This window comes from Ursus arctos, unplaced genomic scaffold (assembly GCF_023065955.2).
Source record: "Ursus arctos isolate Adak ecotype North America unplaced genomic scaffold, UrsArc2.0 scaffold_3, whole genome shotgun sequence".
Classification (NCBI taxonomy): domain Eukaryota; kingdom Metazoa; phylum Chordata; class Mammalia; order Carnivora; family Ursidae; genus Ursus; species Ursus arctos.
The window spans coordinates 73,261,719-73,333,807 of record NW_026622985.1 but is presented as its reverse complement, the minus strand read 5'-3'; positions in this window follow the sequence as shown (position 1 = coordinate 73,333,807).

Here is a 72,089-nt window from a genome sequence, read left to right as displayed (position 1 = left end):
GAAGCATAACAATAGACAGGATCACCCAGGGAGAACGTAAAAATTATATTTGGCTCTCAGGATTGACCTGGAAGATAAAGTCCAGAGAACTCTATATATAGATTGGGAAAAATGATAAAATAGTCTAGATGGAACAGCATATTCAACATTTTTTTACGTCAAAATGCAGTATTATCTGTGACTTTTAGAGCCCCAGAGGACTATGGTTCTACAGAAATCCTTATATATTATGGACATATCTTCATTTTTATGGGCAGTAGAGTCATCTATGGAAACAAATTTCATTAGGAGTATATGTGAACTTTTTCCTTCACCTCCCATTATTGCTGCTGTTATTACACATATTAGTGTACATGAGACTGGTTACTATGGAGAAAGTATGATTTGCAGGAGATTTAGTATGGGATAAGATCTGAAAGGTTTCTCCCAGCTTCTTACCAGTGCTGAAGACTTCCTAGCTCATGGAAGCCACCAGTGAAAAGACTTTGCCTCTGACATTGCTATTTCTATATTCTACAACCAGAGAGGCTCAGGGTTTGGGAAATCATCAAAGTTTTTCTTATTCTTTTCAAGCAGGAGACAGCAATCCTAGACAGTGTTCCAGAGGAGTGTCTCATTGCATCTCCTTACCTGTGGAGAAGCCTACTAACCGTGGGATGCAGTCATATAGCTTCTGTTTTCCCCTAGCCAGAGTACCAAGTCAGCAAATTGTAGAAACAGTATTTCACCATATCCATTATTTTCTCTTCTAGTTCTCTGAATTTATCTAAATTGGCAATGACATTCTAGCAGATTAAGAAAAAATCAGAAGAGTTACTTCAGAAGCCAAGTAAATGTAAGCTCTGTATTCCTATTTGTGTGAGATGATAATTTGGGTGGCTGTGGAGAAGGACATGGTTGAAACTCAAGATATTTGTTTGTACCCTATATAGAATTCTACTCCTGGGTAATTCATTGCTATGTGGACCTCAGTTCTACACATGTGAGATAATGAGTTCAGATCATCATTATTTTTTTCCCTATGGAAATGAAGGAAGCTGGGAAACTCAGTTTATTAAATCCTATTTACTAGGTTCTGTTAAAATCCATTTTGAATGTCTTAATATTTTACAATTATTATGGCTTCCCTAAAAGGACAGAGATCTACCAATGCATTTACACTGAATTAGGAAGAATGGACTGTTAAAGTTCCCTGAGAAGAGCTGCTTAGGAACAAGATCACCGTAAAATACTTTTAAAAGAAACTGATCAAAGTTTGCAACTCGTCCTGGGTAACAAAGAAAAATGCCAATGTGGTGAAAGATAAAAATGAAATGATTTGGTAGCTCTATCATCATAAATATCAACGAGCACTTTAATTTTAACATTGCTGAAATTGATACTAGGGCATTATTGATTTTCTGTATCATCTAATGGTTTCCTGCAAGTATCTTTTATAAAAGTGCATTATATGTCTTCTTAATAATCTTTTCTCAAGTCATATACTATCAAATCCTGCAGAATACTATTCATTCAGCAGTAAGTTAAAGTCATCAAACATATTTCTATTAAAATTTTATTAGACTTGAACTAGTACCCTGAAACTGATACAATGTAATTTTACTATTCATCTAGCCATCTGGATTGTTTTATGTAAGAAACATTTTAAAAATCAGAAACACTTTTTAAAAGGACTATTCAAATTTATTATAATTTTATTTTTTGGCATTTTTATTGCAGGGATAATTATTTTAAAGGCCTATTGTTATAACAACTTTCCTTTCTCAGGAAAGCCCTCCTTTCACACACTCCCCACCCCCCACCAGGGCTTTTCACTTGGGCAAAAAAAGATATTCTCAGATCATGACCAATGTGAAATGTGTGTGTTAATTTTGTTCAATTCCCAGCTGCTTTACATCTTGACACAGAAGAATTACTGCATCACACAATGTTAGAAATATAGAAGATAGAAGATAATTATTGAACTTTATGTTACCATTGATGTGCGAGATTTTTCAAGGAAGAAAATTCATTCATTTGGATAAGAGGCACACTGGTTAAATGCAAACTTTGCCCCATGAAAAATATATTCTTAACACATTTTTTTTTCTCTAGTAAGCCATTATTTGAGAGAGCTTCAGTGAATTTTGATTTTATGTGGAGGATATGAGACACACATATTTTAATGTGTATATTCTTCCTCTTGGTCTCTCAGGCATAGCAATAAACTTTTTAGCTGCTGAGATATGTAAAGGTGCTTTGTGCTTCTTTGTGGCTGTCAGTGTGCAATCAGTTTCCTTTGGTATTAAATGTCATCTTTACTTTCTCACACCTGAGAAGAGGATCAGTGGTACTTATGAGGGAAAGAAGCCAAGGTCAAAGTGGAGGGATGTGTCTGGCCCAGCTGTCTTTTTTTTCACTTTTTCATTCTTTCTCCTTTTTCTGAAGTTCAAGAAAGAGACAAGTTTGGGTATATTCATGACTGCTGAGTAGAGACAGAAATTGGATTACTAAGAGAAGGTTAGATATATTTAGTTGAAGAACTCTAATATTTTTAAATAAAATAAGAATCATGAGGCATTTCTCATGCTCTCCATTTTTCTTAAGACCGCTCTTAGAAACTGAATATGGGGCTGGAGGCCTATTAATCTTATCCAGCGTGCTGTTTCTTACATTCTTATTATATACATGCATTACTCTGACCCAGTATGCTGCTTCTTAGGTTTTTATAAACGTACAGCATGGAATTCATATTTTTCTTCTTTGTCATTACCATAATGACCTGGAAATGCAACTAAGACAGAAAACATGCTAACCCAAACCTGGATCCATGGATGGCTGCTTGGATTCTGGGACCACCTTGAAGCTGTATGCAAAAGGCTTGTATGTATGCATATTTACACTTTTCTGGGGGAGGTCCACAGCCTTTACTAGAATTTTCAATGTCCCCCAAAGGGGGTGTCTGGGTGGCTCAGTTGGTTAAGTGTCTGACTCTTGATCTCAGCTCAGGTCTTGATCTCAGGGTTGTGAGTTCAGGCCCCACGTTGGACTCTATGCTGGGCATAGAGTCTACTTAAATGTCCCCCAAAGTTAAGAATCTTTGTAAATGGGCCATATTGCTCTAACTAACAGCCATACAAGGTTTTCCTTATCAAATTTAAAATGAGAAATCACAGCCTATCCTCTTTGCTGTAGTAAGTCTTGTTCTACTAGGGGAAAAAAGAGACTAAGCTTATAATTAGTCTGCTACTTTCTGCCTAAATCATAGATCATGGATTGAAGTCCAGTTTGTGATGTATTTTTTCTTACAAAATCTTTTTTTTAATAAGATTTATTTATTTAAGAGAGAGAGAGAGAGAGAGACCACGTGCACATGTGTGCAGGCACAGAGGTGGAGGAGCAGCAGCGGGAGAGAAAGTCCTAAGCAGACTGCACTGAGCACCAGGGAGGGGGGCACCAACATGGGGCCCAATGCGGGCCCAACGTGGGGTGTATGTAGGGCTCGATCTCACCACCCTGAGATCACGATCTGAGCAGAAACCAAGAGTTGGATGCTTAACTGACTGAGCCACCCAGATGCCCCTCTTAAAAGTCTTTTGTAGGACTTACATAGCCTTCTCTCTTTTTCTCTTTTTCTTTCTGTTACTTCCTCCCTCTCCTCCCACTCCTTCCTCAGTTGGCCTTTGTCTCTCCCTCTGTGTAGCTAAAAAGAATGAATTAGAGAACTGAGACCTACTGCATAAATTTGGCCTTAAAATTTCTTTACTGTTAATGCCCTAAGTATTCAGGGATTCACAAAGTCCCCCCTTGAATTATCTAGAGAACTACATATAAATGGTAGGTAAAATGGGACAAGTTGAAGCATTATCCCTAGACGGAGTTTGTTTTGGGATGTAGTGGAAGGACCTAGCGGTTAAGATGTTAACTGTGGTGACTTAGGCTAGCAAACTCTGGGTTGGGTCCAGATGGTAGGCATTGGGGAGGCTTCTGCAAGAGCTTACACATATCTTACAATTGGACAATGAACAAGACAGTGGGGACATTCTTGCCTGCACATATGTTATTTTATCCTTGAATAAACAGGAATACAAAACTCTAATCTGAAGTTCCTAAGAGCATCATTCACATTCTGTGCCTCTGTTTTATTGGAATTGCATTATTCTAGTATGTACTAGACTGTATGTTCTTTAAGTCAAATAACTGCATCTTTTACCTTAGTATTTTTAGAAACTAGTTGGATACAGAGCACATAGTAGGTATTCAAAACTGGCCAGCTACATTTCTTAATCCTATGTGATAGGAATTCACTTTTTTTCCTTGCTGATTGTGGTCTTTCTCTTCATTCCTGATTTTCAAGGTCATGGATCATAATGTTCCTTAAATCTCAATTGTCCCTCCCCTTTCTCCAAAACTGTCAGAATTATGACTGACAATTTACCAAATTGGTCCAATTAAAAATATTGCACAATATAATGCTGGGTGGCATTATGCACTCACGTGTGGATAATTATCAAACCTGCTTGAGCTTTTAAAATAAAATCCTTCCAAATTTCTGAGAGACTTGTACACAATAATAGTTTTCTTAATAATTCTGTCCTCCCGTCCAATATTATATTCTGGTTGATCTGAAATTTGGTCCAATCAAGAATTTAATAGTTAGTATGTTTAGTATGTTCAGTTATTTGCAAAAATATGGGCCATATTTGAAATACTGTCTGTAATTACTAATGAAGCAAATGTAGATTTATCCTTGATTGGGTGTGCATGCTTATGGATAATTTTCCCATTTGTTATTTGAATAATTGTGCTTATAAAATAAAAGACACAACCACAGAAAGATCCAATCTAGTTTGATCATTGCAGAACTATTTGAAGAAAAAGAGATGGGTTGTGTGAGTCAATTATCGTAAAGAGAATGGAAAGTAAATGACTCCAGTGATTTCTTTTAGATTAGTAAAAGCAGCACAGAAAGCCTCCCAATTCCCCTTCTTCCTCCTTAACTAATTTTATGTTGGCTTTATTGCTAGCAAGTCCACAGGCATACACAACACCTCTCCTCCATACCCTGAAGGAATTAAAGCTGTTGACAATATTTGGAAGAAAATAGAGAAGTCGAATCTCTTTTTGTGCTATATAGGCATGCAACTCAGTAAAATAAAACTAGTTAATGAGGAATTAACTCAATTTAAGATAATGAAAAGTGCGCTGATACATCAAGTAAAGGTGTGCATGGAAAACACATTGAGCTTGGGGATTGCCCAGGAGAGAGGCAGATGTGTGCCATTCAACCGAATTACCTGGTGTGGTTTTTTTTAAATGTAGAACTACAAAAAGACACAAATAGTTATCAACTCATCAACCAACCAACTCATAAAATCAGATTATTCCAGCAATTCCTCAATAGTTTGTTTTATAATGATGATACACAAAGATTATTTCCCTTCACCTATCATCCTCTTAAATATCTGTTTGCATTCTAATCTGAGTGGCAAAAAGTAATTAGGTTTATGAATTGGAGTGCCACCGCCATCCATACAAAACTCAACTTTTCTGAAAAGATTATCAGTATTTGAGACCTGGGGTTTTAAAATCTGGCTAATTAAAACATGGGTTCATGGATCTTGTAAAATAAAAAGCAATAATCTAGAACAAATTATAATTAAATATGATATATAGTATCTCTGTAGACAGATATCCTTCTATTTTTTTCTGGGCATGAGGCCTGGGACTATAAGATGAAAATCTGGCAAATGTTCTGCTACTCTTTGGTTTGAAAGTTATGGCAGAGTTGACTTATTTCCAAATATCCTTTATTGATATCAGATGCTAGTTGTTACTTGTTTTAGAGGTTTTGTTTTTTACCTGTAAATCAACTTGATTGTGAATTCTAGTTTCCTCCAATATTTATCTACAAATCTTCAAAGTTCGAATTTTCTACCACTTTTGACATGGAATAACTAAGAAAAAAAATTGCCCTTTCCCTGAAGCCCTACAAACTGAATATGGATGATTTGATATAAACATCAGAGAAATCACCATAATAACTCATGTTTAGACAATCTTCATGCCTGTTGCTATGTGGGCCACTCAGAAAATTTACCTGAACACTGATGACATCATCAGAGGCATTCAAACTGCAAAAGATGCTTCAACCCTGATATCTAGAAACCTTGACTAGCTGCTCCCTGGGCTCAAAAACTGGTTTATAATTTGCTCCAATCATTAACCATCATTTTTCTTTTGTTTCTATAGAAATGCTTTATTAAATACCCGATTTCTTGCACAATATAGGCCTCACTTTGAAAGCCCACATGCATTACCATCTCCTAAAATGAGACACAACTGTTTAACTGAATTGACCCATTTTCAAGACTAACAGATTAATCAATGAAATAATCGAGCAATCTACAGCTCAGCTTTTACTATATGAAACTTCCAGGGAAGTTTCAGAGAAGCGAACCGATGGGGTTCAGAGCAGGCTGCCCCAGAATGTGCCACTTTAGCATGTGGATTATTTTGAGCTGAAGACGATCAAGACCAGAAAGACTCATGAAGAGCTTTTCACCTCTCCCCTTAAGTGCCTAAAAGATTTTAGGTAGAGGGCCTGGTCTAGGCAGAGAACTATCACCAGAGACAGCTACAAAGAGTATGGGCTAAGTGTGGTAAGCTGGGGGACTTCAGCCTATTTATTCGAATTCCTCTCTGTGCCCAGCTGTCTCTGTGTGGCATGACAAACATTTGTTTACCAAACGTTTGCTCTTCCCATCTTCTTGTGATTTATCTTCCTCCCTTTGATGTCCCAGACCCCTGCCTTCTTCTCCTTAGCTCAGGGTGACATATAAGCTTCAATTGCCTGATTTAAATTTGTTTTTCTTTTGTTGATCTGTCTTATGTCAGTTTAATTAATAGATCAGCCAAAACAACCTAAAAAGGTAGAGAAAAATCTGTTCTTCCCCTATGTATGTAAACATTTTTGTGAGCTCAGAAAAAGGTGAGGAAATAGAAATAATACATAGATTAGTATTGGTTACCTCAGGGAGATGAAACTGAAGAATGCTGGGGGAAAATAATTACTTTTTAAAAATTCTTTATTGTATTTTTATTGTTATAGCTAGCTGTTTTGCTCTTAGAATAAAATAGTTGAGTAAATTAAGAAAGTAAAAATTTACATAAATTTCCAGTTGTTCTTAAAGTTTTATTTATTATAGATTAGCAAAACAGTCATGAAATTTGAGGGCTATCATGGACTTGTCATCTTTTTAATTGTCCCATTACTTCATAAAATAAAAACTATTTAAATATCAAGTGCGTAGGGAAGGCATAAAATCACTTTATGAAAAATCATGTTGTTATTTTGCACTTCTCATTGTTTGATTGATGAAATGTGATCATAAACTCATTTTGTTTGTATCCTCTCATTTTTGTTAATATGGTAATGTGGACTGAAAGTGGATTCCAATACTAAGAAAAGTAATAAGTGCTTATTTCTCTAAGATAAGTACTTCGAAAGTTGTCTAAGAAATTAGAAGAAGAAGAAATTAAATTACTTCCAACATACCATGTACCATCATATGTCACAAATTTATCCTTCTCAGTCATATTACATAGTAGCTATCATCTAGAGGAACCTGCTCTTTCACAAACTGAGGTTAGGCCCAGATTGGAGAGCTCCAAAGGATTTCTGATAAACCGTAAAACAGTTCTAGTTAAATACCTGGTTAGTCATCCTTAGAAACAAACAAAGTTGGGCCATCTGTTAAAAGTTCTTCCTAGCCTGAAGGCATTTGGATGAAGCAGTCAACGTGTTGGCAGTCATTGTAAGCTAAAAGTCTTTGGAATCCACTGAAGAAAATGAATAGGTGTCAGAAATCAGGATCAGGTCCACATCTTTATTGTACCTTACCTTCTGGTCTGATATCTTTTCTTGTGGATCTTTTGTTTTAGTGGATAATTTGGTGCATAGGTGCATTTTAGTTAGATGGTTGAGTTATTTGGAGTAGGAAGGTTAAGAGAATTTGAAGGAGAATTTCATTTTCATTTAAGAACAAAATAAAAGAACAAATATTTCTATTTGATATGTAAGCTCAGTTTGCCTCCCCTGACATGTTATAAATAGCACATGTTTTTTTGTTTTGTTTTATTTTGTTTTTTGGTAAAGCATATCTATTATAAGAAAAAGCAATAGAAAAAGCCAACAACAGGGGCGCCTGGGTGGCACAGCGGTTAAGCGTCTGCCTTAGGCTCCGGGCTTGATCCCGGCGTTATGGGATCGAGCCCCACATCAGGCTCTTCCGCTATGAGCCTGCTTCTTCCTCTCCCACTCCCCCTGCTTGTGTTCCCTCTCTCACTGGCTGTCTCTATCTCCGTCAAATAAATAAAATCTTAAAAAAAAAAAAAAAGAAAAAGGCAACAACAACAACAACAATAATAATAATAAAGGATTAGAAGGAAAAAGCCATTGCAAAATTGTGTTGTGAGGAAAGAAATATAATCAGATCACTGAAGCATTGTTTATTTGGGAGATATGCTGGGATATAGATATAGCTTATATCTGTATAGTTATACAGAACTTCCTATATCCAGAATGTTGTTATAACAAGACTTTTACCTGACTAAAAGCAACATGATTCCAAATGCTTAGAGGTATTTAGAAGAAGATCATAATGCTTATTCAATTAACTTTAATGAAAACAAATGTATGAAGTATCTACTAACTCTCTCTATGGCAAACACTGTAGTAACATAGAATGAACACGCTATAGAAAGTGTTCCAACAATGGTCAAAAACTTAAAGTCCAGTCATAGGATAAGTTGGCATTAAGAAAGTTTTCATCATACTATTTTACTTCCTCAGGTATCATTCATTATAACAATTGGAAGCGCCATCCACCAGAAGCTTGTATAGATCCATAGACCTGCTGCCCTCCTTTCTTTTACTGCTTTGTGTTCCTCACTCAAAGCCTCAGCAGCCTGTGGCCATGAGTATCATTACTAACAGCGCCTTAGAATATTTTATGTTCAAAAGAATGATGAACTGCTTCTTGACAGCAAATGTTTAGACACACAGAGATTCATGCCTCAGCTTCTGGAAGCAGCACAGATGACACATTCTGGGGTTTAGAAGAGTCAATCTCCCAGCCTCTCCCAGTCTTACCATTTAGGTTCAGATATTTTGAGCCCACTTGCCTTTATAAACTATATTAAGGTTAAAAGGCCTTATCCCAGGGCGCCTGGGTGGCTCAGTCAGTTAAGCATCTGCCTTAGGCTCAGGTCATGATCCCAGGGTCCTGGGATAGAGCCCCACATCGGGTTCTCTGCACCATGAGGAGCCTGCTTCTCCCTCTCCCTCTGCCTGCTGTTCCCCCTGCTCTCTCTGTCAAATAAATAAATAAAATTAAAAAAAAAAGCCTTATCTAAATATCATTTGAGAGCGTTTCCCATATAAAAAGATTTAAAGAAAATGATACTGAATCCTCCTTCTCCTACCCCTCTCAATTTCTAGGAAAAAGGCCTCTGGGATGGTTCCTTTTTAAATGGGTGGAAAAAAGCTTTATGATATGAATACATTTTTTATAAATACATCATTATACCAAACTCCACGGCATCGTAGGTTCTTCATTGGAACTACGAGCCTGTTAAAACATATTTTTTCCTAAAAATCTTTAATGGCTATACTAATACCATTGACACTTTTGTATGCAAGCAAGCCTTAGTTCATATTATAATGACCGTGTTTGCACATTTGCATATAATGGTTTTCCAAGGCCATGCAGGCAGCCCTTTTCTAATCAATAATAATGGCACAGTTTGTGTTTTCATAGCAAATTAAGGCTAAACAAACAACATAAAAGTTATTTCTATTGAAATCCAACCAACTGGAAAGAAATAGGAGGTCATGATGTATAGGGAAAACAAATGATCCATTCTAAATTGAAGATTCCTTTTTACATTTACTTTTATTTAGGGAAAAGACATTTTTCTTGATTAGGAGTTTTCTTTACATGACCAGTCATTGTTTCTCTTAAAAATTAAACAAGAAAGGATATATACATTTTAGTCAAAGACTGAATGTACAATGGTCACTGCTTTTAACTGGAAGAAAGACTTCAGAACTAGTAAGAATCAAAACTTGTTTTCCTCTTGGACATTGGTAATCAAGTTTTTAAAAAGTTAGTTGAATCTGGATAATATAATTTAAGGTATGTCATCCCCATATGTTACAGCAGGGGGAAAAGTCTATCGCAAGTTATGTTCCTTATAACATAATATAACAACCATGACCACTCATAATATCTCACCCACATGTAAACTTACAGAATTTCTGAAGGGCGATAATTTTTCCTTCTGATCTCTGAAGCAACTAGAAAATCCCAAAGCAGTCTTTCTTGCTATATTTGCCTTGTGGAAATTAGTTTTCTGTTTAAATATAAATGACTCATTGGATTGACGTGTAAGGACAGTTGCAAATTTACTTACTATTTTCTCCTCGTGGTATGCAATCAAAACTACAACATCTTAATCAAAGGAAAGTTTCACAATTGCAATTTAAATATATGAGGCAACGATGCATTTGCCAGTCATTTTCCACCATTGTATATATAGAATTTAAATATGTCACATAATTCCATACACAAATACTTTTTGCAGGTGGTGTCTTTTGATATTATTGCCATGTTTGTGGGATTAAGGTCTCTGATCAAGGAAACCACGTGGTTGTGTCATCTAGATCAGTTGTTGTGAGTCCGATTCAAGGTAGTAAAGAGTTTTCAAGAGGGAGCTGGCCCCTATCAGCTCTATTGTAGGATATGCGGTAGCTCAGAACCACTCATCTGAGAGCTATAGCCCAAAAGACAGAGGGAAACTGTGAAGTCTTGCAAATTTGAATGATCTTTTCTCTTTGTTCCCTTTGTTCTCTTTGTTCCTCGGGTGGCATATTTTTCTCTCCCTTTCCAGCATCTAAATTCACCATCTCTGAATTTTAGGCTTTCCTAGGGCTTTTCTGTTTTATAAAAAAAATCCAATCTGGGTAAAAATTATTGCTACAGACTGAATATTTATGTCCCCCCAAAATTCATATGTTGAAAGCTAATACCCCATTTGGTATTTGGAAGTGGGATTTGATGAGGTGATTGGGTCATAAGGGTAAATCCTCATGAATGGGATAAGTGTCATCACAGAAAAGACCCCAGAGAGCTCCCTGGCCTCTTCAGCAATGTGTGGACACAGAAAAGATAGTCATCTATGAAACAGAAAGGAGCTCTCACCACATACTGAATCTGCTTTTGGACTTCTCAGCCTCCAGAACTGTGAGAAAAAAATTTCTATTGTTTATAAGCCATCCAGTTTACTGTATTTTTATTACAGCAGCCCAAATGGACCAAGACAATACTCTTTCCATTAGTCACATTTGTAGGATTTTTTCCATACAAAGTCAGGAAGGTTTCAGTCCCTGTATATATTTTACCTCTCTTACTGGTGTATAGTTTGAAGGAAGGGCTGTGTTCTATTCATCTTTGTATTTCTCTAGTACTCAGCACATTCTTGCTGTTACAGACCTATCCCACAATGCTTATCATGTGCTCCTTAACTGTGAAATGGATGTGTGTAAGGAGCACAACTTCAGTTAAAGCATTTCAGTGACTTGTTACACAGTACTGTAAGGCAGTAAAAGAATTACAATAATGATTAAAAGAGTGAACTAATGAATACTAGGGTAAAGGAAACAGCAGTCCTTGCTTGGTGTGTTAGGGCTAGGACCCTGTCAAATAATCACTCTATGTTTAGAGGTTAAGAATCAGGACTTTTTGGGGCGCCTGGGTGGCACAGCGGTTAAGCGTCTGCCTTTGGCTCAGGGCTTGATCCCGGCGTTCTGGGATCGAGCCCCACATGAGGCTCCTCCGCTATGAGCCTGCTTCTTCCTCTCCCACTCCCCCTCTTTGTGTTCCCTCTCTCACTGGCTGTCTCTATCTCTGTCAAATAAATAAATAAAATCTTTAAAAAAAAAAAAAGAATCAGGACTTTCTTTTAAGGTTTGAATGTTGGGATGTATGATGGTCCTGCTGATATGAATAAGGACTTAATTTTCACATCATATTAGGAAATACAGCCAAAGGTGAAAATAACCCTCCCCCCAAATAGGTCAAATGAGGGGAGAATAACACCAATAAAAAAAACTTGATTTGCTTGTATAAAATAATGCTAATTTCAATCACATATATGATAAACTGCTTATTATTTATGCCTAAGCCCCGTGTCAGCCAGCCGATATTATGTGTATGTTAAGTATTTGACAGATTAAATTTGTTTGATTAAAATAATGAAATCACTCATCTGGCTTCATATTTTGGGGACCGTTCTGCATAGTGGTTGCATTTAAACCACGAAGGGGTACAAATGCAGGTAATATTCTAGATGTTGGAATATAGCACGGACAGAGCAGACTCAATTTCTCCCTTGTTTGGAGCTCATAACTATCACTACTGATAACTCTTCCTCCTGAAAAAATGTTGTTCCTCTCTAAAATATCAAGAACACATGTGCAATTTTCTTTGCGGTTGATTAGTGGGATTGATTCAATTCTGGTGGAAATATGGATGAGGGATGAGGTTAACCAGTATCTAGGCCAATTAGCTTTCATAGTTCTAAACAAGCTTAAGCATGAATATTAGCAAAATCCTTCCGAATGAGTTTTACTGCTTTAGAGTAAACCCAGGTAACATAAACCTACATAAATCTGTCCACTACTGAAAATCAGCCACAAGGCAAACACATGCCTAAAGAACATAAGTTAAGAATAAAATCTTCCTACCAAATCAGCTATAGACTCAAAGGAGGGACAGTACCGTAATAGCAGAGAAAATCTGATAGATGTGTTTATCAACACCTGTCTCACATCTGTTATGAGTAAAAATAATCTGTTTCTAATAACACATGCTGAAATTATTTACTGGTTTTGTGGCAGCCTACTCTATTTTTCAAAATGGTTTTTGTATATCAGAAATGAACAGTCTTCTCAGAATTAGCAGTGAGAATGCATGGAAACTGAACTCCATTCTTAAGCATATCTGGCTCAGTAAAAATCACTCTCTTGCCACACGGCTATAGCTGCTTATTTTTCCTACATGACGAAGTCCCAGAAAACACAATTGTGTGTGTGCGTGTGTGTGCGTGTGTTGTGTGTTTTCCCCCTCTGTGCAAGCTCTGTTAAAGAGCTATTTCCCTCCGTTTTTTTGGCAAAAAGTTTTCTTGGGATGTGAGTTTGCTGCATTTGCATGTGTGGCCCAGAGGCCTCGTACAGTCTCAGCTGGATAGGTCCCTTGGAAAGGGAAATAGCTAACATATCACATTTTACGATGAGGCTGCCAGATTGTTGTTCCTCTATATACACCTCCTAGTTGTTCTGCACGAGAGACTCCCTAGGGTGGATGGGAGAGATAAATGAGGTGTTGAGGGGAATAATAATTTTGCACAAGGTGAAAGGATAAAGGAAAAGTGAAAAACATTCCCGCTTAGCCACAGGATAAGTCATATTAATTAGTCTGCATATGACACCACTCTATAAGTGGAAATGAAATTTATGAAAAGAGAACTATAAAATGGATACACCTCATAGATAAATATCACTTGAATGCTACACTTCACAGCTTTTCCACATTGTATAAAATTACTTCATTATTCATGACCTTATTAAAACACATTATAGATACACTTGGATATGAATTCTAAATACTTAATCTCAGTATGCTCTGTGTATTTAAAAATATAATAAAAGATCCATTTCTTCCATTTCAGATTCAGACATTTGCTTTACAGTGACAAATTATGAAAGGAAATAGTTTTCTATGGTTCATTTGGTTAAATACCTATGAGTCAAGAATAGTCCACAGTAATGTAAAGAGGCAGTGATGTGCATAATCTAAAAAGCATGAACACACATTTGCCTCCAGAATATACCCTTAATACTTTCTGCATGTTCACCTCCTGAATTTTGTTTGGCTTAGGATATTAATAGAACTTGTATTTATAAATATACTCCTACTGATGACCAGGAAAGCCAGACCATGAAAAGAGATACACGTTAGTATGGAATGCCATTTAGTGTTAAATACATGATACAGATAATCTGTGAGGAGACAGATATCAACAGAGTTGATAAAATATTAAAAGTTCTCCTCCTTTATTAACAAAGCATGGACTAAATATAATTTTAAAGATAGAAAACCAGGAAAGTTTGTGGTTTTGAACATGTGCAATCAAGGCATAGCCTTACTTCTTTAATCTTGCTTTGTATAATTAGATAGATTCGATTAGATTGATGTAGATACAAGATAACCTCAATTGTAATGGTGGGCAAATAATAATGCTTACGTTCTCTTTCTTCCTTCCTTCCTTCCTTCCTTCCTTCCTTCCTTCCTTCCTTCCTTCCTTCCTTTCTTTCTTTCTTTCTTTCTTTCTTTCTTTCTTTCTTTCTTTCTTTCTTTCTTTCTTCTTTTTTTTAAAAAGATTTTATTTATGTGACAGAGACAGCCAGCGAGAGAGGGAACACAAGCAGGGGGAGTGGGAGAGGAAGAAGCAGGCTCATCGCAGAGGAGCCTGATTTGGGACTCGATCCCGAAACGCCGGGATCATACCCTGAGCCGAAGGCAGACGCTTAACGACTGCGCCACCCAGGCGCCCCATGCTTACGTTTTCTGCTTTTTGTAAGTAGGATGTACATAATTATTCACACTAAAGAGGCAAATTTTTCCTCCCCTTTTCCTTTCTCTCAACCCTCCATTAGTTTTTTTTTTAATATTGTGGTTAAAAAAATAACATAACATTTACTGTCTTAATCATTTTTAAGTGTACAGTTCAGTAGTGTTCTCTCCACTACTTTATAAAGGTGTTCGAACAAATGCTGGTAGGTCATGAACAATTTAGAATCTAGTATTAAACTGACTTTGCGTATATAAGTTTTTCTAGAAATACTTGAGCACAAGAGTTTACTGGAAAGCCCAATGCTCCTTTAAGAAATGTATTTGGCTATTAATATATTCCCCTTAAATTTTGTATATAAACAATTTTGCCAACAGACTAAAGTTATATTTCTTTAAGATGTGCCTATATCAGCATTGTTTCTTTTGTATGATGAAAGGACTAATCACTATAGTATAATAATTATCTTTTTTTTTCCAAGGAGTAATTAGGAATGCAACCCTGAATAAGTAATGGTGTGTAAATTACGGCTGGTGTCCCAAGGATCCAGTAGCTCACACGTTCTTCTTTTCGAAAGTTTTTTCTTTGATTATTATGCCTCATTTATGCTATCGAATATAGGATTCATCCCTTTTTTATAGCTGACGCTGCTTGTTTTGGAGTAAAGTAATTGAAGTTTATTGACTTCCTGGGGGAAAAAGTAATTTGAGGATTTTAAAAAATATTCTCCCTCTTGAAAAAATTCAAACTTTCTTCTACATACATATAAAAATGGATTAACAAGTATAACTCTTGCGAATTTGCAGAAAAACTTTTCCAACATGACAGTTATTACAAATGTGGTTGGGAAGTCATTCTGTGTTTTAGGTATTTCTTTTGTTAACTCACATAACATTTTTTAAAACTGAAGTATAGTTGACACACAATGTTATATTAGTTTCAGGTGTACAACATAGTGATTCATCAATTCTATGCACTACGCTATGCTCACCACAATTAAGTATAGCTACCATCCGTCACTATACAACATCATCACAATATTATTAAATACATTCCCTATGTTGTACTTCTCATCCCTGTAGTTTATTTATTTTACAAATGGAAGTTTATACTTCTTAATCCCCTTCACTTATTTTGCCCATCCCTCAGCCCCCTTCCCTCTGGCAAACACCAGTTTATTCTCGGTAATTATGATTGTTTCTGTTTGTTTTTTCATTGGTTTGTTTTGTTTCTTTTTAGATTTCATATATAAGTGAAATCAAGGGGGTTTGTCTTTTTCTCTCTGACTTATTTCACTTAGCATAATATTGTTGGACGTTTTGGTTGCTTCCATATCTTAGCTATTGCAAATAATGCTGCAGTGACATGGGGGGGGGGCATGTATCTTTTCAAATTAGAGTTTTCATTTTCTTTGAGTAAATACTCAAAAGTGGAATTACTGGATTTTATGGTATTTCTAGTTTTGATTTTTTGAGGAACCTCCACGCTGTTTTCCAAAGTGTTTGCACCAATCTACATTCCCACCAATGGTGCACAAGGGTTTGCTTTTCTCCACGTCCACAGCCACACTTGTTCTCTCTTGCCTTTCTGATACTAGCCATTCTGACAAGTGTGAGTATCTCACTATGGTTCTGATTTGCATTCCCCAGAAGATTAGTGATGCTGAGCATCTTTCTGTGTGTCTTTTGGCTCATTTAATACATTTTGAGTAGGTGATATATACACATAATATCATGTTCAAAAAGAATAGAAGTGTATGTAATAGTAAGTGAATATTTCTATTTTATCTCCTTCCCTGGGAGCCATTGTGACTTTCTTATGCATCCTTTTAGGGATAGTTATTCATAGAGAAGATTATATAAATGTACGTGTGTGTATCCATACCCAAAGCTACATCTGTATTTATCCCATATATCTACATCTTTCTGCACTAATGATTTTATACTACACTTAGTATAGTCAACTTTGCAGTTTTGCTTCTTCTATCAGTATATATTGTGACGTCTCATTCCTTTTAGCCATTGCATCGTATTTCATAGTATGTAACTCTTTGAATATACATTACATACAGTATCTGAAATTCATCTAATAATTCAATAATCCAGTCCCCTACTTTGTTGAACATTTGTGTGGTTTCTAATCTTTTGCTACTATAACCACTACTGTAGATATCCTTATATATATGTTACTTCACAAATGGCTAATATGTCTGTAGAATACATTCCTAGAGTTAGTGTTGTTGAGTCAAAAGATTCTCTGAATTATACATCATGACTGCTATTTTCAAATCACTCTCCATATAAACTGTATCATTTAACATGTCAACCAGCAATGGATATAAGTGTCTATTACTCCTCGCATTCACTGACAGAATGTTTCATGTTGGAAGTACAATATCTCCAGTCAAATACCTACTTAATTAAATATGGATATGATGTTTCACAATCTGTAAAAGAATTTCTTTTTTATTGAAAATATCAAATATCTTGAATTCTTGGAGTCATTCTAGGATTTGAAGAAACAATCAAGCTCAACTTGCTACTGAAACCAGCTAAAGAATCACGTGACAGATTTCAACCACTCCTGCCTTCTCTGTAATAAAACAATACAACTTAATGGAGAAGGGCAGTAAAATAATTGCTAATAATAAACATTTGTTGATCGCTAACCACATAGGAACTACTGAAGAAAGAACCCAGAATTGGGCATGGTCTGAGTACATTTAAGCCACAATTTAAAGTTGGGTAGACAGAATGTATACAAAAACATATAAAGTCTATTGCTTGTTAACTTTCCCCAAGCAAAGTTAATGACTTCCTTTTCTGCATTCTCATAATGCTATACTTATATTCCACCCCTTCTCGCTGTGTATTGTATTTATCTGTTGACTTCTCAGCAACCCATTGAGGTCAAGAACTTGAATTTCTGGGTATCCTCAATACTTTGCATAACACTTGCTATACAGCAGGTGTATAACTATTGTTTGTTTTATGAATACGTGGATGTTGAGCAACATCTCTTTTCATCCTCACAATAAATCTATGATATAAATAATATTGTTGTTTTAGATGAGCTAATTGGCATCTATAAAGAAAAGCTTGTTCTACGTTGCATATTAGGTAGTTGAAAATGCAGAATTCATGTCTTAAGACTTTCTGATACTAAACTCAGACTTTGGATGAAAGGTAAGATACAGTCTGCTGGGGAACAAATGAATTAATGAAGGCATCTCTCAGGCTCAGTTTAGATCACTGAATGGCCCATTAATTCAAGTTTTGTAAAGTCACTGAGATTGGGTCTCAAATCTTTCTTCTGATGAGCTTTGACTATTCCACTGTCCCTGGGAGTTCTTTTCTATGAAGGAGGATTGTAGAGAAGGTGAGTATCTCTAGCCATCTCTGTTTTTGTCATCAAAAATACATCCTCTATATACTACAAGTTTTCCTGCTAATTGCTAAGAGAGAGAAGACGGGGTAAACAACGTAATAACAAGATGAAGAAATTACAAAGGATCTGAAAAACTTAACAGTTGTTTTTTTTTTTCTTTTATGGTATCCAGATGTCTCAGTTTCTTTCTTTCTCCAAACTCAACCCATGCCAGGTTTCCTCTCTCCAGCAGAAAGAACCGAAATTATAGTTGACATGGACAACGGTTTTGAAGTTGTGAGCCTTCCAAATGCCAGCCTTAACCCAGCTCATGGAACACAGAGAGAAACTGCATCTTCTTTTACTGCAATTGTAATCCAATTAAGATCATTTTCAGGGGCACATGGGTGGCACAGTCCATTAAGTGGCCAACTCTTGTTTTCAGCTCAGGTTGTGATCCCATGGTCATGATCTCAGGGTCATGAAATCAAGCCCTGTGCTGGGTTCTGTGCTCAGCACAGAGTATGCTTAAGACTCTCTTTCCCTCTCCTTCTGTACCCCCCATCCATGCTCTCTTTCTCTCTTCCTCCCAAATAAATAAATAAATCTTAAAAAAATAAAAAAAAGATCATTTTCAGAAGTCTTCATAGTTCTCAAGGGCCATGTTCCCAGACTACACAAGGAAACCTAAGCTTCTGATTAGTTATCTCTACCGTCAGTCTTTACATTATAAGTTAATAATGGGTCCCCTCCATTATTTTTTAGTTTTGTTTGTTTTTAATCACTGAGGAATATAGCCAGCTGAAGTCAAGAGGCATGAGAACACCTACAGCAGAATCATATTGTCTTTTTTCCCTATTAGTTCTTTTTTTCTACTCTGACCCATGTCCTATTATTTTGCATCATCTGTGATAGAAGGGCTTTTGGATAATTTGGGGGTAGAGAGGCAATTTCCCTTACACTATAATTAACAAATTTCCATGAGCTTTGATAAGCTGGATTGAAGTATATTATTCATCCAAAATAGGTAGAATCACTAGTATATTGATAAAGTCAGAAATGCACAAGGTGTTCACGGGGGACCAAATGTTTTTCTTTTGGGAAGACTTAAAGATACTTATTTTAAGGTGAAGGAAAATGTGCTCTGAATAATTGATTATTTTAAAGTGATTTATGAACTCAAATTTAAAATTTAGAAAAATGAAACTGGATACTGATGAGAGGCAGAATGATGTAAATTTATCACTCATTAATTCAACATGAACTTTTTAAATACCTACAATGTGGCCAGCAGTTTGGTGGAGATATAGCAATAATCTAATCAGACAAAAATTCCTGTCAACTTGGGATGTATTTTTCCTGGATGAAAGAAGATCTAAGCTAAGAATTAGGTTAACTGGATCCTAATCATAACTTCAAGACAGATTCACCATATGAATTAAAGCAAATCACTTCACCTATGTCTAACCTAATTTTCAAACCTGAGGTTTATTCTACTTGTCTCACACATTGTTGTTTAAAAATAGATAGTGAATGTGAAAGCACCGTACAAAGCCTATCAAGCTGTACCAAAGTAACAGAACGATACCTATTTTGTATTCTTCATTATAGCTCTCTGTATCATAGCACTGTGAGATATTTGCATCAAACTATCAATTCTGAATTCTCACTTACATTGGTAATCCATTTTGATCAAACTGTCTAGTTGAGTGACCATCAAAATAACCAAGAAGCCATATCTACTATGAAATGCACTGGCACTCCCATTTCCCCCATAAAACTGTGACATGGCTAGGTGAAGTACACCAAAATATCAGTTAGAAGAAATTGTGAATAATTTCTGTAGACCAAGAACATTCTTAAAATATTTATGACCCCCCCCCCAAGATTCTGGTGGTTTTTATCACTCTTCTTAAAAGTCATACTCAGTATATGAAACCTGAGGTGAAGTTCTGGTGATCCATTTTTCTTCATTTGATTTTTATGAACTCATAAACATGAGACTTAATTCAATCTAAGTCCAATGTTGATTAATTTCTTTTATCCCTCAATGAAATATCTTTGCCCTTTGAAGAAAAGATAGTTTATTAGGTCCTTCTCTCCGTGTGTGTGTGTGTGTGTGTGTGTCTCTCACTGTCTCTGTCTCTCTCCTCCTGCCCCATCAACTTTATTTAAAGTAGACATTCTTGAAATATTCCATTGTTTATCCATGGAATATTATTGTCTTACTTATCCTAGAAGACTTTTTTTCTTCTCTGTAATGAATTACAATTTTTGACTATATCCACATTACAAAAAATGCCATAGGATTAACAGAATCCTATCAGTGCTAATGTGCAAGTAATAATACATTTCTTACATAATAATATAGACCTACATGAAAAAAAAAACCCCACAAGACTACATATCTTGATTATAACTGAGATAGGAAGTACTGTTTTGAATTCTAGTCCATAATTCTGCCACTAATTACTTATATGTCCTTGAGAGAGTCCCTTTACAATGGTAGTCTCACTTTCCTCAACATTTAAATGAGGGGTTAGGATTAGTCTAACTTTAAGATCTTTACATTCTGTGTCAATGAGTCTATGAAATGACTTGCTTTTACAATAGGTGCATTTCAATTTCCTAAGCAAAATCTTCATTATGTGATTAGATAGCCAATGAATTTTTAATTATATTAATGTTATCTAATAAAAATTGACTTCTGAGAAATTAAAATACAGTTTAACAGTGACTTTATAGTATTACTAAGAGATATAAATGATTACTTTGTTTTTTATAACTTAACTTATAAGAAATGCTACTCCAGTTGGAATAAATGGGTGAGTTATGTTTTGGGGTTGCTGTAGTAGACTGTATATACAGTGCACATGGAAGTCTAATTCTTTAGGGTTTTCAAGTCTCCTAATCTACATAGATTTTTGCTATTTTAAAAGGATTAAGGGAATTTTTAAATTTAAAATTCAAAATCAACCAAAGTTCATCGACTCATATGGAGGCACAGAGCTAACACAGTGGTCCAGCTCCTCTCCTTCCACATTGAGGTGTCCCTTCTATGCACACAGTTGAGGTTCCTCTCTGCCTGTGTCTGCTCATCTTTGCTACTGTGCCTTATCTGCTCCTTTCAGGATTCCTCTTCTTTCCCTCCATCTCTCAATGACTGTGCTCTTCCTTTTTACCTCCCTGTCTACTCACCCTCTTCTCTATTTTGATGCTCTTATGTTAACATATATTTCTTCATTTTACTCTTTTTCTTCCACTTGCTACTCTGCATTTACTTTTCACTTCCATTTCTCTGGCACCCCGAGTTGAGCCTCTATTTTCCTACTATTATCTTTTTAATTCTATCTTCTTTTTTTGATCTGCACTGTATAAACTCATACATCCCATCTGTGATTATCATTATGCTTTTACCTACTCATTCTTTTAACCAAACACTTATTGGGTCTCAGCTATGTGCCATTAAGCTTTTATGTTTCTCTCCAAAGGACTAAATACTAGAGAACAAAACAAGTATTTAGGAGGGAAGAAAAGGAGATTTAAAAACATCATATCCTTTGTTATAAGTATGAAACCATTCATCCACTTACTCAATAAGTAAAAAATAAAAAGCGACTGCCACAGCTAATATTACAACTGAATATTCAAACAAACTTGGACATGACTTCACAAGCAAGGCAATATGCTTGTATGCACCTATATAAAAAAACACACAAAAGAACTGTATCCATATCTATGTGCATAGCTAAGTCTATAAATATACCATATACAAAGAAATAAAAGTCTATGTGTTCTGATCAATGTTATCACTAAATGTAATAGAAGTTCTGAGTATATTTCCATATTAAATGAGCATAAAACTATAAATACCATATAGTGTACACACACATAGACAAACACGAATGTTAAAACTAATGAAAACTTAGAACATAATTAATCTGGCAAATATTTAATAAAGAAGGTTAACAGTATTATACTGAACAGCAATTAGACATGAATGGTAAGCTAGTCACGTAAATGAAAATGATTAGCTTTTTTTTCCACACCCAAATCTGTCAACAATTCTTGCCTTCTTAACTTGAAACAAAAAGAGCCTTATTTTCAATGTGGTAACAAACTAATAAATTACTTTCCTAAAACAAAAATAATGTGTTTGTAAAGGAAAAGAGGAAGATGAGAAGGATCTTGGAATGTAGGTTACAAAGAAGACAAATAGTTTTATCAGCCACAAAATACAAATAATGGCATGTGGTCAGTGGATGGTTGTAGAATGGGAGCACAGGGCATGTCCATGGCAATACCTGCTCCACCTTTCCTAAAAGCCATGGTAGCTGTGATTTAACTCTTTGAAGGTATTATCCTCATACCTCTAGCCAGCCACAGACAGTTGGGTTCAAGGCAGTCAGGCAGCCTGGAGCTGGTACAGGGAAAGCAAAGTCTATGCCCTGAAGGTTGATATGATGTTATCGTAAGGCAAAGGATGATTACAGAAATATTTGGTCAATGGGGAGAGCACATGAGGGTAGACCTAAAAACAGAAAAACCTTAAATCTTACTGGAAGCCAAGTTCAAGACCCAGTAGTATAGAGATTATTACTTCAGGATATGTCAGATGAAATAAATACTTTCAACCTAATATTTTCAGTGAACATTTTATCATGTAGGCTGTTTCTTAAAACTCTGCGTATTTGAGAAATGGAACTGAAAGTTTAAGAAAAAAATGGCTCTTGGAGTTGTATTTCCATAAGCTCAAACACACTCGAGTAAATAAAATCAAAAGGAAATGTTCAAAAACCAAAGTGAGGCTTGTATTTTGGTTAGCAGAGAATGTACTTTTCTTATCGCTGTCTCTTTATTAAAGGAATGTGATTAGCCCTAATTCAGTACTGAATCTCTTTCCTGAGATGAAAACAAAATTATTTAATTCTTTTCACCATGGTAAGATATCTGTAAATTCCCCTGCATTTTGCTTAAAATACCTTCTTTGTTTAGAAACTGAGCTCTAGGGTTTTTTGCCTTCTTTGCTCCGCCACCCCCCCCCAAAAGTGAAAGCTATATGGCTATTCATATAATCTTGGAATGGGGATGGTCTTTCAGTGCATGTTGGTTTGGGCAGAAATCAGAAAGAAGGTTGATGAGAGATTTGACTACAAACAAAACAATGGCAATTATGAGAGTTGAGACAAAAAACAAATCACAGTGAACAAAACTGAAAGATACATCTAATTTTAGATAAGTAACAATCCACAAAATCACTAACAAAAAAATTTATTTTCAATGTCTTTGGGCATGATTATATCTAAGAGTAGAACCAGTCTGAGCTGTGGGAAAGGGAAAAGAAGGAGTCATCATTGTGGAAGGAGAGGAACAGGCAGGAGTCAGGCCACGGAGAGATCAAGGATGCCAAGGCTGTAGCAGAAGGCTGTCGTGGGGTGAATGTTCTTCAAGTTTCTTCTCATCGCTCATTCAGAAGGAGAGAGTCGCTTACTGGCCTGTGTTAAATGTGTCACATAAGGTTGCAGGAAGAAAACCTTGGGTCAGAGTGTCATAGGGAAATGTCTGGATTACGAAGTAATTCCTGCAGGTCTGTTTTTAATTTCCTAGGGCCACATTTTCGTCCTTCTGAAGTGAAGTGATCTCATGGTCCAGATCTGCACTGGAGCTACACTCTGGTGGTGGATGCTTACATGATGGTAGCTATTTTCTCACCCCACTAAACGTGAAGGCTCCCAATTCTCCCAAAGAGAGAAAATGGAACTTGACAAGTGTCTACCGAGTTCATGGCTTTATACAAATGAATATTAGGATATCTGGCCATTAGACACATAATCCTACATTAGCAGGCCATTTATCATGTCGTCATCCATTGGCTCTGTGAGCCCATGTTAACATGCCATTTGTTACGTGCCCAGCTGATAGGCAGACTTCTATAGCAATGGGGCCCAGGGCTACAGTTCTGTTCAATCTCTTCATTTAGTTGTGAGGACTGGAACTACTTCTGAACGTGTATCTGTTTTACTAAACCAGTTTCCTGAGTCATTTAACAACATATAACAAATGCCCTCCTCAATGGGGATCACTACAGTAGGCACGAAGAAAGATTAAAGGCAGACACAGAACATATACAAAGCTTGCAGAGAGGCAGAACGTCACAGAAAAAACAAACAAACCAGCAACACATTAAAAATAGGATATCTATTCATTGTCTACCACAGTTCAGATACTGTTAACAACCATCAATGCAAACACGGCGATAGCGAAGTCTGATTCTAGCCTATACACGCAGACAGGACCAAATCCCAGTCAGAAAACACAACTACGAGAGTTTAGAAAAACTACTGACAAAGGTTATTTTGAGTCTAGAATATATTAGAAGAAGGGATAAATACTATACACACACACATAATTTATGTAGAAGGCCTTGCTCTTAAGTAAAGGTGTTCTTAATTAACTTCTAAAGATAGGACCTGGCTTCTGATAGTGACAAGCATTTACCAGTAAACAGAACCTGAAGCTAGCACGAAAGTATTAAGTGGATTTTCATGATATGCACATCCGTAGCTTTGTGGAAAAGACAAATATTTTCTGTCCACAAGGAACACTTAATCCAGTTGAGACGAAACCGGATGCTGTCATCGTGACCAGAAATAAAATCTTTGCTAATGATTTCTTTGCTTTGATATATTTTATGCTAACATTATTTAGTATTATAGAAATTAAATATGGCCATTTCCTGGTACTCATTCTTTTCTAGAGGTTTGGAAATTGATTTTTAAATCATTTATCCGAGCAGTTTCCTTGGTAGAGTTAACAGGTCTATCATTTACAGTATTTACCTTTCTAGAATCGTCAGATTTTATTTGGTAATATTGTCTGGCTGGAATCTTTGGGCCTCAGAAATGGAACTAAGTTCAAGTATGTGACTAATATATTTTCCAGTAGACTCAAAAACAGGAATGTCCCTGAAATGGATGGCTGTTCCAGATATAATGATTATTTGACACTATTATATTTTCTTTCTCTTTATGGAATATTCTGGAATTCCTGTCTTAGTCTTTAATTAAATATTACCCTAAATTCTCAAATGTGGTACGTTGTATCCCTACAGAGATTTCATTCAGTTTCTTAAGAACTAGGATATGTTAATCTTTAAACATATCTCACTTTAAACACATATATGCTTTCACCAAAGTTCATTTTGACACGGTTTTTGGAGAGACACTATGAGGAAATAAGTCTAGATGACTTATAGTTTTCCTGAAAATTTGCCTTAAAAATAGCTAATAATAACAGAACATATAAAGCTAATAACATTATATTAAAAACTATACAACTGTTTTACTGTAAATATCAAAACCAATTTTTGAAAAAAAGGTTATTGTCATCCTTATTTGCCAGTCTTCCAAGCATAATTAGTTTTTAAAAGGACTGTGGCTTCCAAAATGTTGAGATGATTTCCCCAAAGCCTGAAATAGTGTGAGTCATTTATTTTCCTAAAACCCCCCATAAAAATTTAAAATGAAACACTATATAGTTTGAGATATAAATATCTATAACTTTGATCAAATCCTACACACTTGCAGCACAGAGCATGCTTTTACAATTGAGTATTATATATTTCTAAGTTAATAGTTTTGAGAAATGTATGGAAGTTTCAATATCGTATGATAAAGTTAAATTCACAAATTAGAATATTTCTTATTCTGTGTTGACATTCAGCAACCGCAGCCTCTCATAAGAAGCCTACTTTTAAATTTTATTCTTATTATGTTAATGTCACTCACAAGATTAAAACTGCATTTCCCATGGCTAATATTCTTATGTCTTAAGCACAAAAAGATATTTATATGTGGAATAAAGAATGGCTTCAGAAGATAGCATCTTACTCAGTCAGAGATTCCACCATATGCTGCTCGGAATTTGTCATTCATTTAATTAGCAAACATTTTTTTCATGTGTACTACGTGCATCGCTAGGGACAGTTGCACCTGGAAGAATTTTTGTGGTAGATTTTACGGAATAATGTGCTCTGCGAGCCGGAGAGCGCCATACAACAGACGTTATCAGTATTGTAGCATTGAAAATTTTATTAGAGAAAATCCGATACATATTGTGGGGAAAAAAGCATGTGACTTTGGTATCACACAACATGAATAAAGTCCTACTTATTTTGTTTTTTAGATATGTAATTGCTTTAAGAACCAGTTTTTTAAAATCTACAATGTCTACTTCACAGAGACATAGTTAGATTTAAACAGGCAAAGTATGTGGATGTCTTGTAAACTCTGAGGTAGTTTATAAATGTTCCTTATTATGATAAAACATAGTTCTTGCCTTAAAAGAGTGGAATATCTCCCAAAAGAGAAAAAAGCCTGTTAAATAACACTGAAATATCTTTATTTCTCTTTAAAGTATTCATTACATCTATGTAGTATATTTTATAGAATAAGAAATGTATGTAAAAGACATATGTAAAATATATAATAAAAATTTGTGTAACATTATATTTTCTATTATATAAAAGGGAAGGTCTGGATGTGGATTTCTCTTTGAGGGCAAGATCAATATCTTTGATCCTGAAATGCATTTTGATATAAATAGGGAAAAAAACTAAAAAAAAAAAAATTCTGGCGATAGTCAGCTCTCATAAGGATATAGAGAAAATGAATCACCTTACAAAGAGAATCCCAACAGCAAGCATCCAGCAATATTTTAATTATATTCTGATTCAATAATCTTTTTGTTATGTGAACTTAAACCAGTTATCAAAATCCCAGCAACCATGAGGTCAAGGGTTCTTATCTTGTCAGGAAACGACAATGGCTGGCATTTCAGGCTACCTGTTAGTAGGTGGATATGAGAGTGCTGTGCTTTTCTTTCTTTCTTTTTCATTATCTTTTATCTTTATGTTCCAAAACACAGAACATTGGATGCTATTCCCAGGAAATTTTTATGATTAGATTTTTAGTACCAAATGTGGGGGGGGGGGAGAAACTGCTCAGAAAAGTTTTAATAAGATTCTCACTTTAAAAGGAATATCCAATTGAGTGATGTAATAATGACATTAATAGTGTCTTATTTCATTTCATATCATTACATGGATATTAAGCAGAGGCACTTTGAAGTTTTATCCATCAGCCCATTGCATCTGGGGGGCATTTCTCCTGGGGTGCCCACGCAGAAGTCCAATTAAAGTCAGTGGGAGTCAGGTACCCAGAGGAAAAGAGAGGCAGGCACTTGGAGAAAATGTCCATTATCAATGTGATTTACACAAGGTCATGGATTATTTTGGTCTCTAAAAGCAGCCAGTGGGGGGAAAGCTTGGCTTGAAATCTTCTTGCCTGCCTGTCTCCAGGGACTCTGGAGGGCACAGGGCCTTTTCGAGTAGCCATTCCAGAAAGATGATCTCGTTTCGTTTTCCCCATGTGTTCCTCTTAGGTTCAACATTACAGGATTAGCTGGGGGCTGCCAAAATGACAACCCCTGAATGAGCTGATGCCAGATCTACACAGAGTCTAGGTAATTGGAACTGCTGGGTTAACTAAGCAGCTGGCCTAAACGGAGCCCCGAGGACTTCAATCAGATTCCATTTTAATTCTCTGGATAATTAGACAGCCCACACTGGTTGTAGAAATAGCATTCCTCAGCTATCTCTCTTTCCCTTGTCTTCCTTCTCTAATCCTCCTATGAGAAATGCATCTCATGTAGCAAAAAATGCAAAGCATGCCACCAACCCGGTCCTCGGCTAAATCTCTCCAATGGCTGAACAACAGCTTTCAGAACAAGAAATCAAATGAAGGATTTACACCATGAGCTATTAGTAATAACCAAATTCACAAAACAACTAACATAAAAATTTTCCTCTTAAAAGACATTTTTGAAGAATTTGCGTTATAACTTTAGGCTGTTCTCAATGGAAATATACATTTATATAAATATAAATCGTTTAAATATATGGAACTATATAATGTTGATAAACAAGATTTACAATGCCTCTTAAGTTTATGATGTATTTTTATGCAACACAACCATTTAATGAAAGGGTTCAAAAAGGCTATTGACATTTACTTTTCTTCTTACCATATATTTATTAAGCCCGAATATAACATTCACATTAACATCAAACACACGTAAAATATGAAATTGCTGGAGAGGAATGATGACATATTTTAGTACTTTGATGGCGGTGCCAACATTTCATTTAGGATATTTATATGTGTCATCTAAAAAGGACAATAAATTTCAGTGAAGGCTCAATATATTACAAGACTTTTCATCAACACACGCCACAGGGTAGGCTAAAACCACAGAGGGAAAGAAGAAATACTGCTGAATAATCAATCTTTGAAAGCATTCAATGTTATTAAAAAAGCTACATTTAAACTATCCATAAGTCTAAAAAATGAATGTGTCGGAAGCAGTGTGATGCATATGTGTGGATATGAGAGTTGTACAGAGCGTCTACCTTTCTAGTATTCAGTATTATGACTGTCTGGTAAACAAAAATATTTTTTAAAATACGATGGGGTAGGGGTGCTGCTAAGGCTTTAACACAAAACCCACCCCTGGGGGTAGAAAAATCTCTTTGTGTGAAGTGTCTGTTAGTTTCCAGCAACTGCACTTGCTAGGGGCACAGAATTATTCCCCACATGACCCAAATACGTAACAGAACAAGGCAGGCAAACTTTTCAGTTTTCAGAATGGAAGAGCTGGATTAGATACATTCATTACTCGTATCTGCTGCTGACATTTTCTGTATCCTGAGTTTGCACTGACTTCGTGTCTAATATCTCAGCATGATAGACAAGTACTGACATGAATCTATAAAAAACCACTATGCCCATCCTGTGGTAGACGACCAACAGCAACGGGAAGAATGGGAGAAATACGGCTTTTCTCCCCAGGGGTGGAGTCACACTGCTCTCTGCTATAGCTGGGAGTATCGTATTTTAAAGTGAAGGGGCAGCGGCCCATGGTTGTATCCCTCGCATCTTTTGGAAGGAATCATTTTACTCACTATAAAAAGACCAGCCTTACTGTTATCTTAAGTTTTGTTCTCTGATACTTAAAAATGTATCATATTGAAAAGAGAAGTTCCCTAAAATCCTACAGTAAAAGAAGACCTCCTGATTCTGTTCTCTTCCAGAGGTATTCTATTTCACTTGCATTTGCTCTATGAATAAAGTTAGAAAAATTGATAGAATTTTCTGTCTTCTGATGCCAAGAAGATCTCTTCCCCATGGTCTCTCCAACACTCTTGAAGTTGTAATAGCTCCTTCTCCAGGCTTTATTCAGTAACACCAAAGTGCGTGTGTCTACTAGCATTTGAAGTTCTCTCAAGTATGTATGAAGCACCAAAGGAAAACCATTCTAAAATTCATTCTTGAGAAATGGGCTGAAAACCACTCTCAACAGAGTATCACTTAAGAGGAACCTGGCAAAGTGACAATCTGTATATTTTTGTTTTTCACTTTTATAAGCCTCTCTGTCTCTCTCTGTCTCTCTGTCTCTCTCTCTACACACACACACACACACACACACACACACACACACACACCTTACACACATCACAAGCCCTGTCTCCCAATGATGGGATTTTAAATAATTGGTACTATCTTTAATGGTCTCTTTCCTTTCTATACAAGCCCAAAGCATGTATGAAACACCTGCTGGGTGCAAACACACTTCAGATTTCTAGAGAGAACTTTCCATTTTGAAGTAGAGGGAGGTATGTAAGGCTTCTCAGTATGAAAGCACTATTTACAAATAGGATCTTTTATTCTCGAAATCTTAAAAAGGAAATTATTTGTCATCAAATTGAGCACCATATACATATCATCTCTACTCCTCTCCTATGGGGTAATACCATATTCCTTATCCACGAGACTCTTTTAGGATCCACACGAAATTTAACCCTCAAGAGAATAAACTTAAATATCTAGTTTTTAATTATGGAGGGTATCTAAATCCCTCCCTAAATGTTAGGGAAAATTATCCCTTTTGCAACTTGGTTTTCTACGATATCTCTTACGGTCCTGGCCATCCCTAGAGGGGTACTTAGGGGTCCTCTTAAATTTATGATACTGAATGCATCTGTCCCTCAGTCAGTTTGTGGTTCAGGGTGCCTTACAGATGCCAAACCCCTTGAAGAGTGCTAGTCATGGAATGCCTGCACTGAAGATGTCTTACAACATTCCATTACTTCATATTGGGCTTAAACAATAAAATTGGAAAGAGAAGGACAGCTCATGAGCATGCAGGAAATAGCTTCTTTAGCAGCAAACATCTAAGAAATTCTGAAGAAAGAGACCTTAATCGTAAATTTACCTGCCAAACTTTACTCTGACCTTGACTTGACTGCAGCCACTTTATTTCTCCTCTACTATGTAAGCCAATATAATCGACTCTCTCAATTTTAATGCATCTTTAACTGTTTCCCATATCAGTTGTGTTTGCATTTTTGAAGAATGGTTATCTTCCAGGGTCTGCTTCTTCATACTTTATTTTAGTTTTGAGACAGACATTCCACTGGGTCTTCATTTTCAAACTCAGCAAAAGCTACCCAGGAGCTAACCTCTTTGAGCTAGGTCCTAGAACTCTGTGACGGCTATCATGTTCTTCAGACTATTGATAGGGATAAAGACATTTCAAGCACTTCAATCATCATAAGAAATTTGAAGAATATATTTCCCAACTCTGACGTGGTAAAAATTCACCACAGATGGGTTTCTTTTTCACCTAAACAGTGATTAAATCAAGTTAAACTACTTATCCACACGCAAAATAAGCACCGGAATGGGGTGAGAAATTGTGGCCTTAGGTGAGTGCTTCTATCAGAAGTGGACAGAAATGGGATCTTTTTTGTGTTTGTGTAGTATTGTTGATACTCAATGGAAGTATTACACTACAGTTGTGTTTTATTCCTCAAGTGGACAATTGCCTTGAAATAGGCAAGAAATGCAAACATTTTAAAGGAAAAAATTGAAAAAGAATAGTACTCGCCCAATCCATTGTCTATTTTGAGTCTGGTTACAATCCTATGCCTTGGCAGGACAGGTATTATAATCCACATATTTTGGACTCAAAAAAGTTTTGGATTTATTTGGCAAGTCAGAAACAGAGGATGAACTTATCTTCAGACTTGATGCCTGCACTCTTCAATACGTTCACCCATTTATTTAATTCGACTCTTCGTTAGAAGTCTATTAAAAAAAAAAAAAAGCTAGATTCCAGCTTGTAGAGACCCAATTCCAGAACTCCTGAGACTCAAAATGTAGCAAACATTTATTGGCACTTATTAAGTGTTTTGAAATGTGATGTAACTATGAATCAATGTTCGTTACTCACTTAGTCTAGACTGTACTTTCCTCAAGGGCAGACGGCACTTCTTACTCATCCTTGGCTCAGAGAGTGTAGTGCTGGCATGGAATGATACACAAAAGAGCGCCCGTTGAATGGAATTACATAGTGGACCTGGAGTCTTGATGAATTACCTTCTCTCTCTGCTTAGTTTACATAACAGAGCCACGAAGGTGAAATTTACCAGTGCCAGGTTTCCTGCTTCGAGTTCTGCAAGTCCCTAACTGTAGAGTATCTGGCGGTTGATCCGTCAGAGGGTGTGTGGGCATAATGCAGAAGAACGGAGCTGTGATGTACTTAGTGGGCTGTGGAGGAAGACGCTGCCAATTTAGGGATCCTGCAAAACGCTTCTGCCGCTACATGGTTTTTTTTAAACCTAAATGACATTCTTAATAGTTTACTTCACAGATCTCCACAGCCAGCTCCCCGGTGCATGCTTTCGTGCTACCCAGACATTTCGTTAAGACTCATCTCATTATATTATTCTATGGGCAAAACTTCAGATATGAAGGGAACTTGATTTCTTCATAGTGAAAAAAAAATGCAGCTTCCCTGAGTAAGAAGGAGGATATTGGCAAACACAGAAAAAATCCTAGTTAATCACAAATTTTAACCACTATCTAGTTGACATGTGCCTGCTGTGCTAATTGCTTCATTACTTAATTATGCAAAAAATAATAACATCCATGGCAAACATAGTCCGTGAAGCATTATTAAAATACAAAGAAACACGCTCTAGACTCTTCAGTGGAAACATAAATATTTTATAATAAGGAAGAGTGCTGATTCTATAACAGTAATAAGGAATTTGCAGCTCGCTTAAGTTCCTCCTTTTAGTAAACCTGAAATGCTCTTATGCACATGACTTCTGCTGTCTGCGATTGTAATTTTGGATCTTGCTCTGACTCCAACCTCACAAAATAAGTTAGGACATTGTTATATATCCCTTCTCTAACACATAATTTCTGATCACTATGTATTTGTTAAATAAAACAATAAATGAATAAATAAGTGCATTAATCAGTGAACAAATAAACCGATCAATCAAGAGAATAGCTGTGAAATTAGAGAGGAGGCCCCGGAAGCACTCAGACACAGGATAGTAGCTTCTAGAGCAGGAAGGTTACAGCTGTGGTTTAGAATTTAGCAATAGTGTCCTTGGTCCCGGGATTGATTTTAAAAAAATACCTATCCCTAAAACAAGCAAATTAATATTGTCATTTGAAGTCTTCCTATTCCATTGTTTCAAATGTTTTTAAATTCTTTAAGAATTTTTCCTAGAGCATTTAAAACTCATCCAAGAAATTTGGTTCCATTTTTTTTCTACAACATGGTCACTAGGAGGTAACATGGTCACTTTTGTACTTTTCAATTCTTATTTTGGCCACAGAGTGGAGAATAGAAAGGTGGTAGGCAAGGGAAAATGTAAGTGGTCTCTTAGGAGTTACTGCAAGTGCCAGGGGGAGAGATGACTGGCAGCAGCTACACCGAGAGACGGGTGGCTTTGCGAGCTCTCTGGAGTCCAATCAACAGACTTGTTCATGGCCAGGATGTAGCAGGTGAGTTGAGGGAGGTCAAAGGTGTAACACCCAGGTTTCTGGACGGAATACCGAGCATATGGTAGTACCAACTCCTGTGCTAGGGAACATGGTGGATGAAGGAGCTAGTGTTGGTTTTACTCAATATGATATGTGTTTGAAACATATGCATAGAGATGAAAGGAAGCAGTCTTGGGAATTGTCACATAATACCATCCATCCTTGGATAGAATTTTAATGTGCTCAAAGCATGTTTTCTCACTTAAAACTATAAACAAAATGCTCATGTAACAAGGTATTATATTAAGTATTAGTCAGTTAATATTTATAGCTTGTTGAATATCCCCATTTTATGAATAAAGCAACCAAGCTCAAAGAATGGAAAAGTATTTTTTGTTCAAGGTTGGAATATAAGCCTAGACTCTAGCTTCAAATTTTATAGACTATGCATTAGATCAATATAACACTGTCTAAAATGAAAAGATTTTACAAATGTCAAGGATCATGGTGATATTAGATAGTACTTGGAAAGTTGACTTTATGTTTATAACCACATTTTTCATGCAGGTAACAAAATTTGTTTTCCTTGCACTCAGATTCAAAATACTTGCAAGCTGCTCAGATTTGAAATCCTTGCTACTTTATCCAATTTAAAATGGATATGGATTATCTAAATGACATAAGGTCAGGCTTATATGTTTACTTAACCATAATGCAAATGCTGCCATTTTGTAAGAAATTACAGATCTTCCTCATTTTATAACATGTGATGAATTCAGAGAAGCAAAATGGTTGAGAACATGGGCTATGAAAATGAATTCTCAGATTTCTAATGTTCAGTCCACAATTTGCAAATAATTTTGATACCGCACCTAAAGTTTTTAAACTCCATTTTCCTTATCTGTAAAATGGGAAATAATAACACTCATGAGTTCTTTTTTTTGGGGAGGGAGGGAGAATTAAATGAAATAATCTTGATAAACATGTGCTTACGTTTGGCTCTCATTACAGTTTGGATGGGTCAGTATTGCCATAGGAAATAGCATATCTTTTTCTTCCAAATGTATTGCTCTTTCTTGACCATCCATCAAATGCCAGCATGAGGCTTGGTTTCTCTCTCTCTAATTCCATTGTAGATTCAGGCCGTGCCTCAATATCGTGGTCCACATTTGAAGTGATTTTCTCTGCATTGATAAATAGCTACTCCAAATGGACTAATCTCTTTGGACCAACCTGCCAAGTTTGCCCTAATGGAAACTTTATAACCAGTAGCATTGTTCTTCTTTAAACAGTTCTAGTGAAACTGCAACCAGTTATAAGAGCAACAGTGAACAAATAGGCAATTAATTTAAAATGAAAGATAGACATCCTTAACCCTACCTCCTCTCAATTCCTCTTTCCTCTGAGAAGGAAAAGAGACATTTCTCTCAATACCTGAAATGGCAATAAATCAAGGTTTTATTTGTGTGGTTTACAATGAATAAGAAAGCCTACAACTGGCATTATTTTTCTTGTAGTGTGACTGACAGGGTAAGAATTGCTGCAGATTTTTTGGTCTCGCCTTATGCCAAGATTGGAGAGCCCCCCCCTAATCTAGATTCTTGGTGTCTCTTCAAAAATAGGCTGTAGACTGCCAGGAAGATGTCAGCCTATGTGATGTGGATTAGTCCCAAGTTCAAAGGTTACCTCTAAAGGTAGCAGAGGAGGGTATCAATCTCAGCTCTTTCCTTTGTGACCCGGGGGGCAGGCTGCCTCACCTCTCCACACCCATTTCCTCACCTGTGAAATGGTAAATAACACCTTGTGATGTCTTAAGGATGTAGTGGGTTAATCTATGTTGCGTGTGTTATTATTTAGTATAAATCAGATTATTATTTAGTAAAATCACATGAATAAAATAAAACAAACATAGTGTGGGAAATTTTGGTCAAGTATATGTTTTCTTGTCTTGTGATGAAAGGAAAGACCTCCACATGTCAGTAGTAAAAGATGTACTCCAAATGTTCCTCTCACGTGTCAAGTAATTCCAGAGACAGCCCTTGTCTTGGTCTGTATGTTCCGTACCACACTTCTCCAAAGAATGTGGTAACTGTCATTTACAGGTGGTTGTTTCTGGCTTTAAAAATTCTTTCCTTTTAATTACTTTCAATTTCTTAGATGAAGGTGTATACAAATGGAAGACAGAATTACTTATTTTCTGGAAGTAGGCCCTTGTTTTCCACCGTTCAGCATGTGGGCATATTTACTGCTGAAATTACATCTTAATGATAGCAAACTGCAGAATTATGAGATATTCTGTACCATCTTTTTTTTTTTTTTAGAAATCGAAAATTGAGAGACTTTAATAGCAGATGCTGTATTATGAATACAATTTACTGGAATTGCTCTTCTCTAATCATATAGAAACCATGTTATGTCCTGGAGAGGTTATAAAAATATATAGAAATCCATTTATTCCCCAAGAAAATTGGGGTCTTAGAGTAATGACAAGAATCTGAAATCGAGTTGGGAGCCCTGACATCATGAATTGAGACAGTGTCCTGATGATTTCATTTTGTGAAGCCACAACATACTGAATACACGAATAAAATGAGGACAATGCTTACCACATAGGATACTGATCATTTTAATCTTTCTCTGTTATTCCTTAGTAAGAATTTCTCAAACTAGAGTTTGTACATTTGTATAATGAAGAGTTTAACATCCCCATTTCTAGGCTAAATTGAGAATAATGAACTACTTGTACTTGATGCTCTTATTATGAGCTGATAAAGTAAATTATGCATATACAAAATCACTTTTCCATGTTTTCTATTTATAGAAATAAAAGCCAATCTATGCAATGTAATATGTAGTCCAAACAATAGTCATTCCTTTCCTACATCGTACAGCATTCTAACTCCATAAACTAGTTGAATATGCTGTTTCGGAAGGCATTGCATCAAGTAAAATATGCAATTTTATTTCCTGCCAGAGGAAAACTCTAATGTTGATGTCTCTGTTTATCCTCCTACATATAAAAGCTTGCATTTTTAATGTGGTCTTTTACATTATTTTAAGTCATTACGTTATTTACACCTTCTACATTATTTTAAGCAAAGTAATAAGTTTTAATAACCTTTAGACACCAGTTTTGATCATAAAATCACTGGGCCTCAAATGGAAATGCTGTGACTATCCGAATTGTGGGCTACTTCATATAGAATATTCATTTTTTAAAAATTTCTATACAGACACAGCAGCATCTCAGGAAAAAAAAAAGTAAGATAATGACTCAGTAGATAAAGATTGTAAGACTATCATTTAAACTTGCAAAAGCTGTATTTTACAAAACCCTATGTTTCATTTAATGCCATCTGAATGAAAAAAGGATCAAAATATTACCTTGATAAAATTTTCAGACATTTCTCAAGATAATAGGTATTCATTTCCTTTTCTATCAACAGCTTGGGAAGCATTTGTTAGAAATACATCTAATCTCTTAAACTGCAGTTCCTTAAGGCTGATGTGATCACTAAACCAAAGATTTTCTAATTTACAGATTTACTTAGCAGATGTAGTTAGCACTATTCTCATAACATTAGCAAGCATATATACCTAATTTCAATTTCTTCCTTAAAATATTGTTGTAGTCTGCTTCTGGCAAGAATAATTTTCATATTAGCACAACGACAAATGAAAATGAAAAACTTTAACTTAGATGTTTTAAAACTCATAAAACCATACTGTGAAAAGTATACATAGCTCAATAGACTTTAAGTGAGATGCCACAGTTATTCTTCTAGTAGTTTGGGAATTCCCTAAATGATAAAAACAATAAAAAGAAATTTTATCAGTATTATATGGGTATTTTTATTTACGATGTTTTCTGAACAGTTCTTCTATAAAATTTTTATAAAATTTTAATTTATAAAATTTGCTATGAACTAAAAAGATCTGAGCTTTTGTTATAACAGTACCTACCATTTGTGTCTGAAAGAAAGGACTTGGCTGAATCATAGCTGGATATTTCAACACGTAGAATAATGGAAATTGACACCGAAAATTTGGGGAAACAAACCCTTTCTGCACATTAAAGAAATGCAACAGGGGCGCCTGGATGGCTCAGTCATTAAGTGTCTGCCTTTGGCTCAGGTCATGATCCCAGAGTCCTGAGATCAAGCCCCACATCGAGCCCTGCATCGAGCCCCACATCAGGCTCCCTGCTCAGCTGAAGCCTGCTTCTCCCTCTCCCAGTCCTCTTGCTTGTGTTCCCTCTCTCACTGTGTCTCTCTCTGTCAAATAAATAAAATCTTAAAAAAAAAAAAAAGCAACAGCAACTTTGACACTTCAGATCACAGTCTAGCCACTAAGATTCTGATGCACAATTTCTTTTTTTAAAAGATATTATAGTGCCTTGATCATTTCCAAAATGTTCATATAATTGTATTGGCCAAAGAGTAACGGGCTTAGTGTATTGAGGTCAATAACGTGTGGGTCTCCCACATCATAATGAAAGCGACTTGTGAATTGCCTCTCTACAATTTGATGCTGAGTGCTGCAAGAAAACTAGTTTACTGTCTTTTGAGAATTTCCCCCTAATGAGAGAAATGCCAAGATTTTATGCTCACATTCTTTATCTTCCTTAAATGTCAGTGCTGGGACTTCTGTCCTTTGGTGTATTCACTTGTAAGTCTTTAATTATGATATCTATACTAATGACTCTCAAATTTACACTTCTCCCCTAAACTCCAGACTTGTATATACAACTGCCTACCTAACATTTCATTTAGATACTTGACTGGCATCTCAAACTTCATACGATCAAAACCAAACTTAATTTTCATCCATCTGTTCCAACACAGCTCCATTGTTCTGGTTGTTCCTACTAGAACCTTTAGAAACATCTTTTACTCCTCTCTCACACTACGGCCCATCCAACAGCCTTCAGATATATCCAGAATCTTGTCTAGTCTAACCATGCCAACTACCTTTCCAGTGTAAGCCAATACGGCTCTCACCTCTACTACCCCCATAGCATTCTGACTTAAAGGCTTCACCTTGACCCCTTACACTCTGTTCATCATTGAGCAGGCAGAACAGTTCATCTAAAATATAAGTCTGCTTAGCTAATTTCCACCTCACTAACCATGAAACCAGACATTTTTCGCATGGCTTACGAGGTCTACCTCATTTGCTTTATGTCTTCTCCTTCAACCCAATTCATCCTGTTTTCCTTGCTTACACCTGACCAACCACCTGAAACTTCTTTCTGATACTCATACAGGCTAAGTAGTTTCTTGCCTCATGGACCCTTAAACTTATTTCTTCTGCTTTGAAAATTGTTTTCACAAGATATGCACATGGTTCTTTCTTTAGTTTATTTAAACCATTTCTGAAGTGACACCTTATCAGACAGCTCTTCCATGAGCTCCTGTAGAACTCACTCCCTTACCCTGCCCATTTTTCTTAACAGCTTCATCATATTATTCATCGCATACTTATTGTCTTCATTCTCTGACTAGAACATAAGTCCCTGAGTTCTGGAACTTTCTTTTTTCAACTGTGGTTTGTTTCATCAGCACATTATAACAGCGCACAGCACAAAGTAGGAACACAATAAAAATTTATTGAATTAATTCAGAAAAGCTGCATGAAGTGATGCTGTGGAGAATGTGGTAAATATGGATTTAATTATAGAAGTTTCCTGGAGTGCCATCCATTTATGTAGTGGCTGGAACCGGGCACTTGCGCTGAAAGAATATGCTTCTTCAATAGCCACTAGAATTCCTAGGCATATAAGGGAAAGAATGTTTTCCCCCTAGAGGCATGGCTAGTTCTGATTTCATTAATGTATTTTTATTTATGACAGATATATGCCACGGGAAATGACACTCTTAGTTCCTTCAATTACAGATCTGCTGGTGTACTTCGTCTCAAAATCTGACTTATTCACCTGAACAAACTATCATTAAAATTAAAATTACTTCAGAGGAGATTTCCTGTGAGGACAGTTGCAGTTGGTTGGCAACATCGTAGTGAACATTGCCTCAGTGTCCGGTAATATACACATTGCTTTGATTTTTAGACTGTAGAAAGTTTACAGTGCTTTGCTCACCCTGTGTTTGATGCAGCAACTCCAAGAGTACCTGGGCTCCACCTCTAAGGTGACCTTATCATTCAGAAAATAGCGCAGATTTTCGGTCTGCAAATTTGTTAACGTTTTATACCTTTAGCTTTTTCATCACTGTTCTCAGCTTATGAAAGGAAACAATCCAACCAGTTATCTTAATTATCTGGGGTCTTTATTTACTTCTTTATTACGAATCAGTGTCTCACAGTCTGGTTTTTCTCCCTTCAACATCTTGGTGCATTTGTTGCTCTCGGTGCTTCTTAAGATTAAAAAATATATATATGCTGCTATATTTCCTCAGTGCCAAAGATTCCTGGAACCAGCCTGTGCAATTTTTATGTCAAACCTTCTGGGCTAATTTATTTTTTTCTTTAATTTCTCAAATTACTAATTATTATAGATTAATCGAAGTCTTAACTTTGGATTCTTTAAGGCCTCCCCAGCAAAGGCAATAAAAACAGCAATTACTGTGTGTCTGCAAATAATTAGATGTTTCCTCACTTATTTATAATAAATTAATATGTAGTTTTTAATATTATATGTAATCTCTTATAAATACATCTGCACAGTGGTTATATACAATTGTATAAGCATGAAAATCTCTGACTAAACTATATGGGTAAAACCATAATCTTTCCACTTTAAACTGTGGAATAATCCAGAACATCACTTTAATTCAATAGAAGGGGTTAGCTCACCAAGAAGATTATAAATTTGACTACTAGACAGACATCGATAAGTGAATCAAATCAAAGAACAATTCTTTTAGAACTGAAATAAACTAAAGTAGGTAACATTTAATAGGAACTTCACTTTTCAAAATAGGTATTTATTTGAAAAGTTGACATAAATCATCATTATGAATTATATTGTAACCTTTTAAATCAAATATCTCTTTCCTAAAGTAAATAAACATTTTTGTTTATCCATTTTTATTTTTATTTTATTCTTTTTTAGAGAGGGAGTGGGAGGAGGGGCAGAGGGAGAGGAAGAGAGAATCTTAAGCATGGAGCCCAATGCGGGGCTTGATCCCACAACTCTGAGATCATGACCTGAGCTGAAATCAAGAGTTGGATGCTTAACTGACTGAGCCACCCAGGCGCCTCTCATTTACCCATTTTTAAACAATCATACTGGAAGTAGGATGCTATTATGTGTTCATCTGCCTTTTTCTTCAGCTAGATGAAATTCCCTTGAAGGTCAGGAACTGTCTTCTCTGTGTTACCGTGATAAGCACAGTGCTGGACACACTGCAGATGCTTAATAAGGGTTTGTGGAAAAAGTGAATTCAATTCCAATTCCATCTAGGTTCTTGCTGTACTGAGTGTTTACTTGAAGTTATATTGGCATATAATAGCCTCGTGGAGTATGATGAAAATTGTACTGTGCACAAATGGGAGTCAATGTTGACCAACTCTAGATAAAATATTACCCAAACTCAATGAGACAGAAACTTTGTCTAGTGCATATCACAGAGCTGGAAGGGAACATAAGGATCATGAGAAAAGAAGCATGATGTTTTCTTCAAGAGTTTCTTTGTAGCGATATATTTCTTTACTGCATTACACTTTTCAAACCATATTTACTGTGAGCTTCATTTGAACTTCCAAACAACATTATGAGTTACATGGGACAGAGACCAAAATCTCCCTTTTAAAAATAGGAAGTAAATCTTACAAACAGAAAGGGGTGATTTGCCCAAGTAAATCAGCTTTCAAATCTTGAATACAGTTGCATCTTACTGTTTAGTGCAGGCCTCTGTAACATTTATTTTCAAATAAGCTCCAGTATTCCAGAAGAGACAGGTACCATTAATTACGGACTGATTTAAGCATGTGCCGTATTTTTTGTTACTGTTGGTGGAATCAAATAGTGTTGATTGATGATGGACTTGTAGTACAATCAGCCATCCATGTACTCTCTACAAAACTCGTTAACCTCAGGAATCACCTTGGTTCATACCACCTAACTATGATTACTCTCTTAATTCACATTTCCTTAGAAATATATACACTAATAAACACATTGATAATTGGCATTTACTTTTATGAATCCTTGTTACGTCTCAAATATATAGTACTAGAAAGAAGAGACCATGCCCTTTCTTTTATGTATTCTCCACTATACTGCATAATAACAAAATGGGTTTTCGATAAATTTATTATATATCTAGAATATTAACATACTCCTCTTAGAGTCCAGTCTCCTCTGTAGAAACAAAAATGGATCAGGCAAATTTATAAGCTATTTATTTATGAAGCAATAAAACAGAAAAAGCAAGAAATGTAAATGATTAAATATTAATGCAGACCACACATTCTTAATAGTGATATTAAATTTAAAATAAAAGCTATAAGGAGTATAAACATTGTTAGAATAATTGAAAATAGTTTCTTGTTTTAGATTGTAAAATGCTGCAAAATTTAGAGCAACCTTACCTACATATTTAAAATTACATTCTCCCGAAGCAATTTTATAAAAATAATTTAAAACTTCTCTTTTTTCCAATTTGCAAAGCTAGGACAAAATATTGGTGATTTTATCATAATCAGTGATAGTAAACTATAAAACTGGAATTACCAACGAATCCTTAAATTTTTGCCTGAGACCATGATTCCCTCAACTTCCTCCAAAGAAAGTTATTCTTGTGAATTTTTCAGTCAGATTTCACAGTTTGAAAAACTTACATATGCTTCTGAATATGCTTCATTACAATAATCTTTGAATTTCTTCATGATTTCTATTGAGTCTTCCACAAGTAAAATAAATTTTTCTACCTCATATACAGTATGAATTAATGGGCCCTTGCTTCAGGACTTTTCTTTTGGAATTAAATGAATTACTTTATCTTAGTTTAAAAAAGGGAGGGGAAAGAAGAAAGCAACTGAAATATTGATATTGTATGTGGAACACTGCAATGTAAGTATGAAACCTATAATAAAGTTCTAAAGCATATTCCTATTTTACATTTGAATTACAGTTAAAATTATGTGATAGTACATAATATTTTTGCAAAGCCTAGAGAAAAATCCAGAGATGTGAAAATTGGAATGGAGACTGCATGCAATGTCTTTAATGAGATCATTACATTTTTCAGTTAGTGGCAGTTGCCTTGCCTTGCTATTTTACTATGTTTTTTATTTTTTTTCTGCCAGTTACTTACTCTGCTTCATTGGCTCTAAGTGATACAATATACTAAATCACTTGATCTTAGACATCACTTATGAGGGCTACTCTTGGGTTAATTTTATGGTAGCTGTAGACTACAGTTAGATGTTAATACCATATAAGATGGGCTAAGTCTCATTCTAATCCCCTCCCTGGAAATGAATCACATAATAGGCAAAATTGCAATTAGATGCTTTCAGATATACATTAGTGAGTGATTTTCTCAGCTGTGAACTTCATAAATTTGATCAAAACTTGTGTTGATTCTTTAATAATAAAATCAAAATTGCTTTCCAAAAACATGACTGTTGACTCCTTCTATCATTAAATGTATTATTAGACAATGTCATGTTCTATTTTTATATTTTATTCTTTTTGGAAAAATATCTGATTGGCCTACTTCTCCCCTCATGGGTTATTAATATTTTCATGCATTAACTGTTTAATGGCAATATTATTAAATATGACAAAATAATGACAATAGGTGCTAGATGCAAGTCTTCCAATAGAATGTAAGACGTTATTTCTGTGTTTTTTTTCTTTCTGGTGGTAAGGTTGCTGGAGATCTCAGAAGTCTGGAGATGCTCAAATTCAGAAAAGCTGCACCATAATTAATACGTTCTATTGGTAGAAGAATCCATGAAACAAATTTATCTTGAGACCAAAATATACTCCTGTCTAATTGCTTTCAGGCTTAGTTAGAATATGATTTGACATAGCAACGGGAATGATATGTTCATTTGTTTTATATTTGATGTCAAATTAAAATCTTGGAAGTTTAATTGACTATACAGTTAGAAGCTAAAGTTAAGAGCTTATTGAACCTCCCGTCTTCTCTTCACCCATCAAACATTTTACACACCACCACCCAGAATAAGTTTCCTAAAAACAGTGGTCACTTCACAGATTGCTCAAATTTTCTACACTTGCTCATTGCTTGTTAGACAAACATATGCATCAACCAGTATTTTCCAACTTATTCTTAACCTAACTTAAATCTTATGCTTTGGGCATACTGGTTGTAGTAATCCCTGAACGTTCCTTATGCTTTGCTCCTTCCATACTTTGCCTCATGTTCTTCTGCAAGTCTAGAACTGCTTGTCATCCGCTGAGACCATTCACGTTTTTATAACTCTTCAGGACCTGAGTGAATTCTCACCTGCTCCATAAAGTTTTCTGTAGCCCCTTCCTCTGAGCATCTTAAAAAATGACTGTTTTTGTAATCAATTTGACAATCTAAATCATGTGTTTCACGTTACCTTTTAATTTCAAGAAATACTATTGAATGTCTTCCATATGCAAGGCAATGTCTAAGTGCTGTAGGGCCTCAGTCAGAAGAACCAAAAGTGTTGTTGAAAATTCAGACTCTCAGAACCCTGCCTAGGCCTCCTGAGGCAGGATCGAATCACTATGGTAATGAGATTCCCTAGGCGATTAAAGACAGAGAAGCGCTGCTCTGGAGGATACGCACATGAGCAAATCATAATACTTGCTCTTGTACAGGTTACTGACTGATAGCTGAGCATTAAATAATGAGGGCAGAGTGAAAATAAAGGTCAGGAGAGAAGCACAAACAAAGTTTCCAGAGCAGGGTGATGTTAAAGGGAGAAAAGATCACAACCAAATATAATCGTAACTAGTAATGCCATGAAGTACTATTAATAATAATACTCATTTGCTGATTCTGGCATATGTATTTGGCCCAATGTTTGGCTTTGAACATTCCCTGATTGTCACCTCCATAGTGACCATGTTACATAGTTATTAGCATTCTCATTTCACATATTTAAAAAATGACTTCAAACTAAGATATACAGTGTGTACTAAGCTAACTTTTGGTCAGGATTCCGATCCATGTCTATTTTCTCTGTTCTTTCAAATTTTTGACATTGTCCTGCATATACTTATTATATCATACTCATATGCTACCATTTCCTTTCTATATGTGTTATTTCTTTCAAACTTGACTGCAAAAATTTTGAAGTCTTCTTTATGCTTCTTTGATGCTCCTATAGAACTGATTAAAGGTACTGAATAAATATTTCATTGATGTCTGAAAATTAACAATTTTCCTAAGAAGAATTTTTTCAATTTTGGTAATATAGGGCATATAACTGGCTTCGTTTACCCTCAAATTTCTAGATGTAAAGGAAGGAGGTCTAGAATGTGTGTCTGTTTGGAAAAGGAAGAGTTACTTTAAAGCCAGAGAGAATAAAATAATGGCATTCGGATGAGTGTCCCATGATTCTGTTATAAATCCCAGAATATACTGGCAGGTTAGGATATGTTTTATGTATGTATTTATTGACTTAATAACAGCAGTGATGAGATTGTATATATATATAACAATTTTGTGTGAATTATTTCATTATTAATTATTTTAATTACCTAATAATCCTTGGTAAATAATCTTTGGGTAAAAGCTCCCATTCCCTGACTCATAGAAAACCTCACGTATCTATTTTGAAGTAGCATCAGGCTCCCTCTCTTAAAAAAAAGAATCCTATAAATGCAAATGTATTGGTCTTCACGCATCTCTAAACTTTGGCGTTGATATCTTAATAATTAAACCATTCTTCTAAGAAGGTTAAACATATGCTGAGTTCTCTTAAAACAAACTCAGACACATCAGTTCTAGGTTGTTTAGAATCCAATATAACATGACAGTAAGTCATTTGTGTAAGTAGAGGATTATTTATTTTTGAACAAGTGGCAGTTTTCTTTTGCTTTTCATCTAGTACAACCTACATCTTGCATTGTAAGACTTTCAGTGGTCATTTCATTGGTTAGGTCATAATAAATTAATGAAAAAAGAATGAGAAAAAAAGGCTTATTTCATTCTACCAAAAAAAAAAAAAAAGACATCCCTTCATTTTTAATATAGTTGAATGCCAGTCTTCACAGAAGTAGCAGAGGTAGCTGGACTCTTTCTGAAATGATGAACAAAAGAGGATGAAAACCCATTCATACCAGTTCTAAACTTTCTGCCTTCATCGGTCAATAGCAGTTGTAAATAAAGCTACTGGAACCTACTCCGTTAACCGTGTCTTCTTCTTTTCATGAAGCCATGCAACATTTTTCGTTTTCTTCTTTTCATTCAGTCTCAGAATGTGTTTTTCTACTACCAACTGTCTACATGTTTTGAATTATTTGTACTTGGTGACAGCAAGATTTAACAACTTTATTTTTTATTAGGAAAAATAACCTCACATTTAATATCACCATTATTTTATAAAAGAGATAACGTTTTATAATAAAGAGCAGATCTTAAAAAAAACTATTTCAGTGGAAAGCTCACTTCACAGTTCATATTGGTTAATTTTGCCCCCATGATAACTAAAATAGTTATCACAGACTTCAGAGTACATTTACTTGTGTTTGGGAGTCTCTGGGTTAAATAATAAAGGCGGGTGCATCATTCCTAGAGTCACTGCAAAAACTGGCATGTCATCCTCCAATGTGTTTAACAAAAGCAGAAATGAAATGTTATGGGATAAGTTGGAAGAACAGGAGAAAGGCTCAAGGTAACAAGATACCTGCAGGGTACGTTAAAAAACACTTTTTAAAAAATTTTACCCAGGATGAATCTGGGTTTGCCCAGAATCCAGACCTTTACACATTACAGTTTTTACTTGTCTGGTATCAACCAACTTATTTGTATCAAGACTTTACTACTTGGCAAATCAATTTTCAATTTTCCTATCAGCAGAGAGAAGTAGCCTAAATGAGTTTTTACAAATACCTGGACAATATATTGATAAAAGTTCACTTAGTTTTCCCAAGAAAGGTAAAGCCCTTTGTATTAGGACATTACAGGGAAGAATGCCTGGTAGAAATCTTTGTTTCTCTGCATTAAAACCATAAATGATTTTATCATGTTTAGTTTACTGAATTTAGTTTTTGTTCCTTCATTTATTCAAAATGCAGGAAGGAATACAACATAGTAACTCAACTCCCACTACTAGTACTACTACTAGGTACTGTGCTAGAGATACAGCAGTGAATAAGGTAAACATGCTTCCTGCCCTCAACACTTACTCTGAACTAGCCAAATTCTAGTCTTTCATGGACTACACGTTATGGATGTAATTGAGTAAGTGATTGAGTGCCTCTTAAGAGTAACAGAGTTTGTTTGCAGTTAGAATTCTGCCAGTTTTCAAATGAGAGAATGAATGATAGCATTTAAATGAAAAACTCATGATACTAATTTTTAAATATTACATAATTGAGATTATTTTTCATAATTAATAGACCTAGTTCTGTACTTATGAAATTATTCTCAAGAATCTCATCGTTTGAGGCAACGTAAATAATTTTTCATGTAATTAGTCAGAAAAATTTCATTTTTAAGACATTAGAAGGAGGAGACTCATACTGCTTAAATATTAGCTTTAGGAATAATGCTAAAACTTGACTATATTTATTCACAAAACAAATCCTTTTCAGTCTCCTCTTTCTCACATACAATCTTGAATAGGACAGATATGAATCTTCCTTTCGTATTTCTGTTTCACAAATTCATAATTTGATATTCAGCTTTCAAAAGATCAACAATAAGCCAAGAATAGTCACGACAATAAGAAAAATAAAATTAAGGCTTCCTTACTGGTGGGCTAATGCTCTTCAAGGAACCGTATCATGTGACTATATTTTGGTTGTTTAGTTTCTGTTGCCATTGTTACAAATTCTATTTCATGCCTGTAAATTGTATTTTCTAAGTTTGCATGCACAAAATACTATTTATTACACCAGTGGTTGGTTTTCTGATCTCTTAAATTCAGGCATGAACAGCTAGTGGTTTCATCTCAGCTATTCACATTATACATATGAAGTTACGCATCTTGAACATTTATATTTTGAAGCTTATTAAAGATGTTTACTTTCATGAAAGATACATATATATTTAGTCAATAGGCCAGGTAATGTGAGAGTAAAAAGTTTGGTTATGTTTTTATTTCCTAATATAACTTAGTTCATTCCTCATTCAACAAATATTTAAGATAAGAGAAAGTAAATAATGACTTTCAACTTCTGCAATTCCTTTGGCAAAACTTCCTAAAATCTCTAATGTGAGAATAGAGGCTGTCATTAAGAAATAGTTTGTTTATGTGTTTTTCTTTAGCTGATATGTCTAGCCATATGCTCATATGTCTAAGTATATTAAATGCTGATAAACTTCTATAATAAATAAAACATTTATAATTAGAGACCATAAAGTTAATGCAGCTGTAATTCAGTTTAGAGACACCATTTGAGGAAGAAGACAATTAGATCAATGGTCATTGAGCAGACAATTTAGATGATTGTCTCCATCATCTACAGACTTTTTAGGCTTTTGTGAATATAATCACTGGTACCTAAAATTCAAATAGAAAATATTTTAAAGGCAGGTATGAAATTATCTTTTGTACAAGAGTCACTTGATTCATACAGAATCTGTATTTTGATTCTGGTTTAAATTAAGAAAGTGGATAAATTGGCTTAAAGCAGTTTCATTATAAAAACCTGGAACACACATTCATTATAATTTCACTATAAGGCATCACGCTGTAGCACAAAGTCTGGCCTAGAATTGGTACTTTGGATATTATCCAGAAGAATGTAATTACTAGAAGCACTTGGCTATACCTGTTTCATGTATAACATGCTCCCAGGTCAGAGCCAAAGGGCAATATGACAATGAAACTGAATATAAGTCATTCACATGGCACATCTGGAATTCAGATGCATACATCTTATCTTCCTAACATGACATTTATGTTGCTGGTGGGGTTAATATGCAATGATTAATGTGATCTTCAGAGTTAGTTAATTCATTTTTTACGTGATTAACCCTATGGTCTGTTGCATGTGCAAACATGGCTGTTGTGCTCAGATGTTTGAGAAACCAAACAGACAAGATAGAAATAAAACCATAAAGGGCTGAGAATCAAAGATACTGTGTAGAACTAAGAATAGGAAGGGCTATTCTTAGAAATAAGAATACGAAGGGCTAAGAAGATGACCAGGCATTAGGGTCTGAAGGATGCTCAAGTGCGTCCCATCTTGAAAAAGGGTGTAACTTTACACTGTAACCACACACACACACACACACACACACGAAATAAAGTTTCACAAAACTTCTACCTTTACTTATCTTAATTAAATGAGATACAATATATATTCTATTTTCTATTTTGTTCTATTTTTTTATTAAAAAATATTACTGGTCCCTATAAAATAAGTACATTTCACCTCACTAATGAGTTGTGATATGTAGCTGGAGGGAAAAGTGACTAATTTTAGTGAATGTTTCTTAATATGCTGTACATGGATAGGTTTGAAGAGCTTATTAAATATATACAATTATTTGAGGGGAGAGTTCATATCTATCAGATTCTCAAATGGATTCATGACATCCCCTCAAGATAATAAAAGCTAAAATACATTGAGCTATTTACAGTTCAAATAGTACATAATACACAAATATTATACTAACACCTGTGTATGCGTTATTTAATCCTTACAATAGCCTTTTTAGATTGGTACAAATTGTATCCAAATCTCCTCACTGAGAAAATTAATGCTCAATGGGAGAAAATAATTTTTCCTTCCATTATTAGTAAATGTCAAAGAGGACTTCAATGCCAGCAATTTGACTCCAGACCATATCTTTTTATGTTTTTTTATTATATTATGTTAGTCATCATACAGTACATCCCTGGTTTTTTATGTAAAGTTCGATGATTCATCAGTTGCGTATAACACCCAGTGCACCATGCAATACATGCCCTCCTTACTACCCATCACCAGCCTATCCCATTCCCCCACCTTCCTCCCCTCTGAAGCCTCAGTTTGTTTCTCAGAGTCCATAGTCTCTCATGCTTCATACCATATTTTTAAGCCTGTGAAATCCAGTAAACTTAACTTCCTCCCTCCTACCTTCCCAACCTCCCTTCTTTCCATCCAACAGAAAGATTTATTTATGACTTGCTCTGTGCCATATGCTGAGAACATAAAAGTAATTGACTACCCTAATACCCAGTGAAAGATAAACAGAAGTCAAGATTGAGGGACACTGCGAAAGCACAATAAGAGACAGGAAAGCAGAAATACACACAAGTTGACCACGAGACCAAGGCAACTTTTTCTTTAGACAAGTTTTTTTAATAAATTTCATAGCAGAGCAGGAAACAATGCTAGATTTGGCAGTTTCCAAATACATAATCTATGAATCTGCCACATTTTGTTTATCTTGAAATTTGGGGTATTAGACTATACACGGCACATCAGGTCCCCCTGCAGTGTGCTTGGTTGGGACTAAGGTTCATTCCCTTGAGCATTCACAAGTTAGCTCTAGAGTTACTGTTTGCAGTAGTTGCAACCCATGCCAAAATCTGCACAGTCCCTGGTATTATTTTGGTTGTGGAAAAGGGCTCAGGTGGTGCAGTACTGCAATGCTTCATCATGGAACTAGTTTTAGCAAAGGTCAAATTCTCTAGGTCTGGATGGAACTCATGAAATTCACAATATGCCTGCCAACTTCTCTGACAATATGTTTAATATGGATTCAGAATTATGGCAAAACGGAGAACTCTACACATAATCATTCAAGGTTAAATTGCTTATTACAATGGACAACAAAACTCAACCTATTAGCTAAGGGCTTATCTTTATCCATGTCACATAAATTTAAAGAGATACATTTTTGCAATAGATGGTGGCTAACACTGGTTACAGCTATTAGGAACATGTGGAATGTAGGTGAAGAGTCTCACAGTAATTGATTCAAGTTAGTGCTATCTGTTGAAATATTTGGTGTGATTTTAAAGTATTAAGGTTGTAAGAAAATGTCAAGTGTAGAAAATATGTATTAGGTAGAAGTCAAGAGTCAATATGGGAAGCTACAACTAGTTTCAATTATTCTGTAGTTCTTCTTTAGGTATTATCTTTTTAGCCAGTGATGAGCCATATGGGAAAATACGTCTACTTGACTTATAGTCCCTCTGTAACCTTTGTCTAATTTTGATCCTCAATGTATACATCATACTTTGCTTATTGAAAAATTGGTTGTTTATGAAAATTAATTAACCTTTAGAGAAGAAAGTGTACCATCATTTAAAAATATCCTATTAAATCTGAAGGTGTTCCAAAGGAAGTTTCCAGAAACACTGTCAATAAAGCTAGTGTTTCTGGAGAAAATATGCAGCCTCCTAAGGGGATTGTTTTGAAGGGAAAAAGCACTTGTTTGGATATGTAAGTTCTCATAATGTTGATAAAATTTCTGCTATGACAACATCACATTGTAAAACACTTAATAATAACCAAAGGAAAGGAAAAAAAAAAAAAAAACCCTTCGCACCCCTCGGGATATGTTCCTAATGCTGCTGTACTGTTCATTTCAGCAGATTTGATATGACATTTAAAATAGTGCCTAAACAACCAGTGGGTCCCCAGGTGAACACTTCTGTCACACCAAACAGAAGAACAGAGAGGACGGTTTGGGTGTAGGTTTGGATGAGTGATTACCACTCTGGGACTGGGATGGGATCTCGCAGCACCTTGGCCATCACATGAGTGATGATGCTTCTCATTCTGTGGACGTTTTCAGACATCTCAAATTTAATATGGGCAAAGCATAACCTTAAACCTGCCCTTCCCATTCTTTTTCTTTTCCATAAATATACCCTATTGCTGAAGCCAGGAATCTAGGGTTACCCCCTTTTTCTAACCACAGAACCCTGAATCTTCAGCAATTTCTTTACAAGATATAATCGCAAATCCAGCAATTTCTTTTCATGTCTATTTTTATAAGCCTGTTTCAGATCACTCATCAGTTACCTCCCAGCTCATTTCTCCTTTTCCATCTCCTTCCACAAACCATTCTTTCCACAGTGAAGTGATCCTCTTAACAGACAAATCTAAGCATGGGGCTCCCTTGGGACAATCCTTTCTGTTGCAGTTTATTTCCCTCAGAAGAAAATCTAGTCTTTGCCATGCCTTTACATAGCCGTGAATGATTCACTCCAACCCCCTCCCCAACACAGCCTTGTTTTTCTCTCCACATCATTTGAGACCCCACTGCACTGGTCTCCTCTGAGTACTTTGAACAAGCAAAGCTTCATCTTGACCCTCTGAATGTGGTCTTCTCATTGGTTGTATTGAGATTTCCACTCTTCACATTCGCTGAAATACCAACTTGAGAGCCCATTGTTTACTAACCTATTTAAAGTATATTCTCATAGGTTACCCTCTGTTCTGTTTATTTTCTTTCCAGCATTTATTAGATCTTCTTTTTTAAAAATCTATCCCTCAACAATAGAAAGTAAACTCCATAAGGACAAGATTAATGTCAGTCTATTTTATCATGCTCTAACCCAAACACAGAATCTGGCACTTAATGGCTACTAAAACATTTGTTGAATGAGTACCACTGTTTCTTAGCTATATTATTGTAAAGGCTCAATATCTGCCTCTTCTGTGCTATTGCAACCTCTCCACCCTTCATTTTCATGAAGCTGACTAGAGAGTATTATAAGTTTGTTTTCTCCAAAATATCTATGTTTCCCCTAACCCATAGAATAAAGTCAGAGGTACTTAGATGAGAGTGACACTCAAGACTCTCCAAAATCTCCCAGGATTGTCTCCATTCTATTGTACCTCCTCAACAATCATGCGCCTTGGGTTCCAGCCCTATTGACCCACCGAACTCACTTGTTATCCAATATAATAATATCTGAGATATTTGTCACCAGTAACCCTGAATGTGTGTTTACTTCAACTCAGTGAAAAACACAATCTACCGGACTGATGTAGAACCAAGTTCCAAGAAATAAGAACTCCCTGAATTTTTCAAGTCAATGCAATGCCAGTCATTTTAACATGTCATCCCTGAACATCAAGTAGCTTCAAGGCAAAGCATTCAGTCTTGAGAGCGGAAATGTTCCTTCAGAAAAGGAGCCCGTATAGTCTGATGCAGTTCCAGATCATGCCATGAAACTGTAATATGAGGAAACCCAAGCCCTGGAGAAGCAATTATTTGCTACATTTTACTCTCTTCTATTTTCTAGTACAAATAGCAGGGCAGTTAAAACAGTGATTTATATAGAACTAAATTCTGGTAACCATAGGCAGGATTTACAGGAGAAATGCTGAAGGAAATAGCAATAAACAACATGGAGGAGATCTTGGCTATGGGGAAGAAACAGCAGCACTTTAGCATCTTGTCACTCTGAGACAGGGTTGCCCCTTATCAAATAAGAACGCACCCAGGAAAGCTACAGCAAGTGTCAGCCTCCAGGAAGACAACTGGGCGTATTGCTTTGGAAGGGAGGATGTCTCTCGTTATTTATTTGCCCTTTGAAAGAGTAACACATTGGACCTCTACACTAATATTACCTTCCCGGGCTAGGCTAGCAAACATCTGTACCTAAGAATATCTTATAATTAGACCATTTGGCCTTCAGAAACTGAGCCCTTCTCTGCGCTGTTTGCAACCTTTCTGCCAACCCAAATTCTGTTCTGTTCGTAAATAATTTTGGAGCTAGGGGTGCCTGGGAGGCAAAGTCCATTGAGCGTCTGTCTGACTCTTGATTTCAGCTCAGGTCTTGATCTCAAGGTAGTAAGATCCAGCCCTGCGAGGGACTGCGCCCCTCAGAGGGGAGTCTGCTTCTCACTTTTCCCAGCTCCCTCTGCCCCTCCCCCTGCTCAAGTGTGTGTGTGTGTGTGTGTGTGTGTGTGTGTGTGTGTGTGTGTGTTGCTCTCTCAACAATCAATCAATCAATCTTTTTAAGAAAGTAAAAATAATCTTGGAGCCAGGTTCGAGAGGAGGACTATCAATGGCAATGCCACTTCCTATCACTGTCGATTCTGTAAAGTTCTCCTTCTGTTTACAGATTTCGGAAGCAAAAACAAAGGACAATGGACATGTCCGTGAGGCATTATGGTACAGTAGGAAGAACAGAAATTAGAGTCAGGGTTGTAGGTGCTCACATGGTTATCACAGCTATCAACTTTGTTTTTTGGAGGGTTTTGTTTTTCCAAATCACTCAAGTTTTTAGGGCCTCCAATTCATCTGCACATGAAAACTCATTTACATATCTTACATGTAAGATATCACACTGAATTCTATGAGTCTATGGTAAATACATTTAAATTGTTAGTGTGTGTGTTGTTTGAAAAGAAAAACTCCAGGTATGACACAGCAAGCTTAACACTTACTAAACTTTTCCACTGTTTTCTCCTAAGCAGAGAAAGGTAAACATCCCCCTCTGGAAATGTCACTGAAGTCTCTTGTTTTCTCCTAAAAATTATGGAAACGTTGTACTTTACTTCATAACTTATCCTTGTTCATTTTAATACAAAGCGATAAGTATAAGTAGGGGAAAAAATCAATACAAAAACATTTGTACCATACCTCTCCTGTGATGTTGACTATCTCCTGGAACACATCAGGTTAGTAAGTGAAGTTTCAATCCAATGTTCATCACATTTTAATTGAGTTTAGCTGGAGAACGTATACATATAAGTGGGAAAGAAATATGTGTGTATGGGGAGAGGGTGTTGGGAGATGGAAACCAGAAGTTTGTTGGCAAAGGAATTGAATGAAGCAGCAGAGTTCTACAACTGCAAATGAAACTGGATGAGGTGAATTTTTAGTTCTATAGACTTTATTATAGATGAAAGGGCCCTGAGGTTCAAATCAAGCAAACCTCAAAGTAATTCTCCATTAGAGCACTTCGTGCCAACTGTTTAAAGCAATGAGCTCTAAGTATAACCTTTTCAAATTATTCCAACAAAGGTTAAAATGCTTTATTAGAGATTTGTTTATGGTTAGAATGCTTTATTAGGCATTTGTTCATCTAAAAAGCATTTTATATACAAATAATTTTTAGACTCCAACAACAAAAGTAGTATACATTTCAGAGTTTAAATATAGTAGGATGTGAAATGTGGAATTCAACTTTGGTTCATCTCTTTACACGGATGTAGGAGCTACCATTTAGGAATTTTAACAATCAAGAAAATATAGAGAGGACTGTAATTCTAGTCCTGAAAATGACAAAGGACCTCGTAAGGAAAATAAAGGACCTGCCTCCTCCCAGAATGTCCCCTCTGCGTCAGGGATAAATTACACCATATTGTAATTCAAGGAAGAATTCAAGGTATAGGCATTTGTTCCTTTTGGAGGAGAAATAGAAACAAATGCTGAATCATAACTGTCTTTAATTATGTAAATGGTTGCAATCTTTTTTCTCGAGGTCTGAGTTGTCCAGCTGTCTACAGGCACAGGGTTAGGCCAAGTGACCTTTTGAGTTTCTGTAGTAGTATGCTGTTTTTCTGAATTACAATGGAATAGCTGGTACATGTCCCCCAAACCCAGATCATCCCAGAAATAAAGGAATTGAAATTAAGCTAAATATTCAGTTTTCTACTATACACAGTGCTGAATACTGCTTTCCACTTCTGTGGCTATCTTTCTGCCTTTCCTAGATTCATATGCATACTATTTTGTAATGAAGTTTATCTGAATTTTTTTATTTTATAATGTGAATTTATAAAATGATTTATGATATTCAAGTTCTGAGAACAACATGCCATCCTTTCTCAATTCACCAATGGAAATTCGGTTATTTTAATATCTTTCTTCAAATGCCTAAAAAAGTAACTGAATGAGATCCAGGGGATTGTAAGTACTTAGGAGTTTATCAAGCTTCTTAGACATAAAATATGATAAGGGCTAGTTAACAGAATAATTAAGTATGCACTAAGAAGCGCCTCATTCTTTTAGGAATCAACCTCTAGGATTGAAATGCATGTTTCTTAAGGTTCATAGTTCACCAGTGAACTACAGATGACTGGGAATGTCAGCGCGTGCATGCAGTCAATATTCTGAGTATTCAGTGTCATATTATAAAAGGGGCCAAACTTAATTATTTGAAGAATAATGTGAAAAAGTGTAAAAGAAATATGCATGTCTCACATGAAATGCAGTAAAGCAGGCATGGCTGTCTTACCTTTCCACATATTCCTCCATAATTTATTTAGGACCTTAGCAGTATACCTCATGTGTTATTTCCTCCACTGCTGAATGATTCTTAATTACTTTATTTAATGGGAAACACTACTTTACACAAAATAAGTGTTGTGAGGGGACGTAGCTATGGAACCAAAGTACGCCATTAGCGCTTTATTTCGCGAACTGTAAGTTTAAGTGTTTGGGCAGAGGGGATTTGAAAGACAAGTTACGGGTTTTTTTCCAGATACAGTTGCTTGTTCAAATTCAGCCTGAGTTGTTTATCAATGCTCTATATACAAATTCAGGGACAAATTAGCAACTGTGCAATAGCTCTCTGTCTGCTCATTAGTAGTAAGCAATTCACAAAAGACATATCTCGGATAGAAAGAGCTATTGGCTAAATGTTCTGTAGAGTGGATTGGGAAAGCTGGAAGAACCAAGTTTCTGCATTCATTGTGAATACGGCACATTTCAGAGTTTAGAGAACCTGGATTAGGGGTGCATAAACATACTTTTGCCGGTAAGACAAAATTCAACAGAGTTGTTACTGCAGAAGACTCCTCATGGAGTCTAAACACCATGGGCCAGGACTTCTTCCTATGAAACATGCTTTTCTTTTCTGGTCTCCTTTAATGGTCTTTCCCAAGGAAGCACAGGCAAGAGCCCTGTGACGATCCCAGGGTTTTGTAACCTTTGATGATATTTTAAATATCATTAAAAGGATGTCCTGAAAGGTCATTTTATCAGGAGACTTGCCTCAGAACAGAGTCTGTTTTTCACTTTATTGTGGAGAAGAGAAAATGAAATCTTTTTATATTGGTATCTCTCAGGTTTTCCTCTCCACATCCTTACTCGTCCGTTTCTTTCTCATCTCACCAACTCAATCAGGGTTTTCTGGACAGAGCAGAGTTTCAAGAATGATTCTCTCCACTGCCCCTTTTACATCCTTTATCCCAACTCTAATCAACTTAGTATCACAAAACCCACTCATTCACATCCTTTCATCGAAAGTTCACTTCTGTGCTAACCTACACCCCTGAGAGGGGGCACCAAATGGCAAATGTTTCAGAGCTGGGCCAGAGGAAGTCTACCGACTGCTGCAAGTTACCATGAAAGGTCATGTTCGATTACTTTAATTTTCTTTAGGATTCTATTTCTCAATATGAAATTTTGAATTTACAATAAAACTGTTTGCAGTTTCACATTTTAGCAAAACACAGAAAGATATGCCGACAAATGATGTGTATAATCAACAGGCAGTACTTGCAAACTGTCTGGAGTTGGCTAAATAACACAGCAGAGAGGCACCAGGTATTAGTCATCGGGCGGTCTCGTCTATTACCAACTTTCATTTAATGGCCCCGTTCAGTACTTCCAGAGGGCTGCTGGAAGCTGTAGGACATTGTATTTAGTAAGCAATTATCCTCCCTTAATGATAGAAGTAAGGCTTAGATCATTTGTGATTTCTTTGGGGTAGCAAGATGGGTGTTTTCAGAACTGACGTGAGGAATGACTTTTGATAGACGTGAGGGTGGAATTGTTCTAAGAACAACAGCTGAGTGGGTGAAGAGACTAAAAGGGCAGGTTGGTTCATAATCTTGAAAATACACATTTGCCTACAGAACCGAGCGATAAAACAAGGTGAGCAGATGAGCAGCATGCTGTTAATGTTCCCCTTCAGTATGAAGATATGCATTTTTTAAGAAGAGACAATGCACCTTCTTTAAAAATGATATAACCGTGGAATGACTACACAAAGCTCGGGAAGTAATTAGTTTCCTCATGAATAGTGATTACCTAGTATATCTATGCTGCGTTTATTTCAGGGCAGGTGATTGTTGTTTCCTCTAGGGCCCTGCCTCTCAAGCATGGTCTGCAGACCAACAGTACAGGCGTCTCTCGAAACCTTGTTTGGAAATTCAGAATCTCTGGTCCCACCCCACAGTGGAATCAGATTCTGCATTTTCTGGAGCTCCTCAGTGACTCATGTGCATATTAGAGTAGGACAAACACTCGTTCAGGAGATTCCTTATTTCTCCTTCCTTTGGGGATGGAGGTGGTTAAACCCACCTACCCCGCATAAAACACTTGGCTCCAGCACTGTGAGCTTTTTAGTTATCGTGCAGGGATTGGCTTATTTTTAAAATGTTTCAAAGATGGTTCTGCAATCCTCAGGGAGCCCAAGAAGTGCAGCTGGTTCACCTACGAGGTGCTACTGAGGCCTGCCTCACCTCCTTTCAATATCCTTTCTATTGCCCTTTCAAGTTAAGGGCAATCTAGGCGGACATCCGTAGTATAGTCACACAGGCCATGGAGTATCTGGGGTTTTATAAGGAGCAAATATGATAACATATCTGAAAGCACTCAGCACCTTGTAGGCACTCAAATAGATAACGTGTAATTTGTGGGATAATTTCTATATTCTTTCCAAATTACTGCCAAATAGCACAGCATATTTTAGTACTCAGGATTTCTGCTTATATGAGCAGGATGTGAACTTCTTAACTCCAAGGAGGATGACGTTCATACGGTTCTTCATTTACAGTCTGAGTGCCTAGAAGAAGGGCAGCTCTATGGGCCTGCATCCTGTGCACCTCTATAGGGTCCTGTGCCTAGGAAAGCCCCATAGTTGGTTTAAAGGTCAAGTGTAGCTATCTTGAAATTTTCAAATAATTTTTGTAAAACAGGACCTACATTTTCATTGTGAAAAGCATGTGGCTGGACGTGTGTGGTAAGCAGAGCCAGCTTCTTAAACTCAATCTAGAGATTCTGTCCTTACGTTCTCTCACTGCAGACACTGTAGATGGGAGCTTTCTTCAAAAATGGCTTGCGTTCTACAAAGTCAGCATCACCTTCGAGTTTCAGAAGTTCACAAAACTCAAACGTGAAAGGTTTTTTGTTGTTGTTGTTGCTGTTTTTTTGTTTGTTTGCATGGCAATTATAGGAGAAAGTTGACCCTTGAACAAGATAGGTTTAAACTGCGTGGGTCCACATATACAGATCTTTTTAATAAACACAGTACTATAAATGTATTTTATGATTTTGTTTACTCTAGCTCACTTATTTGTAAGAAGATAGTGTGCAATACATATAACATACAAAATGTGTGTTAATTGTATGTTGTCGGTAAGGCTTCTAGTCAACAGTAGGTTATTAGTAGTTGAGTTTTCGGGTAGTCAAAAGTTACATGTGGAGTTTTTACTGCATGGGTGGGTCGGTGCCTCTAACCTCCACATTGTTCAAGGGTCATCTGTAGATGCATTCATCTCCAATTCACCATATATTGATGCATTCACACCAATGGATCAGTTTCTGGCAAAGTCTCAGTAACTCTGCTAAGAAATATTTAGTAAGTACCCAAGGCTACTCCAAAATAGTGTGAACAGTTATGTCAGAATTGACAGAGTGCTATGCAACCCTCTCCCTCTCATCAATGAAGTGAAAAATGTTGGTTAGCAATTTCAGTCAATCTATGCTCTAAGAAATCACAGGGGAACTGGAAGCTTTTTTAATTATATGATCTTAGTCTCCCTCAACTTAATAGGCTATGGACATTATCAAAGTTCTCAAGACAGTGATTTAGTAGCTGCTGTAGTATTGCATTCTTAACTGTGCCAAAGGAAAAAAAAAAATCCAGAATACTATGAACTGCTTTGCACTACCAGCACAGTGCTGTGAAAGATGATTCACCTACTGAAAACCAAGGTCATATCCTAGCCTAAGGAGGAAAAATTCCCACAAAGAGCTAGATTTTCTTTGTGTAACAGATAACTGAGCCGTGTAAATATGATTCCTTAGAAGGCACACCATCTAACTGGTCAGTTACCTTTTTTTGCCCCTCCTTTTTGAAAGGAGGCAATTTAATCCTGAGAGCCAACCTGGCCTTTGGAAGTCTGGCAGACTGACTGTGCTATGTCAGCCACTAGTTCCAACTGTGAAGGAATTTTTCAACTTCAGGTGTTTTGAGGAATTGGCGGCCATATTTAACTTTAACTGTTAGAGATTACTCGTCTTCCTGATGGTGTGGTAGAGTGAATAAGGTGTTGGAAATCATGTCATTCTGGAGGGTTGGGAGTAAAGAACAGATGATTGTGGGAAGCCCAAAGAGCTGAAGTGAGATGACAGAGGAAAACAAGGAAAAAGGACTTTGTAGATTAAAGTGAAGCTCAGTCTTAAACTTCTGGAAATGAAAGATGAGAGGCAAATTAATCTATTGTGCTGGGATCAGAGGTAATAGGAATTAGGCTTAAAACCAGAAGGTGCCATAACAAAGGAGTCTGTGAATACAAAACATGGCAATGCCTAGGTGGCTCAGTTGGTTAAGCTCAGGTCATGTTCTCATGGTCATGGGACTGAGCCCCGCATCAGGACCCACACTCAGCATGGGGTCTGCTTCAGATTCCCCCTCCTCTCCCTCTCCCTCCAGCTCATGCTGTCTCACTCAAATAAATTAAAAAATATATATTTTAAAAATCCCTTCTATATACTTGCAAACAGAAGACATGCCTGGATAATTTTATCTCTGCCATGGTATCCTACTGCCTGGGACTTTTGCTTGTATTTGTACATGTAATGTAAGAGTATTGGTTCTAAGAACCTCTGAAAAGTAAATAAATCTAATAAAAAAAGGTCATAAAATAATCAGGAGGCTCGTGCCTCCACCCCTTCTTCATCCTGCATTCTATGCTATTTTGGATTTCAATTTATAATTTTCTTTTTTTATTCTGCTTTTACCCTATCACTGGATTATATCCAATCACATTATAGCCTTCCATTAAATTTCTCAAATACTTACATGGAAATTTATTTTTCTGGAGAATAGATCTGATCATGTAATCTTCAACGCTTTATACCTCCTACAGAGAAAACATACCCACACCCACACTCCTTAGACTGACATTACATGTACTCTTTCACTGAGGCTTATATCTTTATGTAACCACATTTGTCACTACTCTTTGGAGACAGTTATAGCAGAATAGACCTCCTTCCCCTTTCCTGATTAGAATTAGCTTTTTCTTAATATCCATGTCAATGTTCCTGCTGTTTTCCTTGTCTGAAATTCTCTTCCTCCATCTTACATATTCCAATCCTACTCATGTTTGGTCCAAAACATATGGCATGGTCTCTGTATAGCTTTTCGCGCTTATTCTCTGAAAAGACAACAATATTCCTTTACTCTCTTTTTTTTTGGAAAGCTCATTATCTGTTTCTTTTTTTTAATATTTACCATGTTTTTTTTTTAATTTTTTTTAAGATTTTATTTATTTATTTGACAGAGATAGAGACAGCCAGCGAGAGAGGGAACACAAGCAGGGGGAGTGGGAGAGGAAGAAGCAGGCTCCTAGCAGAGGAGCCTGATGTAGGGCTCGATTCCACAACGCCAGGATTACGCCCTGAGCCGAAGGCAGAGGCTTAACCGCTGTGCCACCCAGGCACCCCAATATTTACCATGTTTAATATATACTTTGGTTACACACATGCTTTACTTATCACATTGGAAATAATTTGTATTTATTAATTTTGTTTCCACTAAAAAGTTTAGCATGGTGCCTTAAGCATAGAAGACACTGAATAAATACTTGAAGGAATGAATATAATAAATGAATATTTAGCCGGGATAAAGGGATAAACAGAAGTAAATAGTAATATGAGAGTAGATAAAACCAGAAAATAAAGTTTAGAGTCTGTAGGTTTCTTACCCTACAAATATTTTATTTTATTTATTTTATTTTTTTAAAAGATTTTATTTATTTATTTGACAGAGAGGCAGCAAGAGAGGGAACACAAGTAGGGGGAGTGGGAGAGGGAGAAGCAGGCTTCCTGCTGAGCAGGGAGCCTGATGCGGGCTCGATCCCAGAACGCTGGGATCATGACCTGAGCCAAGGCAGACGCTTAAGACCGAGCCACCCAGGCGCCCCCCTACAAATATTTTAAATTGAATATTCAGGAATATTCAGCATCATCCTTAAGGGTGTTTTAATGGAGTGATGTCAGTGGGAATGGCAAAGTAGGGCCTCTGAAAACCTTACCTCCTTAGAAGCAATGATAACATTGAGAAAAATTGTTAAAATACATTTTTCAGAAGACTGGAAATTAACCAAAGGCTTGCAACAACCTAGGAAGCATTTATTTAAAAAAAATGGCTGAATCTCCCTAAGAAAAGTGAATTTTGTCATATTTTAACTTGCCCTATTCTCATTTCCTTCTCCCTGGATCCATAGGACTCTTTGAAACTAATAGCTCTATAACCACAGTGAAAGCTAACAGCCTGACAGGAATACAAGGTTAGTTTAACATATGAAAATCAATCACTATATCATGCAGTTTCAATAAATAAGGGATAAAAACACAAAATCATCTCAATATATGCAGAAAAACACCTGACAAAATCCAACACTAGTTCATGGTAAAAACATGGTAAAAAAAAAATCTCTTTTTGCAGATGACATGATTCCGAATATAGAAAACCCTAAGGAACACACACACACACACACACACACACACACACACACACACACACATACATAATTACAGCCAAATTCAGTATGATCACAGGAAACAAAATCAATAGACAAAAATCAATTATATTCCTATACATGAGCAACAAACAACCCAAAACCAAAATCAGGAAGACAATCGCATTTACAATAGATTCAAAAAGAATAAAATGCTTGGGAATAAATTTAACAAAAGACACGCAAGGTTTGTATACTGAAAATATAAAACATCATAGGAATAAATTAAATACTTATGTGAGTGGAAATATCTCCTGTGTTTGAATTGCTTAGATGACAATACTCCCAAAATTAATCTACAGATTCAACAAAATTTCTATCAAAATCCCAGTTGGCTTCTTTGCAGAAACTGACAAGCTATCTTAAAATGTATATGGAAGTTCAAGAGACCTGGAATAGCCAAAACAGCCTTGAAAGTGAAAAACAAAGTTGTAGTACTCACATTTTCTGATCTCAAAACTTACTACAAATCTACGCTAATCAAGACAGTTTGGTGCTGGCATAGAGATAAACAATGCAGATCAATGGAATAGAATTAAGAGTTCAGAAATAAAACACCCACATTTACAGTCAACTGATTATAAGAATGCCACATGGCAATTCAATTGGAAATAATAGTCCTTTCAATGAGTAATACTACTTTTCAAGTAGGAAAGCTATATATCCCATGTAAAGAAAGACCCCCTCTGCACCTTATATACAAAAATTAACTCACTATGCATAATATCTAACTGTAAGAGTTAAAACTACAAAACTCAGAAAAAAATATAGGTGTAAGTCTTCATGATTTTAGCTCAAGCAATGGTTAAGATAAAACACCAACAGCACAGGCAACAACGACAAAAAATAGGTAACTTAGATTTCATCAAAGTTAAAATTTCTGTGCTCCACTATCAAGAAAGTGAAAAGGCAGCCATGTAATGGGAGAAAATATTTGCAAGTCATATATCTGAAAAGGAACGTGTATCTAGAATATATAAAGAACTCTTACAATGCAACAATATAAAGACAAATAACTCAATTAAAAATGGGCAAAGGATCTCAACAGACATTTCTCCAAGAAAGGTATATAAATGACCAGTAAGTATGTGAAAAGATCCTCAACATCATTAACCATAGGAAAATGAAAATCAAAACCACAATACTACTTCGCATCTACTAGGATGGCTATAATAAAGAAGATGGATAAGTGTTGGCGAGGATTTGTGGAATTGGAACTCTTACACGTTGCTAGTAAAAATGTAAAATACTGCAGTCAGTTTGAAAAATAATTTGGCAGTCCCTCAAAAAGTTTAACATTAAGTTACCATATGACACATCAATTCTACTCCTAGTTATGTACCCAAGAGAAATATGTTCACGCAAAACCTTATATATGAATGTTATTTAATAGCAGAATTAATCATAAAAGCCAAAATGTGGAAACAAGCCAAATGTCTATCAATTGATGAATGGATAAACAAAATGTAGTATATGCACATACCAGGATATTATTCAGCCACAAAACCAAATGATGTGTTAATATATGCTAAAATATGGATAAACCTTGAAAACATTATGCTAGTTGAAAGATGCTAGATACAAAAGGTCATATATGGTATGACTCTATTAACAGGAAATGTCCAGGATAGGCAAATTCATAGAGGCAGAAAGTAGAATATTAGTTGCCAGGAACTTGGGGAAGAGGAGAGTGGGAGTGACTGCTAATGCATATGGGATTTCTTTTTAGGGTGATGAAGATGTTCTGGAATTAGATAGTGTCATGGTTGTGCAACTGTTTCAGATACTGCCAAATATAGCATGGAGTAAAATTTGCCCTGCTGAGAACCACTGATCAGACCTATGCATATTGATGTAGAAAGGTATCAGAGATGTATTATTAAATAATCATAATAATAATAAATGTAGAACAACAAAAAATTGCATTAATGTTCATTTCAAAGCTTGCTTGCACTTCAGGAAAGAAGCAAATTTGAAATCAAGAGGGTAAGAATAATCTGCAAAATAATTTTCTTATATGAATAATAAATATTAACATTCTGCCCACATCAAAGGCATGGTATAATGATTAAGAGATCACATTTATGAATGTATTTCTTTTTATAATTGTTAGATGAAAGATGATTGCACCATAAAAAAGATATTTTTCTTGTTACATTCTGTACTTAACACAGTACTGCAAAATATTCAGTCTGTTTTCCACAATGATTAAAGCATAATTATATAAAGAAAAATAAATCAAACTTTTGCATATTTGAGACAAGAGAATGCAAGGAGCACCTGTTTTCAACTTTAATTGCCAGAGAGAACATTGAATCTAAATTGGATTCTCTAAAAGAAGAGACATCACCTTAGTTTAAAAATATCAAGCTAAAGAGACAGAAAAGGCAGGGCTTCTTTATCGAAGTTGACTTAATAAGAATAATAGTAGAGACTATAGTAATCACTAACACAGAATAGTACACAAAAATAGTAATCATCTACATTTTAGAATTCACTAGATAAGTCAGAACTTGCACTGCCTATTTTAAATTACATTTAATTCCATGATATTATTAAGTGTGGCTCAAGGGATCACTCCCATTTTGCAGCTAAGGAAATTGAGATTTAGTAAGATTCAGGACATACATGCAACAAAGGGCAAGATTGGGTCCTGAATTTCAAAAGCCTATGTATTATACCAACCTCCCACTAAATTTTTAAGAAGTTCTTAAATCTTAAGAAGAATCGTTGAAGAGGATTAAGAGTATACTTATCACGATGAGCAACGAGTAATGTATAGAATTATTGAATCACTATATTGTATACCAGAAACTAATATCACACTGTGTATTAACCATACTGGAATTAAAATGGAAAAATAAAAAGAAGAATCAGTGTAGAACAAAGGGTGAGTTATATTGCATTCTTATTACATACAACTGAATTTTCATGCCATCTTTGCCAGTAGAGATAAAAATCACTATGGGGAGCATCTTGCAAATATGTTTTCATGAAACAGGGACCAGCGACCATTTCAACACAGGAATTTGTGGTGCACCTGGACAAGGCCAGGATATGATAGCTGGCTCTATTAAAAGAGTCAGGGCAGGAAGTCAGAGCCAGAGATGCTTAATAAGTGTAGGGCCAAGATTGGACCATTGCCTTTCTCACTACTGACCTCTTGCTCTTTCTATAGCACCACGCTGCTTTCCATAATCCTGCAAAGCAGATAATATATATCAAACACGGACTCAGCACTAGTGACAGACCCCAGATGTGTACACAGTATAGGTAGAGAACTCAGAACCATATTTACCCACTGCTCAGAAAAGCTGAAAGCCTTGCTCTAGGAAATGATCTAGTCTGGGGCTCACACCTCTGCAGCCCACCGGGGACACTTGAGAAGTTGTTCTCTAGAAGGAGGAATCATAGATTCCTTCTAGGGGAAGGAGCTGTAATGATGTGTCCATATTAATTAGTATATCTGAGCTTCATGGCAACCCATTAAATGGTAATCAAAAGTCTATTATGATTTTATTTTACATATGAAGAGATGGAGAGTCATAGAATTTAATTAACTTCTAGTAGATCACATGTCAATGAGTGGGAATACATGGGTCTTTTAATTCCGTAGGTAGTGTTCTTTCTTTTACATCAGGATCCTTATGTAGTTCTCAGAATTTTTTCCTAGGACATGTTTTCCTCCATTAAGGTATATTGGTCTAGGCTAATAATAAATGAATCCTTCACACAATTTGTGTTGAGTTCCTTCTCATCTTTCTCTTAGGAGTAGAAGGGAACATTTCAATAGATTTCTAAAAGCAATATTTACTCTCACAAACTGCTTCTGAATTGGAGTCTTTATTTCTGTCTGCTTTACTCTATTTCAAGAATTCCTTTAAAATGTTTCCATAGAAACACCTGGAGAAGAAAATGATGAGCTATATAACATTCTCAGTGGATGTCTTTCTGAATTTGGACATTCATTCCTCAAGAGAGTTGAGATGGTTGTTTTTGAGGTAAAATCCATTTCGAAAAGGGATTCTCTTCACATGTCTTCTGAACATTTTAGGTTATAAACTCATTCTCTATAATTCTAATGAAATACTCCAGAGTCTGAGAAACATGGAAGTTTTATTAGTGTAGCTTAAGGTGGTGCCCTCATCCATGTTACCTGCATTAATGTCTCTCTCCGCTTAGCATCTCTACAACTCGCTAATGCTGAGGTTGGGTCATAGAATACTGGAAAGCACATAGCTCTGCCCAGGCATATCGGACAGATGACTACAGGAAGCCTATGCCGCTGGAGGATGACAAAGAAGAAAACAAACAAGAAAAATGTGCACTAGAGCTCAGTGATGTACTTGTAGAAGAAAAGAAGAAACAGATTAATCTCAATCCCGGGAATTCTGCCACCCTTACATAATCATTGAAACCCAACATTTTTCCTTAATAACACATTTAACACCCATGAATTCTCTAAAATGAGGAAATCCGATAAATGGAGAGGATTCAAAATTTTCGCTTATCGCTGTTTACATGACTTTATTATTTACATCTGTACCACAAAAGGCTTGAAGTGGAGGTCGTAACTCTGTCAGTAGGTATGGAACTCTGCAGCTTTTGTTCAGTGTATAGGGAAGAGCGATAACTAATGCTGTCTGCTGCTGCGGGTCCTAAATTATATGCTCTTATCTTCCCTGGACAGTTTTATATTTGAAGATTTCCCTGATCCTCCTCTCGAGCTGATCAAATTGCAAAAATCACTGAATGGAATTCTATGTTGGCCTCTCACATGAGTAGGTGGACCTATAAATTAGCTAAGTGAGAAGGTGTTATGCATTCCAAGGGATACTCTAGTTCACTGCTGGTGAGAAGCTTTAATGCTTTTAGTAGTGGACTACCATAGGGACTTTTTGTGAAGAAAGGTAAAAAAGGATTGAACAGGGTGGTTTTGTAGTATTAAAGGACTGTTGAAATGTACAACTCTGGAATTACATGTTACTAGCTTAACATGTTGCATTCTATATACAACATAATACAGTTAGATTTCTCTACCTGTCACATGCATTTCCTATGAGTGGAAGTGGATCCTAAGGAAGACAGCTAAATCTCTATTCCCTGTCCTCAGATGACCTCTTATTAACAATAGCCAGTTTCTGCAACCATTGTACTACATGGTGGAGTCAGCTGTGTCTTGGAAACTACTTTACTTAGCACCAGAGCACCTTTGCTTATGCTGTCCTTCTTTGAACTTCTTACCCTCCCCTTTCCCTCCTTCTCTTCTTTTCTTTTCTTTCTTTCTATGGGATTCAGTTCAAATGTCATCTCCTCTAAACAGACTTCTCTAGGAAGAATTGGTCAATGGGTCCTCTGTGTTCGTCCCATATTTTTTCAGGCATGCAACATCAGGCATGTAAGTGCATGCTATGTGGCAAACACTGTTTTAACACAATGGCCACAAATAGGAGTAAACACAATGTATTCCTACTCTGAAAGGATTCATAATATTGTACCTACTATTTATGCATCTGATTCACCCAGTAGAAAAGCATATAAACTCCAGATGGTAAACACTGTGTTTCTTTGATTTTTGCATTCTCAGCACCTTGCACAAGGAATTGCACAGGAAAAAAACGAACAAAACTTTAAAGTGCTGATTGAATATATAGAACTTAAAACAGATATCTTAGTTATCAGATAAAATGTGACTCTTAATAAAAATATACAAATACAAAAACAAATAAAATTGGATGGACCACAATTATGGCATTGTACCTGATAGAATATTTATATTTTTTCAGTGAAAAATATTGCATGACTCATTGATCCATTGATTCATTCAGTTGTTCAATTAATATTCATTGAGATAATACATAAATCACATAAAGATATCTTCCCATTTCTGCATATTATACCGAATTTCGAAAATCACATAATAAGTTATTTAGAATTAGGAATAAAGGAAATTTATAATCAGTTTTCCCAAATCTCTAATAAACACTGGCAAATTATGTCTTAATATAAGCAACGGTGCTTGTCCGGTTACTATACACATTATTATTGCTAGTCCCTTCTATTCTGAAAAATCACTTTACAATTTACTTTCACAGTCTGTTGGTTTTCTTTTGAATGAACACTTAGTAGATTATATGAAATTAAAAGGTGATGAAATTTGAGGTCCACTTGGAAATGTTGGCATTCTTAAGTATCTAATACTCTGTCCACAGAACTCAGTAGAACTCATTCTAAAGAGACACCTGAATATTTTACACAGCATAAAACTCTAGGAGTTGATAGGACTATATTTTAGTATTCTAAATTTTGAACTTGAAGGATTAGAACTAAATTATTAAAAAATTAATATTTGGATGATTTCCTTAGGATTTACTGAGATTAAAAAGGCTTTTCAGTATCTTTCTGCTCAGTATCCACAGAAGGGTGGAATGGCATTGGATGTTTGAAGTCTGATTTCATCCTATAAATATGCAGTGTGTAACCTTCTGGAAAGAGGTTCCACCCTCTGACTTGAAGCTTTCATTCTCTGATTATCTAATATAGACTTTTACAAAATTCTTTAAGTGAAGAAATGCAGTCTAAATTGACAAAAGAAGAAAAATAAAGATCATCTGATAATCTCAATACATGTAGGAATAAAAGTTGACAAAATTCACATTATCCCACGATAAAAACTCTCAGAATGTAGGAAAAGAAGTAGGAATGAAGAATAATTTCCTCAACCTAGGAAAAAGACATCTACTGAAAACCTAGATGTAACACTGTACTTAATTGTGAAACACTAAATTTCTTTCCCCTAGAAAGAAAAACAAGGCAAGTATTTCTACTCCTACCATCATTTGACTGAAAGCCAGTGTGATAAGTCAAGAAAAAAAAAAAGGCATGCAGATCAGAAACAAAGATATAAAATCACATCTATTCAGAAAGAAATGATTTCTACATAGAAAATGTCAACTAATCAGCATAAAAGCTACTAGAACTAACTCATGGCTTTAGCAAGGTGGCAAGATGCAAAGTCAACACACAAAAATTAATCTTGTTTCTATATATTAGTAATTGGAAATTTTTTAAAGTACCATTTAAAAAAGCATCAAACACATGAAATATGTAAGTCTAGCAAAATGTGCAAGACTTGTAAGCTGATAATCATTAAACATTCATGAAAGGATCAAAGAAGACCTAAATAAATGGAGAAATATACTGAGAAAGACTCAATATTGTTAAAATATCAATTCTTCCCAAAATATGTCTAGAGATTCAGTGTAATTCCAGGAAAAATGTCAACAAAAATTTTTGGCAGAAATAAATTTATTCCAAATTTAATTTTGACATGCAAAGAATAGAAAATACAATTTTGAAGAAGAGCAAAGTTAGAGGACTCATTTTCTGATTTCAAGGCCTACTATGAAGCTACAGAAATCAAGACAGTGTGGTATTGGCAAAAAGACAAGTGTATCAGTGGAACTAAATAATGAGTTTAGAAATAGACATAAATGATCAATTGATCTTCTATGAAGCTGCAAACGCAATTTAACAAAAATGATACTCTTTTGAACACATGGTGCTGGAACATTGGACATCCACATTTCAAAAAAATGATGTTCAATCCATACCTTATGCCACATACAAAAATTAACTCAAATGGATCAGAAACTTAAATGTAAAGGGTAAAACAATGAAACTTAAAACATAGAAAAAAAATCTTCATAACCTTGGATATTGAAAGATTCCTTAATATGACACCAAAATCATGATCACTAATGGAATAAAAACTTACATAAATTGGTGTTAATAAAAATTCTAAATTTCTGCTTTTTAAAAGATGCTTTTTTTTTTTTTTTAAAGATTTTATTTATTTATTCGACAGAGATAGAGACAGCCAGCGAGAGGGAGAACACAAGCAGGGGGAGTGGAGAGGAAGAAGCAGGCTCATAGCGGAGGAGCCTGATGTGGGGCTCGATCCCAGATCGCCGGGATCACGCCCTGAGCTGAAGGCAGACGCTTAACCGCTGTGCCACCCAGGCGCCCCTAAAAGATGCTTTTAAGAAAATGAGAAGTCAAGCAACAGCCTGAGAGAAATATTCCCAAGAAAATGCTCTATAAAGGAATTCTATCCAGAATACACCAAGAACTTGCAATTCTCAAATTGAGAAAACACACAATCCAATTTTTAAAAGTGAGTAAAAGTTCTGAACAATTACTTGGTTAAGATGAGAAAAAAATGAAAATGAAAATAAACCCTCCTCAAACTTGACAATACCAAGTGCTGACAAGGAAGTGAAACAACTAGAACGCTCACCCATGGCTTGTAAGGATGCAAGATAGAGAACTCCTTTGGAAAATAGTTTGTCAGTTTCTTAACCTAAGCATACCACTCTCAAATGACCCATATAAAGAACGACATAAACTCTGCTTCTTTTCTGTATGAAATGATAATTTAACAATACCATACAAATATGGGGCTGCCATATAAACACACTGAACAGTAAGTTATTTCCATTATTCATTAGTAAAAGGAACTACCTTTCAGGGTTAGGATTATTATCCCCACTAATGTGCCTGATTTCTCATATAAAAATAAATAATATTAAGCTTTAAGTCATAAAGGACAGACCAATCTTTTTCTCAATGGAATAACTTAATTTAGATATCTGCTAAAGAGAGAGAGAGAAAGAAAGAAAGAAAGAAAGAAAGAAAGAAAGAAAGAAAGAAAGAAAGAAAAAAGAAAGAAAACCTTTTACTTGCAAAACTGAAGTGCCGATGCCTTGGTTTCATGCATCCTATCTGGAGGGAAATCACATGTTGTTGGGGTTGAGGGGATCATGCTAAATACTTTGTGGAGGCAGTTTTTAGCATCTGCAAACAAATCTTCCACACCACTGCAGATGGTCCTCTGGACTTAAAGAAAGTCCCCTTAGAGACACAGACTGATGCTTCCTTACCTAAATCACAGCTTCCGCAATTTAGCACAAGCTGTCTTCTAATAGAACAAGGCAACTCATGTACCAAGACTGACCAGGTACTGACTCTCATGAAATGTAAAAGTATTTACATTTTCCAAATAGCCTTCTTCAGAATGCAAATTTAAACAAGAAAGGATGCTTAGCTTTGGGTCTACTCCCCAGGATCTTTAGGACAGAAATTATTTAAGTTGTCCCATTTTCCCAAAAGATGGTTCCCAGGTCTTTGTCTGTCATGGTGTAATGAAAATTGCAGAGCTCTTTAAGGTCCAGGATGTGAAGCGCCCCCCTAAGGGTGTAAGACTCCAGGGAGGAATGCACTGGAATTTGTGATGCAAAGTTTCATTAAGGGACACTAAACAACACGTGTCTTTTCATACATGATAGCATTTTTATCATCTGACTTTCCTGTCGTGAATGTTTTTAGAGTTATTTTTATTCTTGAGTGTTAACTGATTCGAAACCTTATTGCACCTATGAAATGTCTTATTTCAACATAGCATGTCAAAAGTTAAACCCATTCTTCCTCCTCACAAATCTCTCTTGATTCTAAATTTTCTACTTTTGTTAAAGATATACCATTCTTCTCTTCATTTGGCCAGAGCCCTTGATCTTTGACCCCTCTCTGTGTCTTCTCAATACCCCCCTGCTTCTTCCTCTTCCTCCAATCAGGCTTCAAGTGCTCTCATCTCTCTCTCTCAAGTATCTCGGGTAATTCCTTCCCAATTCTACTGCTGCCATGCTAGTTCAGGTCCTTAACATCTTTCTTGTGAATTACTGCAGTAATCTAACTGATCTCTCTTATTCCAGTCTCTCCTTCACTTTTTAACCTGGGAAAAATATAGAATAGTAATTAAGTATAAGAGTGCCAGAAATAGACTGCCCGAGTTTGAACTTCAGCCTTGGATAAGTTACTTCGTGTCGCTAAGTCTCTGTTTTCTGAGCTTCCTGTGAGGTTGGCATACATTTGGTACAGTGTCTAGCACACAGAATTGCTAGACGCAGGTTAACTATGATCATTTACCTCCTCTTCAGTTCTTAACACAAGGTGGTATAATCACGTATGTACTGTTTTATCCTTCCATGTAGGCTGTGAACTTCTTTAGGGTAGATACCAGATCTCACTGTTTTTTTATTAAGCAACAATTGTATATGAACTAACACATAGTAAACATAGTAGGGTGGATTTTACTTATCAGGCATATGCTAATCCTGATCCAGATCCTAATAATATTTACCTGAAAAGAACATAAGCTTTGAAGTCAAACACACTGAGTTCAAAATCTGACTTGACATCCACACTGGGGAGACTTCTTAAAGATTCAGAACCTTTTTGTGCCTCCTTCCTTTACCAGGAAAACTTGCATGGCAATCTCTGCAACATAGCTTTTTGTC